We start from the raw sequence: 72089 nt of genomic DNA, 5'->3' as shown, positions 1-72089 counted from the left end.
CTTAATAGCGTTTGACGAGTTCCTAACATTGGTCGGAAGACATGATTATTATTATTATTTTTTGTCTTCTATCATATACCCTAGAGGGTTGCAAAAAGGCCCAATATATATTGTCTTGTACCTTGCATTGCCTTATGATCGAGGGTATATGTGTCGAAAGATGATTAAAAGTGGGCATAGGCTCAAAAGTAAAGAAAATGGCCTTATGCTCACTCAAATCAAATGTCAAGCTTCCAACGGTCTGATTGGAGTGACCTTCCATTCCCATGGTGTTATACAGTGTGCCCACTTGATTGGTCTGTCTACACATCCAGTGGGTCGGAAAATGTACGGATGAAGTCCTTTTTTTTAAAGTAATAAATAATAAAAATATTAAATAATATCATTTTTATTTTCTTTACTACTACTGTTAAAATAACTAAGAAGTTTTGTCTGGTACTATTAAACTTATCTTATTTTTTCCATTTAATATTTATTAATTAATTATTTAGTTTTTTTTGTTATTTATTTTTATTTTTGTATATAAATAATATTTTAATTTATTTATATTTAAATTTCATATTTTTAATGTATCTTCACTAACTAATTTTATGTTAGTAGAAATTTAATAATATTTTATAAGCCAAATATCGTTTTTGTAACGGTTATATGTTGTTGGAATTTTGTTAGTGGAAATTACCTTTATGGGAAATTGGCTGAATTTGATGACTGGATCAACAAATATTGTTATATTTATTTGTTAAATATCAATGATGAAGTATTGAATTCTTTTAAGAATTATAAGTTTGACAAAAAGATTAAAATTCTAAGGATATTGCTATATTTATTGGTTAAATACCAATGATGAAGTATTTAATTCTTTTAAGAATTATAAGTTGACAAAAAGATCAAAATTCTAAAGACTGATCTAGGAGGAGAATATGAGTCAAAAGACTTTGTTGAATTTTATTCTTTAAATGATATTATACATCAAACAATTGCTCCATATATTCCTCAACAAAATGGAATGGTTGAAATGAAGAATAGAACATTGAAAAACATGATTAATTCAATGTTAATTACCTTTGGAGCACCACATAATCTATGGGGAGAAGCATGTCTTGTAACAAATTCAATACTTAAAAAGATTCATCATAAAAAGAGTGATAAATCACTTTATCATCCGTGGAAAAGGAGATTACTCTCTTACAAAAGGAGAAAAGTATGGGGTTGCCTTGCTAAGGTACAAGTACCTCTTCACAGAAGGACTAAACTTAGACTAAAAACCATAGATTGCATCTATCTTGGCCCTACCATGAACATCGAACCTATAGGTTTCTTGTGTATAAATCACATGTTGATGATATCCATAATCATACCATCATGGAATCAGCAGAGGCTGAATTCTTTGAAAATATATTTCCTTTTAAGGATAAAGGGAAAGAGGTTTCGTGCTCTAGGAAAAGACCTTTAGATGATTGACTGAATGAAACCATTCTTGACAAAAGTTTACAATAAAATGAAAAGAGTTCATCAAAGGTTCAAGAAGAGAACTTAGAACCTAGAAGAAGCAAACAGGGGTAAAATAACTAAAGATTTTGGACTTGATTATATGCCCTTATGTAGTGAATACAGAACCCCAAACTTATAAGGATGCTATGGATTCTTCTGAAGCTCCTTACTGGAAAAAGGCAATCAAAAGTGAGATTGATTCCTTAATACATAATAACACATGGAAATTGGTAGATTTGCTACATGGGCAAAAACCAATTAGACACAAATAGATATTCAAGAAGAAGTTTAGACTTATGGTAACATTGAGAAGTGTAAAGCTAGTTTAGTAGCTAAAGGGTATCGTCAAAAGTATGGTCAAGACTTCCTTGACACCTATTTTACCAGTTACAAGAATAACACCAATTCGTACACTAATAGTAGTTGCGTCCATTCACAATTTAGAAATACACCAAATGGATGTGAAAACTGCTTTCTTGTATGGTGAACTAGATGAAGAGATATATATGAATCAACCTGAAGGGTTTGTGGTTAAAGGTTAAGAAAACAAAGTCTAAAAGTTGGTTAGATCACTTTATGGACTAAAACATGCACCAAAGCAATGATAAGAGAAGTTTGACAACACGTTACTTTTTAATGGATTTAGAATTAATGAATGTGATAAATGTGTTTATGTCAAACAATACAAGAATGCTTGTATCATCATATGCTTGTGTGTAGATGATATGCTTATAATAGGTACTAGTTTGGATGTGATCAATCAAACCAAGAAAATACTACACTTCTCCTTTTATATGAAAGACTTGGGAGTAGTAGATGTGATCCTTGTTGTATGTGACATCCCCAATTTCACGGCCAGAAAAGACCAATTTGTTTACGCTTTATTTGAAAATCAGAGTATATTTTTGAGGAAATATGTTGCTGAATTTGTTCCCAAAAATATGATAAGAAAATTATCAAAGCATTCCCGAAGGAATGGGTTTTCATTATATTAAAAACACTGGGATGTCATTGTCAATACATTACATAAGCATAAACAGAAATAGTACAGACCTTACAACATCTATTATTCTAATGGCCTATAATCCATAGATCTATCATCAGTTCAACACTCCTGTGCTCTTTTGCCACTACCTGTAATACAAGAAACTTAGTGGGTCAGGCTTGGAAGCCTGATGAGCACATAAGGTTTTCAACCCACAATAATTAAGTTTATTAATTTCATCAAGTCATTCAACCCGATTACCCATTCTCGCCATCCTCACTTTTTATACCTAAAGCATCTAATTCAAGGGACCTAGCCTAAGGATCATCATCGGGATGAAAATATTGCTTAGGGGATTCCTCAACAATTTATGTTAGTAAGGAAACCATGAGGGGGAATGGAGTACACCGATGAACACATCGTTCACACACACCTACAAGTTGCGAGCTTACTAGCGTTCCACTAGACAGTCTAGAATAGTTTGTGGTCATCATTTATACTCCGCAAGATGACAAATTCAGCTTAAACATCGAGGCCTCTCATCATTTATTTCATCATCTATATCATCTACCCATCTTTACCCACCATAGTTATATGTATAAAATACATAAACAGTTTAAATCGAATAAAACATGTATATTTTGTTCATCCATCATAGATATCAAAAACACAATTAATATGCACACATAGCACATAACTTATATTAAATACTTCATATTTATGTGTAACATGAAAGTAACTATGCACTCACTTGTTAAAGTGATGACTCCAAACTCGGGCAACGCTTCGCTACTAAAAAAATTATTTTCCTTCGACGAAACCTAGTATCATTATCACCAGATTTTAGTCTAATACTTATTGCGACTAATTATTAGTATAGATTTATCATTAACTCAACGTCTACGAGCAATATTGTTTTTCTTGTATTATATAAGTGTTAAACAATACTTTTCAACTACTATGTATAGATAGGGGCTAGACATGAAACACCGAAGGGCAAGACCATTTTGGCATTTAAGCTGTTCAGAAATCCAGCAACCCTATGCGACCCTTCAAACCAGATTCCCCGTACCTTGAGTAGTTAAAAGGTATTATAATAACACTTTGTATAATTTATAATACTTAGTACATATATTGTTTATAGGTTCATAATAACGATAATACATTTAAACATAAGTTATACTTAAAGTAGGGTAAGAATAACTCACTTACAAGTAGGTTTGGATAGGAACCGGGCTTTGTGGGGGCATAACTTCTAAGCCGAAAGCTTTGTTTCTCGGAGCCTTCTGGCGCTTCGAAACTCGCCTCTAGCACTTGGGAAGTACTAGGGAAGGGGAGGGATAGTTTTGGAGTATTGAGAGAGAAAGAAGGGTAAGGTGTGAAGAAATGCGGGTGCCCTCGCATCTATTTATAGGGGCTGGCTTCAGACTATGTTGGGCGTAATCCTCGGAGTACGCTGCACATACTCATTATGCTGCGCCTATGAGGGTTACGTGTCGTTCTTCAGATAGGGTGACATGGAGATTTATGGGACCGCATATGTGAGTGTGCGGGGCGTAATGCTAGCTACGGGGGGAGTACACATGTCCCTTTGCATCCTTACCAATAAACTTCGAAATTATTTATATCCACGCGTAGGTGGTGATGTAATCTACAACATCCGTTTAGACACCGTCCGGTAATTGTGACTTTGTTTTTAAAGTTATATTTTAACAGGCTTAGACATATAAAGTTTGTTAAAAATTCATAACTTGTCATCCGACGTCTGTTTTCGTCCGTCTTTATATCGTTGAACTCCTATTGCATCACAATATCCTTCAAGAACTGGAGGATATCTCGTATAATGCAATCCATAATTCATTGTATGCTTTAAATATCTAAGCACTCTCAATAATGCATACCAATGATCTTTCCCAGGATTGTGGGAGTAAAGGCTCAATCTACTTACACTATAAACCACGTCCAGTCTATGATAACTCATAATATTCATTAAACTACCAAGAACTTGAGTATGTTCTAACTGAGCTACACTATCACCTTTATTCTTCTTAAGATGATTAGAAGGTTCAAAAGGGTGGCAATCGACTTGTCATCATAGTGTCCAAGTTTCTTGAGCACATTTTTAATATAATGAGACTGAGCAAGAATATATCCATCTGGTCGTTTTTGAACTCTTACAATGTAACGCCTGTGTTTCTAGGCTAAGCATTATTATAACGATGTAATACTTAAGGTCAACAATTGTAATACATTTTGAAGTAATAAAGAGGAATTATTTGAATATTATGTGAATTATGTTTTTTATGTGCATTATACTTGCTATTAACAATGTAATAAAATAATAATAAAAATAAGAATCAAAAATTAAAATAATATATAGACCTAATATTTATGAAGAAAATTGAAGTAGTCATAACAAGGATTTCGGGGATATAAGGAATGTTGGAATCTGACTTATAACGAAGAAGTTATGAGTCGATGAAGTTTTACAACTAAATCGAGACGACTCTGTGTAACGTAAAAAGCGAGTTTGTGATAAAATACTTTCTAGCCTTAGCGATCTAAATGATGGTCATAGTATATATTAAACCGAAAGCGTGCATAAAAAGAACGTCCAAATCTGACTTTATATAAGGAAGTTATGATTTTTCTAAGATTTAGCATAACAGTGCACAACCCGGAATTCGAATATTAGATCAATCTATTTTTAGCCGACACAAACTAAACGAGAATCGAAGGTCTCGTTAACTGGATTTCCAATACTTTTGAGGTAAAATCCACAAGCAGGTATGTGTTCACTCTTGGCGGAGCTGCTATATCTTGGAAACCATCTAAGTGAACTGTGAATGGAATAATTTCTATTAGTTACAATGGCAAGTTGAGACACAGTAGGCACATACACATTACAATAAGAAACTTGCTGAAGAATGGAATAATTTCTATTAGTTACATAAAGTCTAAGGAAAATATAGTTGATCCTTTGATAGAAGGCCTTAGTAGAGAGCCAGTTCTCCTCACATTGAGGGGAATAGGATTAAAACCAGCACAATGAGTCACCACCTAGCGGAAACCTAACCTAGCAACATTACATATCCCATGGTCTAGGTTCAATAGGTCAAATAGTTGGGGAAGACTCAAAGTAGCACTACCACAAATGTATGCTCACTCCTATGATATTTCTTTTGTGTTTTCCATTGATGATATAGGGATCAATTTTTATTCTTAATAATGTTGATAGCTTTTATAGTGTAATAACATAGATTATTCCAGATTAGTATTAGCTATGTGAGATGGATGCGAGGTTGCATCTTTGGAAGCTGATATGGCTAAGGGCTATAAAAGTCTCATGAAGAAAGGATTGTTCAAGATTGAAATGAACACAATGGTAAGAAATGATCTATGCTTAGATATGATATGTGTGTTACTTCTTGTCTTTGATTCTACTAAAAAAGTGGTTGGTTCCAGACTCTAGTTCGCTAGCCACAAAGCAGATCCATTTATTACTTACTATGAAAGCTTCAAATTTTACAACACTTATTTAGATGCATGAAATATCTTACTTCCCTATTTGAATATCAATATTCTCTTATTTTCTATTCAAATGTGTGGTATTGTTGGAACTTTTTTAGTGGAAATTACCTTTATGGGACTTATCCTACATTGGTAGTAAGAAGAAACCTGAATTACCTTATAAAGCTTTATCCTAGTAATTTATTAACATGATTAAAGCTTGGGCTAAAGGGAATTGGGCTAGTCAAAATTAGTCAAATAGACTTGGATTAATATATATATATATATATATATATATATATATATATATATATATATATATATATATATATATATATATATATATATATATATAATGGTCAAAAGATTGTCCTTAGGTCTTAGGGATCTTGGGGTCTCCTTGACTAATTAAATTGTTATATATATATATATATATATATATATATATATATATATATATATATATATATATATATATATTCCAATTTTGACATTTTACTTAATATTAAATCTGATAAATTAAATTTAACTGTTATGAAAGTTAATTTCGGTTTAGTAGTTTTTGGAAGGAAAGGCAGTTACTAACTGCCGATTTTCAGCCTATATATATATATATATATATATATATATATATATATATATATATATATATATATATATATATATATATGATTCACTAGACACATATTTTGGGGTTAGAGAAAAAACACTTCTTTATAATTTCATACTCTACAATAATGAAGGGAACATATAATTTTTCGACAGATTCAAGATCTTTTCTTGAATTGATTGTTGTATCCTTTGGATAGATTCCTACCATGAAAATTTCTGTCTTAGGACACTACAAAAGAAGGCCTCAATTTTTACAAATTCGTGATTGTATTTTATGTGTTATCAATATTCAAGTATGTTTTCTATAAACCGATTGTTGTATATTGCATTTAATCAAATTTTGCTAGTATTGTTTCTATTATTTTGTTGATTGTATACTTCTATCATAACAATCTAAGGTAGAAATCAAAAAGTTGAAGAATGGATCAAAATTCCATCATGAAATCAGATGTAGAAAAGCTCGAGAAACTCAAAAGCTTAGATTTTCGGAGATGGAAACAGAAGATGTTGTTTTACTTTACAAATCTTCATGTTTCCAATGTTATCACTGATGATTCCCTTTCCCCTCCCACTGGTGTGACCACTGTTGAAGGGATAAATCCACCCATTACAACCCAATTGGCAGAACATCAAAGGGCTGTGGAAACTAGGAACACAAATGAATATAATTGCAAAAATTATATTTTGAATGCCTTGGATGATTCCTTCTATGTTATCTACCCTATCATGACTACTGCAAGAGAGATATGTGAATCATTGGAAAATAAATACAAAACAAAAGTGGCATGTTCCAAGAAATTCGTGATTGGAAAGTTCATGAATTTCAAGATGGTAGATACCGAACCTGTCCTCAAACAAGTGGCGGAACTTCAAGTAACCGCTCATGATCTTGAAGTTGAAGGCATGAGAATAAACTCTAACTTTATTGGTTGTTCATTCATTGAAAAACTTCCTCTTTCTTGGAAGAATTTCAAATTGTATCTTAAGCACTTAACTGATGATATGAGTTTTGAGCAACCTGTGTTGAGAATTCATGTTGAAGAAGATAACAAATTGAATGAGAAGGCATATGTAAACTCCTTGGAACCAAGTGTAGACTTTGTTGGAGAATCAAGCACTTCTAAGACAAAGCATAACAACAAGAAAGGGAAGAATGGCTCTAAAAACTCTTCCAAAGATGGAAAAAATCATGGCCCAAACAAGAAGAATTTCAAGAATTCGGGTCCATGTTATGTTTGTGGCAAAACTAGACACAAAGCCAAATATTGTAGATTTAAGAATGGTCAAGGAGGTAATGGAGGAGGAAACAATGGTGGAGGAACTTCTTGTCAAACCAACATTGTTGAATCACTAAATCAGTTTGTTGTTGTCTTTCAAACCAACCTGGTTTGCAATTGTATGGATTGGTGGATTGATAGTGGAGTCACAAGGCATATTTACAACTCTCGAACCATGTTTTCTACATACCAGAAAGTATCTGATTCCAGACCAATGTTTATGGGGAATGCTATTGCTGCAAAAATTGAAGGAAAGGGAAACATGAAGATACAATTAACTTCTGACGAATAACTTGTTCTAATTGATGTCTTGCATGTTCCTGAAATTACTAAGAATTTGATTTCTAGTCCTATTCTTAGTAACAAGGGATTCAAACTTGTATTTGAGTTTGATAAGTTTGTTCTCACCATGGGTGAGGTGTATGTTGGAAAATGTATACCTTAGTGAGGGTCTCTTCAAAGTCAGTTATTTACCTTTGTACTATGGTATTGAAACACCAAAAAATAATGATGTAACCCAATGTTAATGCTAATGAAATAATGGGAACTACTAGCCCCTCTTCTCGGTATATCAATGATCCTTTAATTTTGTGGCATTCTCGATTGGGACATGTCAATTTTTGTTCTATTCAAAGAATGGAAAAACTTGGCATGTTACCAAAATACTCATTAGATAAAATATGAAATGTGAGGTTTGTATAGAATCAAAATTCTCACAACATCCTCATAAATCAGTTGAAAAATCTAATGAAATACTTGGCTCAATCCACTATGATTTATGTGATTTTAGAGCAACACCTACAAGACAAGGAAAGAGTTATTATATATATTTTATTGATGATTGCAACAAGTATTTCTATATCTAATTGTTAAATACCAAGGATGAAGCCTTGAATTCTTTTAATAATTATAAGGCTGAAGTTGAAAATCAACCTGACAAAAAGATCAAAATTCTAAGGTCTGATCGAGGAGGAGAATACGAGTCCAAAGACTTTGCTGAATTTGATCTTTAAATGGTATTATACATTAAGAACCTTCTCCATATAGTCCTTAACAAAATGGGGTGACTGAAAGGAAGAATTGAACATTGAAAAACATGATTAATTCAATGTTAATTACTTTTGGAGCACCATATAATCTATGGGGAAAAGCTTGTCTTGCAGCAAATTAATTAATTAATAGGATTCTTCATAAAAAGAGTGATAAATCACCCTATCATCTGTGGATAGGGAGATTACCCTCTTAGAAAAGCATAGAAGTATGGGGTTGCCTTGCTAAGGTATAAGTACATCTTCCCAAGATGACTAGGATCAAAAAGCATAAATTGCATCTATCTTGACCCTGCCATAAACCATGCAACATATAGGTTTCTTGTGTATAAATCTCATGTTGATGAAATCCATAATCATACCATCATGGAATCAGCAAAGGCTGAATTATTTGAAAATATATTTCCTTATAAGGATAAACGGAAAGCGGTTTCCAGGTCTAGATAAATACCTCTAGATGATGGACTGAATGAAACCATTCTTCACAAAAGTTTACAGTAAAATGAAGAGAGTACTTTAAAGGTTCAAAAAGAGAACTTAGCACCTTGAAGAAGCAAACAAGGCAAAATAGCCAAAAAATTTGGACCTGATTATATGACCTATATAGTGAATAAAGAACCCCAAACTTATAAGGATGTTATGGATTCCTTTAAAGCCCCTTATTGGAAAGAGGTAATCAAAAGTGAGAGTGATTCCTTTATGCAGAATAACACATGGAAATTGGTAGATTTGCCACCTGGGAAAAAACCAATTAGGCACAAATGGATATTCAATAAGAAGTTTAGACTTGATGGTAGCATTGACAAGTACAAATCTCGTTTAGTAGCTAAAGGGTACTATCAAAAGGAAGGTCAAGAACTCTTTGACATATACTCACCCATTACAAGAATAACATCAATTCGTACTTTGGTAGCAATTGCAACCATTCAAAATTTGGAAATATGCCAAATGGATGTGAAAAATGCTTTCTTGTTTGGTAAACTAGATGAAGAGATATATATATGAATCGGCCTGAAGGGTTTGTGGTTAAAGGTCAAGAACACAAAGTCTGTAAGTTGGTTAGATCACTTTATGGACTAAAACAACTACCAAAGCAATGACATATGAAGTTTTACAACAAATGACTTTCTAATGGATCTAGAATTAATGAATTTAATATTTTATGTCAAACAATACAAGAATGCTTGTATCATTATATTCTTGTATGTAGATGATATGCTTATAATGGGTACTAGTTTGGACGCAATCAATTAAATTAAGAAAATGCTACACTCCTCATTTTCCATGAAGGAATTGGGAGTAGTAGATGTGATCCTTGGTGTATGAGATCACAAAAGACCCGATGGGTATACTCTTACTCAGTCCCATTATGTTGAAAGTGTACTAAAGAAATTTAGACACTATGATGACAAGCCGGTAGTCACCCCTTTTGATCCTTGTAGTCATATTAAGAAGAATAAAGGGGATATTGTAGCTCAGTTAGAATGTAATCAAGTTCTTGGTAGGTTAATGTATATTATGAACTATAATAGAACGGAATTGACTTATAGTGTAACTAGATTGAGTTGTTACTCCCAGAATCCTGGGAAAGATCATTGGTATGCATTAGTGAGATTGCTTAGATATTTAAAGCATACATTGAATTATGAATTTTATTAAATGAGATATCCTCTTGTTCGTGAAGGATATTATGATGCAAATTGGATTTCCAATACTTTTGAGCCAAAATCCACTAAGGATATGTGTTCACTCTTGATGGAGCTGGTATATCTAGGAAATCATTTAAGCAAATTGTGAATACTCGTTCTAAAATGGAAACATAGTTTGTTGCTTTAGACAAAGCTGACGAAGAAGGTGAAAGGCTTAATAGCTTCCTAGAAGGTATTCCTATATGGCCTAAACCTGCTACTACCATTGGCATACATTTTTATAGCATAAGTGCTCTCACTAGAGCACAAAGAGAGATATACAATAGCAAGTCAAGACACATTAGGTGCAAACATATTACAATAAGAGACTTGCTGAAGAATATAATAATTTCCATTAGTTACATAAAGTCTAAGGAAAATATAGTTGATATTTTGACAAAGGGCCTTAGTAGAGAGCAAGTTATCTTCACATCGAGGGGAATGAGCTTAAAGCCAACACAATAAGTCACCACTTGGTGGAAACCTAACCTTGCAACATTGGAGATCCCACAGTCTAGGTTCAGTAGGCCAAATAGTTGGGAAGACTCAAAGTAGCACTAACACAAAGGTATGTTCACTCCTATGGTATTTATTTTGTGTTTTTCGTAGATGATATAATGATGAATTTTTATTTTTAATAGTGATGATAGCTTTTATAGTGGAATAGCATAAATTATTTTAGATTAGCATTACCTACGTGAGATAGATGTGAGGTCGCATCTTTGGGAGCTGATATGAGTAAGCTCTCTAAAAGTCTCATGAAGAAAGGATTGTTCATGACCGAAATGAACACAATGGTAAAAAATGATCTATGCTTAAATATGATATGTGTGATACTTCTTATATTTGATTCTACTATAAAAATTGGTTAGTTCAACACTCTAGTTCACTACCCACATAGTACATCCAAGTAGCACTCACTATGAAATGTTCAAGTTTTACAACACCCATTCAGATGCATGTGATATCTTACTTCCCTTTTTTGAATATTAATGTTCCCTTATTTTCTATTCAAATATAGGGTATTCTTGGAGTTTGAATAGAAAATATGGGATATTTTTGGAACTTTGTTAGCGGAAATTACCTTTATGGGACTTATCCCACATTGGTAGTATGAAGAAACTTGAATTCCCTTATAAAGCTTTATCCTAGTAATGTATTAATATGATTAAAGCTTGGGTAAAGGGAATTGGGCTACATTTGGTGACTGGGCTAGTCAAAATTAGTTAAATAGACTTGGATTAATATATATATATATATATATATATATATATATATATATATATATATATATATATATATATATATATAATGGTAAAAAGATTGGCCTTGGGCCTTGAGGCTGTTAGGGTCTCCTAATTAATTAAATTGTTTATATATATATATATATATATATATATATATATATATATATATATATATATATATATATATATATATATTATGATTTTGAATTTTTACTTAATATTAAATCTGAAAAAAATTAAATTCAACTGTTATGAAAATTAATTTTGGTTTAGCAGGTTTTTGAGGGAAAGGGATTTACTAGCCGCCAATTGTCAACCTATATATGCATCACCAAACATAGATTTCATAGTTAGAGAAAAACACATACTTCTTCATATTTTCATACTCTGCAATAATGAAGGGAACATATAAATTTTCAATTGATTTAAGAGTTTTTCTTGAATTAATTATTGTATCCTTTGGATAGATCTATACCAAGGAAATTTCTGTCTTAGGACATGCAAAAGTAGGACTCAATTTCTACAAATCCATGATTGCATTTTCTGTGTTATTAACATTCAATTGTGTTTTCTATAACCCGATTCTTGTATATTGCATTGAATCAAATTTCACTTGTATTGCTTCTATTATTTTGTTGATTGTATACTTTTATAATAACAATCTAGGATAGAAATCAAAAAGTTAAATATGGATCAAAATTCCATCATCAAATCACACGTGGAAAAGCCTAAGAAATTCAAAGGCTCAGAATTTCGGAGGTGGCAACAAACGATGTTGTTTTACTTGACAACTCTACATGTTTCAAATGTTCTCACTGATGATTCTTCTTCCCTTCCCACTGGTGTTTTACTTGACAACTTCTAGTCAAACCAACATGGTTGAATCACCAAATCAATTTGTTGCTGTGATTCAAACCGACATGGTTAGCAATTATGTGGATTGGTGGATTGATACTGCAGCCAAAAGGCACATCTGCAACTCCTAAAGCGTATTTTCTACATACCAGAAAGTCTCTGATTCTGAATCAATATTTATGGGGAATGCTACTACTGCAAAAGTTGAAGTAAACGGGAAAATTGAAGCTACAATTGACTTCTGACAAAGATTTTTTTCTAAGTGATGTCTTGCATGTTCCTGAAATTAATAAGAATTTGATTTCTAGTACTGTTCTTTGAAAATATATTTCCTTTAAGGATAAAGGGAAAGAGATTTCCTACTTTTGGAAAGACCTATGGATAACCGTCTGAATGAAACCATACTTGACAAAAGTTTATAGTTAGATAAAGAGAGTTCTTCAAAGGTTCAAGAAGAGAATTTAGAACCTAGAAGAAGAAAACGGGGTAAAGTAGCCAAAGATTCTGAACCTGATTATATGACCTATGTAGTGAATAATGTCACACCCTCCATGGCTGCTAGCAGAAATGTTGAGTAGTGATGGTATATAGAATACCGAAATGATAGAGCACAAGCCATAACTATCTATGAAAAACATCTATCTTCGAGCTGATAATCCTTCCTTGCCTTGATCCTTATTCTATCCTAGGAACACATGTGGTTTTTGGAAACGTTAACTTGATGTTGGTGAGTTCACAAGTTTTGAGATGAATGTAATAAACTCTTTTGATTTTTTTTTAGAAATTCTCACAATTCTTAAATTTCTAGTTTCATTTGCTTTATTATATTACCTCTTGTTGTATTATCTTTTTAGGACATTTTGCTAATCCTATCTTATAGGATATCTGACTTACTATGTTTTTAGAATGCTTTACCAATCCTAATTTAATATTTTTGTAGGATAGCTACTGATCCTATCTTATTATCTTTTAAGATATTACCGATATTAATTTACTATCTTTGTAGGATATTTACCAATTTCATCTTAGTATCTTTTAGGTTATTACCGATCCTAGTTTACTATCTTTGTAGGATATTTAATGATCATATCTTATCATATTTTTAGGAAATTTTTATCAATCCTAACATATTTTATCTACCATTCTAAGGCGTCCCTCTTGGTAGTCGGATTTATAACGCGTTTGTAATGTATTACAATGAACCCATATAATCAACACTGTTTCAATAGTGTTTCCCCACCACGATGCTTCATCGGATGTTGAATAGTGATTAATAAGAAAGTTATCCTGTCGGGATTGTATCTAGCAATCGCATATGGAGATGTGAATCCCCATATAGATCTATACATATCCTTTTGGCTTTCGCATGATTAACAATTACAAGTTTAGGGTAGCCGAATTTAATCAAGGTTATTGGATGAATATTAACAACTCATTAATGCATTAACCTTAGGTATTATATCTTTTATCTTTCTTATTCATTGACTTCCTAAAACTATCACAATATAAACCCATTTAATTTTATATATTATAATTATATTTTTTTGTTCTCATAATTATTTTGTATATATATATATATATATATATATATATATATGTATATATTTTATTTTTGGATACATATATATATATACACACACACACACACACACATACACACACACACACACACCGTAACTATAGTTATTTTAAAACATGATATTCGGGTAGACTAACGATTAGGTACAATACATATCCTTATATTTGACTAACATTACTTCTAGGTACTATGTTATCCTAGGAAATTGGCCATTATAACACCTAGATAATATCTCTTCCTAGACTATCTGACATCATAACTCTTAGGCATAATATCATAACTTATGACTAGGTATAGTATCTATACGTACATTATCTTAAGGTTTCATGCTTTATAAAACGATTGATATTTATAGGTGTAAATATATTTTGATAAAAAAAGTCTGATAATCATGTATTCCCCCATGTCAAAACTTTTAAAATAGTAAAATGGTGGCGTGAACTGACTCTAGTAACATAATTGAGGCATCCATGCTATTGCATCCGAAGCTTTGCCCGATTGGGAGGACATCTGAAATAGCTTGAGAGATAGAGGGAAAGAGTTTTGGGTGTGAAGAGATCAAAAAGTGAGAACTTCTATTTATAGTGCTTATGTGTACAGTGCACTTGACTCGTGGCTCCATTTAGAGTTTGCCACATGTCACACTTCTAATGGTCCACGTCTCTCTATTCTTGACGAATATGGGTATCAGATGTGCTCATCGAGCATGGCATGCACTTGGCGTGCACCTCTAAATCTTTTATTAAAATTCATATATTCCTTATACGAATCCTTTTTCTAACCCTATTTATATATTTGTGTAGCTCTTTACTAGCACTACAACTTTCCATTAAGGTTGCGGTACCAACTTGTAACTTTTATTTTAACCCGTATTTTTTTGTTTTCTAAAAATTGTATCTCCTTCATGCGAACTCCTACTTTGACCTTCTCCTTTTAAAGTCCTTATCTATCAGAGTACTACAATTTTCCTTTTAATGACATTAACCAAAACTCAACCATTTTCCTTGTGCCATTTTGATGTTAATAACATTATTAACGCAGTTGATTTTTATCTTATATAGATTCATAACTCCTCCAACAGGAGTCATATTTTTACAACACTTTCATCCCTATGATCACTTTGTTGTGTACTTTCCAAATACACTAACCATTATTAAAAGTGGTGTAACATTTTGGTCACTCATTTTTGACCCTTTTATTATTACCTAACTAATTATATTTTTGTTGAAATATGAATAGTTCTATTATCATCGCTTGTCGGCGGTAATATTTAATTACGGTCAATGACAAGAATTTCCCAATTGTCACATTCTCCTCCTGTTTCAGGAATTTCTTCCTGAAATTCGGACCTTGTAGTAATCTTATTAGGGGAGACCTGTTTCTTAATCGGATATTGATCCCTTTTCCTTTTCACTTAGACAACTAAATTTCCTTTTTAGTTTCCTAGTTCTAATTCTTTAACTTTATCATTAGAATCTGACCTTTGTCTTTGAAATTCTATTTTCTTTCATCATTATTTTACACCAATAAGAAACCTAAATCTTTTATCTTAATATTTGTGTGGCTTTCTAGAACAATCTCTCTGATTATTTATCTATTACTACATGTACTCAAAAGTAGATAGTATTATTTATATAAATAATGAGTACAAATTCAAGGATTTCAATTTCCTTTGTTAAACATTACATTATCATTCATGTGAGACTTTTCCTAAACCTCTTATTCTAACATCTAGTATTCTCCTTTACTAGCCTAGTTGATTCCTGTCAACATTTGCGATGTGCTCTGGTCTTCCAAAACTGTTACATCTAAACTCCTCACATTTACCTAGCTGATGAAGTCCACAATTACTACACAAGGGGAGTCTTCCCAAATATTGTCTTGGTGGAGTGGGAGATCTCTTACAAGACTTCCTTTCCTCTCTTTCCTTCCACAAGGGTTGTCTAGGTTTGGCCTTGGTGATTCCTTCCCACATGTTGTTAAGCTCTTTGGACTTCTTCTTACTCTTTCTTGTGTTTTGGGTCAATGTTTCCTTGAGACCAAAGGCTAAATATTTAGCTTCCTCTTAGGTACTTGGCTGGTGTGATTGCACCTTGATCCTGATATGGGGAGCTAACCCTTGGAGACATGCTCTGATCTTATGGATCTCCGAGTTGACCAACTCAGGCCATATGGTGACTAGGTACTCAAAATGTACTTTATAAAAGGCCAAGCCTGATTCCTTTGTGCTAAGATGACCGAATTCCTACTCTGCTCATGCCACGTCTCTTCCAGAATGTAATTGCCTTATCTTCCTCTTCTTTAACTCTTCCTAAGGGGTTGCATAGGCTTTATCTATGCCTAAAGCCTTGACTTGGATACTCCACTAGAGGAGAGATCTTCCCATAAACATGCATGTTGCAAAGTTAACTCTACGTTCACCATCTCACTAGATCTATATGTTTTTTTATCCATTGGATCAAACTATCTACCCCTTTGTCTCCATAAAAAGATTTTGGCTTATTGTTAAGAAAATCCTGATAGGTTCTTGTCATCTGACTACCTTCCTTATTTCTTCCCTCATCCTTACTAGCTATGAGATTCCCTAATGCGTCAGAGACTTGACACTGAATCATGATCTGAATGGTGGTCGAGTCAATCAAGGTTAGAATTGCAAGGTTGTTATCCTGAAATGACAACAAGAAGGTTACTTGTTGTTCCTAATGTGGTTAACACTACTTTTTTTGGTAATGTACTATAGTTTCTTTCCTAGCAACCTGTCTCCTTATCGCTTGTTTAAATAAAGACTTTACTGGTATCTTTTATTTTATTGTTGTTTTCTCTCCTATTATGACATGCTATTGTTTGTAAGGGTCGAAGTTTTTTTGAAATATGTCGAAGTTTGTTATATTATTTTACAAGGCATTTTGTATTGAAGCTTAGTGTTTTAGTCCTTGTAATTTTTTGAACGCTTTCACGTCTCCTATAAATAGGGACTTTACTTAGAGTTAGATAAGTATCCTAGAACAACTTGTCTACTTTCTCTTTGTAAGAACTGAAAGCATAATATTAGCTGAAACTAGATTATATTTACTCTCTTTGTTCATTTACTCAATTATTTTGATATATTCTGGATTCATCACATCATCAATTGGTATCAGATTCAGAATCATAATATGCGATCTGATTTTCACTCTGATTCAAAAGATTTTTGAATCAAATTATGGTTCAAAAAGTTTCCGCACCTTTTGAAGTGAAAAGTGTTCTTGATCTTCAGTTGTGATTCGATTTTGCAACTGATTTGTTGAATAGAGTGTTATACTAGATTTTTCTGTTCAATTCGACAATTTGATTTCAAATTCTCTTTGATTTCTCAGAAAAAAATTCATAATTACATCAATGGCAAACTTCAACTTAAACTCAATGACTTCATACTCTCATCTGCTAGGATCTTAACCTAAGATTCCTATGCTTATTCCAGAATAATATGATCAATGGTCTGATCGTATGCAAGACTACTTGAATGGACTCGATGAAGAGCTTTGTTCATGTATCTCTTGGAATGTTACTCTTCCGACGAATATTCAACCGATTGGATCTTCGTCTGATACTTCGAGTGTTGGTGATCAAACTGATCGATTGAAGAAACTTGAGAAACGATGTATGAGGGAGTTACGCGGTGCATTGCATCCAATTATGTATAACTATGTCAGAAGTTGTACAACTGCAAAAGAAATCTAGAATAATCTCAAAGAAAATTTTCAAGGAAGTGAGAAGACGAAAACCAATTAAGTTAAGCACTATTTGATTGATTTGAAAGATTTTAAGCAAATGGATGGTGAGTCAATAGAATGTTACTGTGATAGGCTGAATGAGTTGATCTACAAATGTCATTATCATGGCATTACAAGGATAACAATGGAATTCAATTAGACGTTCATCATGGGTCTACGAAAAGAATGGAGGAATGTTACTTTGATGGTGAAGACTCAATAGAGTTTCGACACATTAACATTGAGTGATTTATATAATGTGCTAAAGACTCATGAAGGAGAGGTGAATGAGATGGCTGATGAATTGAAATTAAGCTTGGTTGGAACATTAGCTTTAGTTTCTAAAGTTTCAGAAAAGGAACAGGTTGAAGAAGAGGGTTTTGATGAAGAAGGGTTCATTGTTAATTCGGATGATGAGACTGTTTCTTTTTATTCAAATAATAAAGTAAAGAAGTTTTTCAAGAAACCATTCAATTCAAAGTCGAAAAATGTTGATGTGAAAGGAAGATTTCTGTCAAAAAATGTTGATGGAATTAAAGATTGCACAATGAACACGAAAAGTTGAAGAAATGTTTAATCTAACGTTTGATGATCATTATGTTAAACAAGTTGAAAATCATTTTGACAATCATCCTATTCTTAATGAGTCAAATGATGAATTTAACATTTCAAATTCGTTGGATGTTGATTATGATTTAATTTTTGGTGTTGCAGATCATGCTGCTGATGCTGAAGTTAATGCAAATGATAATCATCTTTCTAAATCTACAAAGTATATTGATGACTCGACATTCACTCAAAGTGTTTTGGATATGAATACAACATCAAATTCTCCAGATGTTTGCAAAAGTTTGCATAATTATCCAGTGGAGGGGGAGCACTTGGATTTGAATAGTCTGGTTGAGAGGGAGCATCCTTTCGAGGGGGAGAATGAGAGAATGAATGAAGATGTTGAGGGGGAGCATCCAAGTGGAGTGAATATCGAAAGGGAGAAAAATGATCCAATAGATTTGAATTCTGGTCATAATGAAAATTTTCATGATACTAATGATGAATGTTCTATTGCATGATCAGAATATGACGAATTATTTGAAGATGCACCCTTGAATTTTGATTCATCATATCCACCTTTAGAAAAATGGACAAGAGATCATCCGAAAGAACAAGTTATTAGGAATCCACAAGAGGGCGTTTTGACAAGAGCTCAAATTCATGAGAAAAAGGAGGTACTAAATTGTCACACCCCAAAACCGAGAATGACGGAAGACGTTCTGGGATGGAGGACATCATGTACAATATCATAACAATTGCATAATAGTAAAAACAAGCGACAACAACCATTGCCTTAATATAGTAATTGTAAATACAAGCGTGTTCTATATAGTTAATAGACACCAAAAGTATAAACAAAAATAAAAGATGGGTCTTGTATATGCTCCATCTTCTCAAAAGCTACACTAGTACCTGTCTATTTTTGACCTGAGAATACAAGTTATTTTGATAACGAGTATCAACATAAAGATGGTGAGTTCATAAGAATTTAGTGTCGTTGCTTGTATAAAAGTGTTTACAATCATGTAATATAAAAGCTGTGATTAATGTTTGAGAATAGTAAAATCCCTAGAAAATCCTATATTTTCCAGATTCGGGCATTTGTAAGTATAATCCTTCGAGTGTGTAAAAAGTATTTTCCATTGAAACTTTCAGTTATAAAAGTAAGGTAATAGATTTCATTCAATTAAAGTAGAAGAGAAAAGATATTGCCGACTGGCTGTAGTAGTGTTGCAAACTTCAATTAGTAATATATATTTATTTACTTCGGGAAGTTAGCTTAGACTTTAATTCTTAGTGTATTGATTTGGATATGGATGTGATCTCTCATGTAACCAAAGTGAGTGATAATAGAGAGTCCGATGACCTTCCCGATCATACGTAGTGTAGCAATGTTTTGTTACCCCTGGGCCTGTTCGGCTCGGACTGTAGTTAACAGTCGAGATGTAATAGCATCCATCCTGTATAGATCTATACATGTAGTGTTGCTTTCCTTACGGAAAGCTCTAGTTACATGGTGTTTGCGCAGTAGAGTGCCATATAGAGGGATAGTGTGTCATATTCTGGATTAGTGTATTCTCTTGTATTATAGTATAGTGAACTTTTATTATAGTATATAGAGTGCTCTTTTTAACATACGTTAACTTGTAATAGTAGTAATTATAGTGAGTATCATAGTAATAGAGGTAATGAGTAGTAGTCTTAACTATACCTATTAAAGTTAAATAGAGTGTGGAATTGCATGCCTCTGATTTACAAAGGTATTGAATAAGGTGAAGACTTTCATATCTAACATAAATATATATGATATATAACTAAGAATTCAACGACAGTCGGACGGATAACAGTATACCCTAAGACCACAATCAAACAAGAACAGGAAATAAGGCGAGCTATCGGTCCTAAGTCCTTCAAGTCTTACTCATATAAATATATTAGTGTAGATATAGTTTAAAAGAAAAGTAGTTTAAACACAGTTTGAAAATAGTTTAATAACAATTTAACCTAGAAAATGCGTTTGATAATTATTCAAAACAGTTTTGTTGACAAGTAACTAAAAGTATAGAAAATCCTTTTTGTTTGCAAGTTATAAATCACATATGATTTGATACTATAACTTGTTGTAGTTAACTTGTATTCCCCCTAAAACATTTAAAAACATTTGAAAGGTTAATTACGGGGTATGAACTCACCTGTAGCGAGTAGATCGGGTGGAAGTGCCGGATGAGCGCTTGGTGTCAAGTGAAGACTTGAACACACTTTATGACCCTAGTAACATATGAAGACATATGTTTACATGTAATTAGTGATTAAGACACTAATTAAACACATATAGACATCCTAATGTGAAGAAAAACTCTTTGGTCAAGTGTTAGAAGACTATTGGGTTGCAAGGAAGGAGTGTAAGGTCCCACTATGGAGTTTACTCCTTAATTACTCACCTTAGGTGAGTTTGCGGTTGAGGGAACCATTCCCCCATGAGTTTACGACTGCAAACTCATGGTAGGGATGTATTTGTGTGCTTTTAAGCTTCATGCCTCACCAAGGAAGGTTCTAGGGTTGATTTCAAGGGTTTAGGAAGTGGTTAGGGCATGAATTGCCCACTTTTTGGAGTTTACGGTCCTTGGACCCTTTTTAGGGAGTTTGATACCATAAACCCATGATTTTACGGCAGTAAACTCATGGTTCATCCATCCACTTCGAATTTTGGGGTTCCTAGACCATCCAAGCAAGTTCCTAGTCCATAAATCATGCTAGATAGGGAGTTGGGTCATCAAAACACCCTTTTTGGGGTGTTTACGATTCTTGAATGGTTCTTGGGATTTTACTACCGTAAAATCATGAGTTTACGGCAGTAAACTCATGGTTATTCCATCCATTTCATGATTTGGGGTCCTTAGGTCATTTATGCAAGTTTCTAGGTCAATATCCAAGCATTGGGAGGGTTTTGGGGCATCAAAAACCCCTTTGTTGGGTGTTTACGGTTCATGAATGTTCTTGGACCGTAAACTCATGTTTACCCCCTTAAAGGCATGATTTTGGGTTTCTAATTTCATGCATGCAAGATTCGAAGTCATAGACAAGCATTAGAAGGGTTTTGGTGGGATTTTGGGGCCTTAAAACCCCTTTATGGGAGTTTACGGTTTTGGGAGGTGTTCCCCAACCATAAAATCTAGTTTTTGGGGTATTTGGGTGATTAAATCCCTAATTTGCATGAATACAAAGCAAAATAACAAGCTAGGAATGATTACTTACGGATTTGGAGCTTGAATGAGGTGTTTCTTGGCCAAAACCCACTTGTAGAGAGAGAGTAGAGAGATAGAGAGAGTGACTAGAGTGTTAAAAAGTTTAATTTGTTGACCACTTAACCCTTATATAGGGTTTGAGTTTGTGGCCAGGTGGAAATCTATTCGATACCAACGTTAAACGGGGCTTATGGTCGTACCCGTCTTAGTCGTAAACGAAAATTTTTCCGTAATTAAATTCGAGGGGTGTTACACGTGTATTTTTTTTTTCGTTTCAACCCTTATGAAATAAAATAAAAACATTAATTTATTTGTCTAACCCAAATCTTAACAGAAATAATAATAAAATATTTTTATTAACGGAAATGGGTAACGACGACCGAATAAATTTCAGGTTGTCACATAAATGCTCATCAAGAATTTTGCATGTTTAATGTTTTTATTTCAAAAATAGAACCGAAGTCAGTTAAGGATGCAATGGAACACTCAGTTTGGATTGTTGCAATGCAATCTGAATTAGTTGAGTTTGATAGAAACAGAGTTTGGAGGTTAATTCCAAAGCTAAAAGATGTTTCAATTGTCAGATTAAAATTGATTTTCAAAAATAAAACTGACAAGGATGGAAATATTGTTCAAAACAAATCCAGGCTTGTCGTAAAAGGTTATTCACAACAAGAAGGAATAGAATATGAAGAAACTTTCGCCCACATCGCAAGACTCGAGGTAGTTCGAATATTTTTGGCTTATACAGCTCACAAAGATTTCTATGTCTATCAAATGGATGTGAAGTGTGCATTTTTGAATGGAGAGATGGAAGAGACTGTGTATGTGGAACAAACCCCAAGTTTTATAAATGAAGAACATCCTGATTATTGTTATATTTTAGATAAGGCAGTTTATGGGTTAAAACAAGCACCAAAAGCCTGGTAGGCAACTCTTTTTTTCTTGAAATAATTGAAATTTAAACATGGATCGATTGACCCCACATTATTTCGAATGAAAGTTGGGAATCATCTAATGCTTGTTCAAATTTATGTTGATGATATTATTTTTGGCTTTACTGACCTTGCTTTGTCTAAAGAATTCGAAAATCTGATGAAAATCAAATTTGAGATGAGTATGATGGGAAAAATCAATAATTTTATTGGTTTGAATATTCGTCAAAATAGAGAAGGAATTTTCATCAACCAAGAAAAATATACCAAGAGTTTTCTCAAAAAAATTGGATTGATAAATTGCACAAAGTTACGAGTACCAATGGCAACTGGCACTAAGATGACACTTTCGTTAGATAAATCTGCTGTTGACTTGACTCTTTACAGAATCATGATAGGTTCGTTACTTTATCTCACAACAATTAGACCAAATATTATGTTTTTTGTTTGTAATTGTGCTAGGTATTAGTCGAATCCACGAGAACCACATCTCACAACAGTCAAGAATATTTTTTGTTATCTCAAAGGGACGATTTCATTAGGATTGTGGTAGCCTTCGAAAACCGGATTCTTCATTCAAGCATTTTTGGATGCTGACTTGGGAGGTTGCAATTTGGATAGAAAAAACACTAATGGCGGATGTCAATTGCTTGATGGGAAGTTGGTAAGCTGGAAATCGAAAAAGCAAACATGTGATTCGATTTCCACAACAGAAGCACAATATGTTGCTGCTGCAGCTTGCACGTCATAAATTATTTTTATTCAAAGTCAATTACATGATTATGCAATTAATATGAAGAAAATACTATTGTATTGTGATTCCCAAAGTGGAATTTGTATTTGTCACAATCCTGTGCAACATTTGAAAACCAAACAAATAGCTCTTTGTTACCATTTCATAAAGGATCATGTGGAGGATGGTAATATAGAAGTTCATTTTGTGAAAACAACCAATCAATTGGCTGATATTTTTACAAAACCGTTAAATGAAAAATCATTGGTGAGAATCTTGGGAGGACTTGGAATGATCGATGGAAATTCTGTTCCAGGTACTAAGGGATAAAGTGCCAAAAGTGTCGATTCAGAGGTGCTAAATAGGTTTACATAGGAATTTCATTCAGTGTTCATAGGTTACTGTTCATATTCAGCGATTCGACACCCTTCGATTTCGACAACATGAGAAATTCGTTATTTGGAAAAAATTTCATTAAGTTGTCAAAATTTTGTCAAATATGATCAAAATCTTTTCGTCAGGGAGGTCAAACAAAATTTCGATAAAATGCAACAAATCTTTTTCGTGTGTTTTGTTTCTTATTTCACTTTTATCTAGTCTTTCAATTTTTGAAAAATAAAAAAATACTAAAAAGATTTTCGTTTGTTTAGTCTTTTAAATTTCAAAAACTCAAAAGCACCAAAAAGATTTTATTTTTGTTTAGTTTTTCTATTTTTGAAACATCAAAAACAACAAAAATATTTTGTTATTTGTTTAATAGTCTTTTTCTAGTGATTTGTTGCAGATATCCAAGATAGTTCTTATGGTTGATGCTTGTAGTTCTGGGGTCTGGTAATTTTTCTAAAAACTTTGTACTAGTTAGGTTGTCCCTAGAAGCATGCTGTAGCATGTCGATCTAAGTCTCCATTGACTCAATGTGTGTTTACAAAAGCCTTAATGAAATCTTTGACTATGAAAATTTCTTCCCAATCAGGCTTATATTCACATTAGTCTCCTGAGCTACCTGACTCTTCTCAAATGAGTTAAGAGTGTACTGTTTGGTCCATACATAACAGAGGTACCATACGATTCTCAAACCAATCCTTTTCATCCCAAAGTTCTTACACTTTTCACACACAATGACATATGTCCAAGAGGTCTTTGATCAAACCAATCCAGACTTAGACATATCAACACTCTGTGTTAATGATCTGACATCATGAGGTCGTGATGAAAGTGAAATCCAATTTTCTAACCTTTTTAAGGAATTGATAGGGAACTATGTTCTAGATTTTAACAAAACATTGTTTCTGTATCAAAATTTTGAAACTCCAAATCATATTTAATTCTTTTGAGTGGTCTTGAACAAACTATCAAAACCCCAACAAGATCCAACACAATTTTTTTTCTTGAATATGATTTCCGTGTGAGTTTCATTCACTTTCTAAATCACTTGAATTATTTTTTCAAAGCAAACTTTTCACTGACTACACTGGTCAAATAGGCAATTTCTGTTACAATTACTCATCTTATGTTTTGATTGATATGTAATGAAATTTTAAAGCCACCCAAACAGCCTTGAAAAAGAATCCCTTCGATACTTGTATACAAGTATTTGATTGTAATTCATTGGAAACCGCACAAGCAGTTGATCATCTCTCTTGATGATTAATGAAGCTAACTGCCTTTGTGTCGAAATTTTATTTTTCGACATCACGGACTCCAAATTTTCGTTAAGTTTTCTTCTCATCTTATTTATTTGGCACACTGCACTCACGAAATCCTTGAGGTTCTGGGTAATACCAACTCAGGCTGATGATTTCAAAAAGACTGGCAGGTGATTTCTCTTTTCATCCCAAAAGTGAATGAGCCTTGCCTCCATGCCGAAGGTTTATGATAGTTACTTTCTTTATGACATATGCTCGACGCATGGTTGACACGATGTTTTGTATTATTTCCGGGTTTCAAGGAGATGATGGTTACTTTTTTACGTGTGGCTAGTTTATCGACGATAGGGAGCGATTTTCAAGGTGCCACGTCGGATCTCATTTAATGCTGATCCTGCTTCACATTTAAATTTTAGGGTTACATATAAAAAGAGGATTCAAAGGTTCATTATACATTTACTCTTTCACAAGAAAAATCCCAAATTGTCTCAGAAATATTTACTTGTTCTTCAAAGGTTTAAAACCCTAATCTTGGCGAATCTTGCTGATGTTGTTACTCCATCCCTGACTACTGATGACGCTTCTTCTCAACCAATAATGAAGATTCAAAGCACTAACTATCAAGTCGAGGGGGATGTTTCTTTATACCATGAAGAACTCAATATGTTAATCGTGGCTTTGAAGAATTCTATCTTGTCTACTGTTTTGTTTAATTCGTTTGCTCTTCCACTATCCTAGCTTTCATTAGCAGGATCTACTGCAACTTATAGCAAAGTGATGGATGTTATCACCTTCAATTTGGTGAATGACAAGAAGATCCGTCTTACTAAGAAGCTTTTCTATCAAATTCTTGGTATTCCCAATACTCCACCCTACACTGATCTTTCTTATGCTTAAATTATTTACATGTTCAACGAGATGGGTCATCAACCCCCACTCACCAAGATTAGTGTTTTCAAGAAGTCTGGCCTTCTAAGTGTTTGGAATTTTTTGTTTGGTATTTTTCTTCGCTGCTTAACTGGTCGCAGTGTTGGCTTGGATAAAGGTCGAATGGAGGTGTATGCCGTGGTTGTTGGACTTTATTATGATATTCCGGTGGATTAATCTACTCAAATGTGGAAGGAGTTTTAGAAAAGTGCGGAGAACACAAATGTGGTTCAAGGAATCTCATGTCCAAGATACTAGAGTTTAATTCTTCGTTATGTTTATGACAGAGAAGGGATTGAGGTGCCAACTGATGAAGAAAAAGCTGTGTTCTTGAAGTATCACTTTCCAAAGGAGGTTAGAGATAATGATGAGGAGTTTCCGCACATTGCTAGGATCCCTGATGCAATATTAAAACGTGTTGATCCAGCCAAATCAGTACTAATGGAGTATTCAAAGTCCATTAATTCGAGTGTCGAAACTAGAAAGTTGTTATCAAAGGAGGATGATGGTCCTTCTAAGAAGTCAAGAAGATCAAAGAAGGATGCAAAGGCCACTTCTGAGAAACATGTGCAAGAACCTCAGTCAAAGAAGTCTTCAAAGAAATAGTCTAAGACAAAGGAGCAAGTTTTGATTGTTTTAACAAAGCCTGTTGAGCTTAATGTTGATGAGACAGAAAAAGATGTAATTCCATCGAAAACTGGAGTTTACAAACAAATCAAGCAAAAATCTCGTGGTTCACAAAAGTCCTCGGAACGGTCATCCAGTTTTTCTCCAAAAATGGTTTGCAAAACTCATGTGACAGGGCAAGGAGTGTTTATTCGTGAAGTTCCAGCTCCAGTCTCTCCGTTGTCAAAGAAACGCATTGCTGAGAATATGGCGAAGAGTATCTCAAAGAAAATTAAAAAGCGAAAGCTGGTTCTTCAAAAGGAATCTTCTGATGATGAAAAAGTTCCTTAAACTCCTAAAGTTACTCTTTTTAATCTAGTTTTGACTCTTGAGAAGACTCAATTCACACCACCGAAAGTTTTGTTAACCAAGTCAGTTCTTGTGGAGGTTCGAACTTCAGACATCACTGCACACGTATCTGATACGGATGTAAATGTCCATATGGGTGAAGGAGATTTGACTAAAGAGATTCCAGTATCCACTCAAGGTATTCCTGAACACTCGAATATTGATTCATTTGTTTCTTTACCACCCTTTATCATACCTATTTCAAACACAACTAACTTAGCTACTTTTGACCAAGTTATCAACCATCCATTTACTACTCTTTTCTCATCCCAATCTACTGATCCACCCAAAACTATTGATGAAATTGAAACTGATACTTGCAAAGGAGTTTTAGAGGAACTTAAATCTGATGATGAGGAAGAAAATTTTCTAGATCACATGTTAATGTCTATGAAGCAGTTCAAGATTCTTAACAAGAAGTTGAATTCGATTATTCAATATCAAGCTGATATGGGGGGAAGTAATTCTATGTCAAGTATGGAAATTGATGGTATGCTCAAAGCTATTAAAGCCAGGATGGTTACCAAACGCTTTTGGATTGATTCAAGCATCTGAGTCACACACATTGGAGAAGGTAGATCAGAATGATCAAAATAATGAATTACAAGTTAAGTCTCAATCGTCGAACTTTGAGGGAGAAGTGAAAGACTTGAAATGAGTGGCCAAAGAACGACATGCGTTCTTCGTTCAAGATGTAAAAAAGGTACAAGAAGATGTTAATCTCAAACTTCAAGAGATTCGAGAAGATATGGACAAAGAAATTGAAGTGGTGCAATGTGATTATGCTTCTCTAAATCAGCAAGTTGACATTATTGCTGATGTTGTCACCAAGTTCGTGAAATTATATGAAGCCTTGAGTCCTCAACTTACTCAGTTTTCCACTAAAGAATCTATCAGTTTCGCTGAGATCACTACTTAATTGAATGAGTTGAAAGCTTTACTCACGAAGTCAAGTTACTCTCCATTGATAACTCCAAAGTTTTTGTCCCAGAGGTTTATCCAGTTTGAAGCTGTTCTTCATAAACAATTGGCCCCATTATCAAGAATTTCAAGTATTTTACCTACAGATGCCCCGCCTGTTATCACAGGGGTGCAAGGGGGAGAAGGAAAGGTTGTTGATGGAGTTTCGCATGAAGAAGTCAAGATTGTTGGAAAAGTTTTCTCAACAAAAATTCCAACAACAAAGCCAATTATTTCAATAGCTTGGCCAGTAAGTTCAACTGTAGTGACTTCAAAGCCAATCTCAAAACCAAATACAAGAGGCATTGTGATTGGTTCTTCTACTGGAGAGGGAAGTAGTTCTAAACCAAAGGAAGTTGTTGATAATTCTACTAATAAAGACAAAGGTAAAACGATTATAGTGGAAAAATCGAAAGAAGAGAGGAAAGCTGAAATGGAAGCAGAAATGGAAAAACAAAAGGTGATTCAAAGCATTCTTAGAATTCAAAAGAATGATCCACCTTAAATGAATAAGGGAGATCCAAGCAAGCATTATAACTATGAAACTATTGAAGAAAAATTTGCTTATAATCATATGTATGCTTTCGAGAAAAAGCCCAAACAAAGCTATGTTGTCTCTAATACTCATATGAGCCAACTTGATTTCCCTGTGAACGAAATGATGTTCATGATGGCTCAATACAAGATTGCAGAGAAGTTTGATAATGATGATGATTACACTTACATGAAACTTAGGTTTCATGTTGTTCTTGGAAAAGTGCCAGAGGAGATATTGTCATTGGTGATAATCAAGAAGGTGCTCATCATAACGAAGGATGTACTGTTCGAAAATATGTCACAAAATTTTCGTTATCATGTAGTAAGGGCTAACAATCAAGTTTGTGATTTCTCTGTTGCTGATTTTCCACTAATGAACTTATATGATCTCATTCAAGTTGCTTTGCTTTTGAAAGATAGGAATGCATCACATCTTCAAGGAACTGATCAAGAAGTTTTTAGGCTTGGTCTTGCTCACATCAAAATATTCATAGAAAATTACTATGAGTGTTTGGCTTTGACAGATGTGGAGTTGGTAACAACTGTGGGGAAGGAAGTTAAGGTTTCTATGGAAATGCCGAAGACTCAAGCTGAATTAAAGAAGTATGCAGATGGGAAATATGCTTGAAGCTGTTTGGATTGGTCTTCACAGGAAAGGATAAGAATGGGAAGGCTAAAAGATTTTTGTTCTAGGTATGCGAAGTGTAGAGATACACTACCTCCTAGTATACGAACTTTATACAAATAATTGTTCAAAGAATAATCAAGGAGATAAAAAAGAGTTGAAGAGAATTTAGTCATGGTATACAGTGATTCGAAGGCTGATGCTTTTTGCTGCACATATTCTCACAAGTTGAGAAGTTCGACATTATTACAAAGGGGGAGATTATAGGGGTCGAAGTTTTGTTGTAATATGTCGAAGTCTATTATATTATTTTACAAGGCATTTTGTATCGAATCTTAGTGTTTTAGTCCTTGTAAATTTTTGTATGCTTTCACGTCTCCTATAAATAGGGACTTTACTTAGAGTTAGATAAGGATCCTAGAACAACTTGTCTACTTTCTCTTTGTAAGAACTGAAAGCATAATACAAGCTGAAACTGGATTATATTTACTCTCTTTGTTCATTTACTCAATTACACTGATATATTCTCGATTCATCACATCATCATTGTTGCTTTCCTGGAAACTTATATGGAAATTTGTTATTACTATTGCTTTCATAGCAATTCTTATTATGAACATGGTTTTTGTATTACTGTTGCTTTCCTAGCAACTCTTATTATCAATGGGGTTTCAATATTACTGTTGCTTTCCTAGCAACTCTTATTATCAAAGGGGTTTCCGTAATACTATTTCTTTCCTAGCAACTCTTATTATGACGGGGTTTCCGTATTATTGTTGCTTTCCTAGAAACTCTTATTATGAACAAAAATCTCTTATTATTTTATGGAAATCTCTCTTCCTTATCCTCATTCTTCTAATTAGATTAAATTCCTAAAGGCTTTTAGTGTCTTGGGTATCAAAATGTATTTGGGGATGAAAAGTGACAACTTTCAAGAATTTTGATCATGTGAGTCGGGCACACAATGTGCGCACCACACACTTGTAGTAGATTAACATTAAACTCGATTTTTGGCCTCATTCTATACTTTTCCGACATTCCTTTGGTACCCCTATTTTGTCTCGAGTGGGTCCCACACGCACGATGCACACATCGCACGCCTGCTTCCAAGCTTCAATTTCTTCATCTCTTTCGACCTCTCTACTTCTAGGTATCATCTATGCTTAATCCTAGCTTCGATTTTGGGCTAAATTTTAACTTTTATGGATTTTTAGGTTTTTATTAAATGATAGATTTTAGTTAAATTTCATGAAAAGGATGAGTAATTTGGCTATCTATACTACCGATTTACTTCCTAGATACTTAATTTTGAGTTTATTTCATCCATTGACCCTCATTTTGATATTTTAGAATTTGAAAGTTTTTCTAAACCGACTGTTCATGATGTTTAATCCTTAAATTCATGATGTTTTAGAAGACATGGACTACTTATTTGTGTTCTAAAAGCTTATTCGAACATCCCTATATGGTTATTATGTTGAAAATTAGACAAAACATCGATTTCCAAACTTGTTGTTCTTCGTATTTTTGGATCATGCCGCGTAGATGCATGTTGTCACACCCCGAAACTGATGGCGGAAACGTTCTGGGGCGGACGTCATGTAGTATCGCAACCAATGTACATAGTAAGCATAGTACACACAACCATTACATTACATAGAAATATTTACATTGTCTGAAAACAAGGTGTTACAAGTATTATACATATATATCATATGAACAAAAGTTAAGATGAGTCTTCTATACGCTTTGTATTCTCCAAAAGATCGTTGTGTACCTATCTAATGTGGACCTGAGAATACAAGCAGTTTGAAAATCAGCATAAAGCTGGTGAGTTCATAAGCGGTTTATTTTCGTAAAAGAACAAGTTTCCTTTGTTTTTTTCTGAAAAAGTCATTATCCAAGAAAATCCCATATTTTCTTATAAGCAAAGTTTAGTTATCTGTTTGTTGCACAGTCAAGTTAAGTTTGGTTATCCGCTTATTACAGAATCAAGTTAGGAACAGTTCGTAATCCAAGAAAATCCCATATTTTCTTATACGTAAGTTTGGTTATTCGTTTATTCTACAGTTTGGTTATGTACAGTTTGTTATCACAGGAAAAACCCTTATTTTCCTAAAAGTCGTGGTTAGTTCTTGGTTCGGAATACAATGTACTTGTATCTATCATACTTGTAGTATTAGATAAGTATTCTAAAAGCCTGGTTATCCTATACACGAATGTCGAATATCTACTATACTTATTCAAAATTTCGAATATTTGGAGACACTCAGAGACGTACACTAGCTGTATATTCGAAGTTATGGTGACATCCAAAGGCATGTTTTAGACGTATTTCTGAAGCTCTGTCGACATCCAGAGGCGTATGTTTTTGAAACTCTATTGATATCCAAAGGCGTACTTTCGAATTATTTCCGAAACTTTGGTGACACTCAAGGCGTACACTAGTTGTATTTTCGAATGTTTTGGTGACATCCAAAGGCGTACCCTAGCTGTACTTTCGAAGTTCTGGTACTATCCGGAGGCGTATTTTATTAGTAATAACCCTAATTTATGATTAGCATGAATCTTTCGTAAATTATAAAATGTAACATAGATTATAACATTTTATAAAGAAGTCTACAATTAGTCTGAAAGCTAACTCTGCAAGTCAAATTGTTGGTTAATACGGTTTTCTATATTAAAAGCATACAGAATATGAACATTTGAACTAAAATAATAAGGTTGAGTACAATATTTCCTTGTACTTTTGCTTGTATTCCCCCCTGAAAACATTTGAAAAACATGGAAAAAGGAGTAGGGGTATGAACTCACCGGTCGAGAAATGTGTCGGTTTGGATGCTAAACGTCAGCACGGGGGTTGAAAACGTGCGAGGTTCCTATGTAAGATGAAAAGATACATAATTTTATCTAATTGGACTTTGAACTACTAATTAATTGAGAATATGCACTCCGAGACGCGAAAACACTTCAATTCAAGTGTTAGAAGTGACCCGGGTAGCATCTAAGGGTGTGTATGGCTTGAATATGGAGTTTTCTCTTCAAGAGTGAACTCCTAACGGAGTTTTCGGCCCAATGACCAACTCCCGATGAGTTTATGGCCGTAAAGTCATGTTGGGGGTGTTCTTGGGTGCCTAATGGTCTTACAACTCTTGTGGGGTAATGCTAGGCTTGTTTTTAAGGCATTGGAAGGGATTAAACCACCAAAGGAACCATTTAATGGAGTTTACGGTTGTAAACTAAGAGTTTACAGCCGTAAGCTCCCACATACCCATTCCTTTTGTGTTTTGGTGGTTCTAGGTTAATCACATGTGATTCTAACTCAATATACAAGCCTCGGATGGAAGTTAGGGTACCATTTAACCAACTTATAGGAGTTTACAGCCCAGGAACCATTCTTGGGGGGTTTATGGTTGTGAACTCCTAAGGGGTGGTTTACTTTAAGTATAACTGCCAATGTAGCTTCAAGATCCAATTAGCAATTGTAGCTTCCAAAAGCCACTGTCGAATTGTGATCCAGTCAGTGACTGTTGTTAGATAAGTGATCATATATTCCTCTATTCTTCAAGATATCAGCAGAAAAATACATCAAACATAGTCATACTTATTATCCTGTAATTAGTTTCTCGATCTCTGATATGTTTGACATAGAACAAAATTGAACATATCAATTTAGTTCTGACCGGGCCCAACACACAAGTCAAAACAAATCATCGAGGGGCCCATATATCTTTTTTAATCCTCTTAGGATAAAAGGAACATATAAACTTCGATATTATATGCTTGTACTAACTACTCATCAAATCATGCACAACGATACGTTTTATAACAAAAAGTTACTGAAGCGTTTTGGTATCATCAATTCATAACCAATTTGTAGTCAACAACTCATATATCTTGATTTGAAGATTATATGATATTATTATCTCACAATCACTCGTGATAAATTCCATGAAGTGATTCAGGTGAGTGTCGGTTCTTCCAATACTCAAATCTTATTTCAGAAGTACTCATGAATGGTGTAGCAAACCTGTTGCTATGTCTAACTCCTTAGACAAATCTACAAGCAGCCAACTCATGACAGTCTTCTTTCATACCTTGTTACTCTTAAGTCATCACTCCCACCGAGGGTAAGGATCCAATCCTTAATCCTCCGTAGGTACTTAAGAATGTTCTTAAGTGCAGTCCAGTGCGCTCTACCTGGATTCCCTTGATATCTACTGACCATGCTTTAAGCAAAGGCCCCATGAGGGTGAGTCATAGCATACATGATTTAGCCAACCGCGAAAGCATATGGTACTCGACTCATTTATGCTATCTCAGCCTCTGTACTTGCACTCTGAGTCTTACTCAGTTTCGTATTGCTTTGGGTAGGTAAGTCACCTTTATTGGAGTTTTCCATGCTAAAACGCTTGAGCACCTTGTCCAGGTAAGTACTCTGACTAAGTATTGTTAGTCTCTTACTCCTGTCTCTCAATATCCTTATGCCTAGGATATAAGCAGTTTCTCCAAGATCCTTCATAGTAAAGCACTTCCAAAGCCAGGACTTAACCTCTGCAAGGTTGGGAAATTAGTTTTGAAATCCATCTGCCATATTTCATAGTTATGAAATGCAACTATGGCTAACATAACCCTTATAGATTTAATCTTCGCTACTGGTGAGAAGGTCTCATCATAGTCAACTGCATGAGTTTGAGTAAAGCCCTTCGCAACCAGTTGCGCCTTATATGTGTGTACTTTCCCATCCATGCCGGTCTTCTTCTTGAAGATCCATTTGCACCCGACTGTCTTTTGACCCGAAATTTTGTCAACCAAGTTCCAAACTTGATTTTCATTCATGGACTGAATCTCGATGTCCATAGACTCTTTGCATTTTGTAGACTTGGGGCCTGTCATGGCTTCCTTGTAGTTTTTAGGTTCATCTAGATTTATCAATGTACTATCACTGATAAATGTATCACCTTCAGCTGTAATACGAAAACCATATAACATAGGAGGTACAATAACTCTACTCGAACGTCTCAGAGGTACGGTCTCATCAATTGCTTCAACATGCGTTTCCTCCTCAGGTTGATTGCTAGTGTTTGAGGTTCCTTCATCGCTTGACTCTTGAAGCTCTTCAAGGTCAATTTTCTTCCCACTGTCACCTTGGTATATGAGTTTTCTCTCACAAAAGACTCCCCTTCTCGCAACGAAGACCACATTTTCACTCGGTCTATAGAAGAGATATCCAAAGGACTTCTGTGGGTAACCGATGTAAATACATCGCTCACTCCGAGGTTCGAGCTTGTCGTGAGTATGTCATCTTACAAAAGCCTCGCAAACTAAACTTTGATGTGATCCAACGAGGGAACCTTCCTTGTCGACATCTTGTGAGGTGTTTTGGCAACCTTCTTATTAAGGATATGGGCAGTAGTCTCTAAGACATACCCGCAAAATGAGATAGCTAGCGAAGCTTGACTTATCATTGAACGAACCATGTCCAACAAGGTTTGATTACGCCTTTCAGCCACACCATTCAGCTGTGGTATCCTCGGAGGCGTCAATTGTGAAACAATTCCACATTCCTTAATATAGTCGTGGAAATCGATACTAAGATACTCTCCTCCTTGATCGGATCACAACATCTTTATCTTCCTGCCCAGTTGATTCTCCACTTCCGACTTAAACTCTTTGAACTTTTCAAAGATTTCTAACTTATGCTTGATTAAGTGGATATAGCCATACCTACTATAATCATCGATAAAGTCACAAAGAAGCAGTTAGCATCCCTTGTGGCAGATCTGAAGGGTCCACACACATCAGTTTGTATAAGATCTAGAAAACCCTCACCCCTCTCACAAGTACCATTGAAGGGTGATTTGGTCATCTTTTTAAGTAAACAAGATTAGCAAGTGTCATCTGATTTCTGGTCGAGTGAATCCAAGACTCCAACCTTCTAAAGTTGGCCTATGCGCTTCTTATTAACATGTCCAAGACGACAATGCCATAAGCATGCCTATCCAAATTATTGGACGAATCAATATGTAACACATTATTTCATAAGTTATCTACAACCATCACAGTTTCATATATACCATTGCAAGGTAATGCTTCAAAATAAAAAACACTATTATAATAAGCATAAATACCACCATTCTCATCATTAAAAGAAAAGGTAAAACCTTGTTTATAGAAACTGTAAAAGGAAATAATACTTCTTGCCATATCGGAAGAGTAGCTACAATTATTCAAATCTATTTCTAACCCACTACTAAGAAATAAAGAGTAAACTCCATTCTTGGTCACAGACGACACTTTCCTATTTCCCATGATTAAGTTTATCTTCCCATGCTCCACATCCCTACTTCTTTTTAGTCCCTACAAATCAGAACAAATGCGAAATCCACAACCTGTATCAAGGACCCAAGATTTAGCATCTGATGAGTTATTAGATTGAATAGTGTAAATACCTGCAAATGAGGATTTGATCTTCCCATCCTTTATGTCGTGCAAGTACATGGGGCAGCTTCGCTTCCAATGCCCCTTTTCATGGCAATGGAAGCACTCCGCTTCCTTTGGATTGGTAGAGGGTACACTAGAACCAAATATGGTTCCACTAGAAGAAGATCCATCCTGGGACTTTCCCTTTGGAGGAGCCTTCCTTTTCTTACCCTTACCATGTCCAATTACCAGGACAGGGGCATTAGTAGTAGGAGTAGGGGTGGTAACAACAGATTTACCTTTCAAATTGCTTTTGGCAGTTTTGAGGAGTCCTTGAAGCTTGCTAAGAGTGACATCCTCCTTGTTCATATGATAAGTCATACGAAACTGATCATAACAAAAAGGCAGAGAATGAAGAATAATATCAATGACCAACTCTTCATCAAAGTTGACATTCAATTTTAGCAAGAGGTCCACATATCTCTGTAGTTTCTGCAAGTGGCCCGTGATGGACTCTCCATCCTTCATTTTAGTGGTAATCATGGAGCCGATGATCTCATACCTCTCCTGCCGATCACTTTGATGGTTTCTTTCCATCAAATCTTGGTGCATTTCATAGTGCCAGAAGTCCTCATAGGACTTTTGTAGCTCACCAGTCATGGTAGCTATCATAATACACAACACCTTTGTCGTGTCCATCACATGAATCCGGTACTCCTGAATTTCCTCGGGAGTAGCGGTTTGTTCATCAATTTCCTTTAGATCTTTATCTAGGACATATTCTTTGTCCTCATATCGAAGGGCCATACAAATGTTTTTGATCCAATCATTAAAGTTTGACCTACTGAAGATAGTTCTCCCTACCAAGTTCATTTTGGAGAAAGAGCCTGAAGGGTTACAACCCGAAGCATTGTTTTAGATAGACATCGGTAAAAGAAAAGGAAAAAAAGTTTAGATTAGATGAGAATCCTTAATATAAGACCCATAATGAAATATTAAGGCATGACCCAACACAATATCTACAACCGCGAAGAGGGATGCCGTAATCCAATTGTAAAATATTCGAAGGTAGGTAAATGATGATTTACCAATTTCCACAATGAAAAACGAAATTGCTTATTAGGTTTTAATTGGATTTGAAATTCCTAGATCCTTTGAGATTCATTGAACTTTTCAATGACATGTTTAAATCTCGATTGTGCCCGTCAAGTTTGTGACTGGGATGCCGATGATCACAAACAAGGTGTGAATAACCATGCAAATATACTTGGTACTCTTAATGTTACAAATCACCTAATGAATGTGCCGGTTTACCACACACGCTCCATTGATCTATGATTAACAATAAGCTACCCTTTTCCACTCTTATTATTCCCAAATTAGTGTGCCAGTTAACCACACACGCTCCACTAACGACTTAATAAAGTGCAAAGTGTAATTTCATGGATTAGCACTTTTTTCACATTTTTCCTAAAGTAACTAAGATTGGGAATTTAATAAAATGTTTAATTACTTTATATTTCATTATACTTTTAACTAGAATTAGTGTTCAATCCTACCCGTTCGGCTAACAACCCTGCACCAGTCAAGGAAGCGGTGGGTGAGAATGGACACCCATTAAACTGCCATTTTATAGGCAGTAACCTTATAACCCCCCTTATATACCGGCTTCGTGAATGAGGCCTACTAACGGTAAGATTGACTTTTCTTATACATATTGATGTGTGTAAAGTGCACTAGTTTAAATCCTACTTTTAAGTTATAAATTTAGCACACAAAGTGTCACACCCCCGAACCAGACGACGGAAACGTTCGGGGGCTGTCGTGACTCAATTGAATACCATCACAATGAATATACATGGAACATAACATCATACATCACCAAGCATTGGAATAGTACAACTGGTAGCGTTTACATTCATTACATTGTCTCAAAACATTACATTCTCAAAAGTAACTGTTCGATACTAAATTAAACCACAGCAAAACGTCATAGAGTACAATTCATCCTTCACTTTATCTGTTACCTGAGAATACAAGTATTTTGAAAAACGTCAACATATGAAATGTTGGTGAGTTCATAAGTAGTGTTTGAAATCCAATGCTTTGTATTGTTTGAAAACCACCAGAAAATCCGATATTTTCTAAAAATAGAATAGCGTAAAAATATGTGAAGATCCTTGAGTATGCTTGTTTGAATTCTATAGATGTAAGCGTAAGAGTTGTGAAATTCGACATGTAGTTCATAAGTGTACTTGTTGAAAACCCTAGGAAAACCGATGTTTTCCTATCACTTTATTTTACTTAGTTTGTGTACTGTTATTTCGTTACATTTTGGGGTATTTGTTGAGCTCCGGAGGCATGGAGTATACAGTGGGTGGTGAATTGTTGTAACGTCCGTCAATGAAAACGGACAGTCGACAACCGTGCCAGCGATCCCTTAGGCGTCACTCGCACTTATTCACACAACTCAATCCTCCCGGACTTGTGTAGTCCCACGACCGGAGGGAAGAAGAGAAGGTGCGAAACCCTCGGTATTTCCCTGCGTCGTTCAAGACCATTGCAATTGAGAAGGGCCCGAAGCCCAACCCGCAATCGTGAGTTGCCGACTTTACTAGCAGCACTGAAGGACCCTTGGGGACCAGCAGCATGTTTGCCATTGAAAGTCCTTTTACACGCGGTCGAGCCGTATTAGACCCAACTACATGTAAGCAAGTGTCCTTTGGGCCTAAAGATCATGTCATCGGGCTAGCTAGGCTCGACAAGCATGATTTGCAACTTTTGGGCCTAAGGAGTGTACATCGACATATTGAGTAATTCCACGAGAGTAAAGAGTTCCGAGAGTTCCATATGTGTATTGAGCGTTGTAGTGTTAGTAGTTTTGGATTTGTTATCGATTCGAGACCGAATCAATTCGTTTGATAACGATTGTTGGTGATATTGTGTATTGTAATTTATCGAGAGTCGTAGTGTCAATCTTTGTTCACAACGAGTGTATTGAATTATCATTGAAAATTTTCTGTTTACAACCCCTCTTTATTTTGTAAATTTACTTTTTCACCCCTTTAGGTAAAATAATTTCCGGTTTAGTCCTTAAACCATTTTTCTTGACATTTTAACACCAAAAATTATTGAAATTAATATTTTTCAGCATATTTTTCATTGAAAACAGTTTAAGTCCCTGAAATTGCAGTTTTCTCGGTTATAACCCCTCTTTTTCGCAATTTTTACATTTTTGGCCCAAATTGGAAAATTTTTGCAACTTTGGTCCTTTTTATATTTGAAAAGCATTTTAAACCTTTGAAAAGTACTTGTAACACTAGTAGTCCATTGTTTTACAGAAAAACACAGTTTTGGCCCTCCAAAACAGAAAATTTCGCATAATGGGCCCTATTGGGCCGAAATTGTCATTTTTAGCCCATTAATCTTGGTATTTATGTTTTTAACCCTCCAAATAGTATATTTTCAGAAAATACATTATGTAAACTGTTTTGACTCATCTCACCCATCAGATTTCGAAATATTTCATTTTAGGCCCTTCAACTTTGTATTTTTAACATTTTATGTCAAAAAAATGAGTTTTTAGCCCAAAATAAGTGTTGTCAAGCCATTTGGCTATTTTTCTTAGTATACTTTGCATGTAGTAGTATATTTTATGCTAGTATAAAATATATCTCGGTTTTTAGCATTTCATAACTAGATCTAGCATCAAAATCATACAAAACATACATATAAGTATAGAAATCAACCACAACATACACATAATGATGGATCTACACCTTTGCTTGTATTCTCCCCCACAAAAACTTATAAAACCGAAAATAAGGGGGTATGAAGCTCACCTTGTTTGAAGCTTTCGGTTTTTGAAGAAAAGATGGAAGAAAATGAAGTGATTTTTCGGCCTTAGCACCTTTCCTTGGTAGATCTCGAGTTTGGTGACTTCTAAGGTGCATGATCACAAGTTGGAATAGATTTAGAAGAGGTTTTTGATGGAGTGAAGTAGCTAGATCATGGATATAAGTAAAAACTTACCTAAGATGATGATTAACTTGCAAGATCCTCTTGAAAGCTTCTTAGATTCACGAAAATTTTGAAGAAGGAGGGAGGATTGTTATTCTAGACTTAGAGAGTTTGGAAGTGATTTTTGTGGTGTGTGTGTGTTTGCATGTGGCCGAGAGTGAGGGAGAGAGGAAGAAGAAATGATATTTGAGGTGAGGTTTGCATGGAGATATGAGTTTCTTGCATGGAAGTCCTTTAGTTAATAGTGAGGTGGCATGAGAAAGTCAAACCTTTCTCTTGGGCTTGTTTTGGGCCGAAAACATAATTTGGGCTTTTTGCTCCTAAGCCCAATATTAGAGTTAGTTTGGGTGAATTTTAACAATAAAGAATATAAAATGATTTTTTTTCCATTTTTGTTGGACTAGTTTAGGGTATTCATGGATCAAAGCTTTAATTCATTCCATTCTAGGCCCAACATGGCCCAAAATGTTGAAATAAATTAGTGTGGGTCCAATTAGAGCCCAATTAGGGTTCTAAGCCCATGATAGTCTAATTGGAAGCTTATTGGTCCATTTGGATCCAATAAGGGAGTCCTAGTCCAAAATGGAATTAAACAAGGACTTCTAGGGTCTCCAATTGTTTGATGACTATTTGTAGTACTTGTATGATGTATTTGATTGAAGTTTTTGATGTCATTAAATAAGCATCACACATGCTTTTAAGTTTTTGATTCAACCTTTACTTGAGTGTAGTGATTACAAGACACAAAATTTCTAGTTGTGACACAAAGGCAGTGAACCTGCCTTTTAGTGGTATAGATGGATAAGTAGAGTGTCGAACTCATGGAATGAAAATTAAACTAATAACTAATTTTAACTAAGCAAGTAATAAAAGTAAAGGTTTTTCTCTAGTTTTACAAGACTAGAAAGTTAAACAAAACACCTGACACAGGATTTAACTAAAAGCTAACAAGCAAAAATTCACCAAATTTTTATAAAGAGTTTCTGTTTAGGTCCAACCAATTCACTCCTATGGTTATTTTTATAGTAATTTTATATATTAGTTGTTATTGGTTACCATCTATAGTGGTTAGGTTCATATTCACTAATACTAACCCTTAGATAATTAAATAATTCACGCAGTGCCCAATTGTTTAAACTAATTAATTCCCTAGTTCAATTATTTGGATTAAATAAGATTTGTAATTGGTTAATCAAGTGGGTGATTCAATTAACCTCTTGTTTGTTGGTTTATCAAACAAGCTCACACATTAATTTACCTATTCTCTTATTAATTCTAGTTTCATGTTCATTATTCCTAGTCATATGATAAAGTAGTCACATAAACATATGAGGTTAACAACTAAGAGATGTTCATGCAGCTTAATTGTCTTCCAATTAATAGAAGATAGTTGTAATCAATGCATAAGGTTCTTTAACAAACTTAATTTAATGAAATCATCAATAAACAATCAACTAAAGTATTAATTAAACCATAGGAGTAATTTGGTTCTTCCTAAACAGAAACCATCCGAGTTTTAGCTCATGATTACAAGAAAAGCAGGCTCAAAAACGAATTTGATTAAACTAAACATAATGCAATCCTAGATTAAGTGGAAAATATAACCTAATTCGCTTCCAAACTTCAAAAGATTAAATATTAGGGTTCTTCAGGTCTTCAAGGGTTTCTCCAATCGTAGCTCTATCTCCAAGGAAGCCAAAAAATGTCTTTAATTCGGATTAAGACTCCATATTTATAGTTATCACAAAACAGGGGCTACTCGGCGAGTAGGTCGTGGACTTGCCGAGTATATGCATGGAATCCGTGTACGGCAAGGATTTTTGACTTTTCTTCGGGAACATTCTTACGAACTCGCCGAGTAGATGTGTGATTCTTCCTTTCTCTTCATCCTTTGGTTTCTAATTGCTCCTCCTCACTCCTTTTTGCTCCAAAGCTGTCTCTTGGACTGAAAACATAATTTAAGCATCATTAAGTACCTTTTGTCCATATTATGCATATAATTAGCTAAAAATGAATAAAAATATATGCAAAACATATGGCTAAATATGCAAATATCACATACACAGACACACACACACACACACACACACATATATATATATATATATATATATATATATAAGTATTAATATTTAATATTATAATAGTATAATGGTATAATTTTAATCTTTTAAAACTCCAGGGTTTTGGAATTAAATGTCTTATTAGTGTGACTTTACAAATTCCAAAACTTGAGGGCACGTTTTGAAACTTTTCAAGACTTTTCATATCCATAACTTATGGATATTTATGAGTTTTAAAGTTCATGAATGAGACATTTCATATAACTTGAGGACAAGTTACAAAAACTCATATCATAAACACTTTTAAGATCAATCTTGATTAACAACAATCATCATATAGTTTTTCTATTGATCTATTCTAACTAAGGCAAGACAATTCATATAACATACTACAAATAATTACTTTATTATCTAAACATTTGATAATTGCCTTTAAAATAGATGAAGACTATCCTTAACAATTAAGAAAATACAAATATTTTTATGATTACAAAACGGTTTGTGGTAATGATTCTATCCATGTTTGGCCAAAAACACTAATGAAAGACCCATGCTTTCATAATTGAAACATTATTATTCCAAGTTACTCCAAATTACTTCAAAACATGCTACATGCATATTTATAAACAATAATTTTACATTGATAGTTTAATTACAAAAGACTGCATACAAACCGACTAAATTTTAGTATATTACATAACTACCTATGAATCTATTATTCATATACATACATAAACCAAGTACAAAAGTAATAGTATAATGTATTCTAAATCTTCCAGCAGTTTAATACTATACTGGATGCTTATTTCCTGCAATTGTTAAACATTGAGAGGGGCAAGCGGTGACGCTTTGTGAGTTCAATAATAGATACAATATAATGTTATGCCATATATATACTTCAATATGACACAAGCAAAGAGGAACAAGGAACAACAAAGGCATATGCGAATCATGTGGCAAGATTTCCATATCAACAAATGATTTGATTCAAAGATATACAATCAATGAGACATAACAATTACAATACTTTATATACATCAATAAAGCTTCGGCCCAAATGGCACAGAAGACATACACTTTCTGATTAAACATTTTGGTAGATTTCAAGCTTTCAACCCTATCTAACCTTCTGTCAATGCCATAAGGGTAGAAGTCATTCTCTTACGAGACATGCTCTACACTACCATAGGCTACATACCAATACCATTGTAAATCTAAGTTGTTTCACTGATCACATGGCCAAAGGTATAACTTTGCTACCAATATAGCATGGAATAACAACACAAGATAATAATATTGAAAAGCACATAACACATATAATACATAACATACAAATGTTCCTATGTATTGAACTCACATTGAAATAACTGGGGGTTAAAATATTAATTTGGGTAGCACTTCGGCTCTAATTATGACTTTCTATGATGAAACCGAAGATTTTTTTATCGAAAACCAGACCTTGTGCGGGTAGAGTTCTGAATTTGAAAATATAATTTTCTCGGGAAATTAGGAGCATCGGCCTTTGCTTCGGGTGTCGGGAATGATACCGGGGCTTCGGGGGTCAAAAGTAGACTAAAAGGATGAAAGAGGGTGAAAGATATAAGAAAATGTAAAATAAATCCGGACACCCTCGATCTCTATTTATAAGGGACCGAAGCTGCTTACTACACTGAGCGTAAGTCCTCTGTACACTGGGCGTACTTGCGAGGAGTTATCTGATCGGAACTCGAGCTCGGATGTGGCGCTTCGTGCGAAGAGAGAATGACGTGGCTGATCCGAGGCCTTACATGCGAACATTGGGCGTAATTTTGTACGCGGGGTGTACCTCCTCGGACTAGCCTTTATATTTGTGCCAAAAACTTGTAAAATTCATATCTTTTGCATACGAACTCCGTTTTTGACGTTCTTTATATGCACGCGTAGGTGAAATTATGCTCTATAACTTTCGTTTAGACTCCGTCAACTAATTTTGAATTTATTTTTATTATTATACTTTTAAGGGAAATCTTCAGAAAAGTCCCCATATTTACAGAAAAGTTACACTTTAGTCCCAAGATTTTTTTTAAACGAAAAAGTCCTGAAAACCGGCAAAAAATTACAGTTTGACCCTTTTTGACCGGTTGAAACCAGTAACAAATTGATTTGGGACTATTTCTTAAACTAACCCAAAAAATTGGGACTTTTCTGTAATAAAAAAATATTAGGACTTTTCTGTAAACAAAATTATTAGGACTTTTTTACAAACAAAACCCTTATTATTATTATTATTATTATTATTATTATTATTATTATTATTATTATTATTATTATTATTATTATTAAGAATTCTATTTTTTGAACTTGTTATTATTAATATTGTTACTAATATATATAAATGCATTAAATGAAAAAATAATACTAATGACATTGTTTCAGGGTGGAGGTGGAAGAGATGGTAATGCTTTTAGCATTTAAACCGTGAATGTGTGCTCGTATATTTTTACTTTGTATATGGTCATTTCACATTTGTTATTATTGTTTTCAATTCAGAATAATAATACTTAACAATTTAAAAGAAGTTGCATATTTGTAAAATTGTTTATAAATAGTTTAAGGTAGAAGTATTTCTCACTTTGTATATAAAAATGTTTAAGGTAGAAGGATTATTTTCCAAATCCAAGAGATACACTACAAAGATTACAAACATCTACATAGGTAGCCCATATCAAAATTCAAAACTATTAATTACAATATCTTGTTTAATAAAAAGTAATAGGAAAAATTCAAAAGTATTAATGAAAATTCAAAAGTATCAATCCAAAAAACATGTCCCATTACTTTTTATTAAACAAGATATTGTAATTAATATTTTTGAATTTTGATATGGTTACCTATGTAGGTGTTTGTAGTGGAATTGTTGGATTTGGAAAAGTAATTCTTCTACATTAAACAATTTTATATACAAAGTGAGAAACCCTTCTACCTTAAAATATTTATTAACAATTTTACAAGTATGCAACTTCTTTTAAATTGTTAAGTATTAATATTCTGTATTGAAAACAATAATAACAAATGTGAAATGACCATATACAAAGTAAAAATAAACGAGTACACATTCACGATTTCAATGTTAAAATCATCATCACCTCCTTCACCTCCACCCATAAACAATGTCATTAATATTATTTTTTCATTTAAATGCATTTATATGTATTAGTAACAATATTAATAATAACAAGTTCAAAAAATAGTACTCTAATTTATATTTTTTAATAATAATAATAATAATAATAATAATAAATGTTTTGTTTGTAGAAAAGTCAAAATATTTTTATTTACAGAAAAAGTCAAAATATTTTTTGTTTACAAAAAAGTCATAATATTTTGGGTTAGTTTACGAAATAGTCCCAAATTAATTTGTTACCGGTTTCAACAGGTCAAAAAGGGTCAAACTGCAAAATTTTGCCGGTTTTCAGGACTTTTTCATTCAAAAAAAAAAATCTTGAGACTAAAGTGTAATTTTTTCATCAATATTGGTACTTTTTTGAAGATTTCCTTATTTTTAACAGGCTGGGACAAGATAAGTCTGTTAAAATTCATAAATTCTTCATCCGATGTCCGTTTTCGACTGTCTTTTTACCGTTGTACTACTATTGACGAGACCTTCAATTCTCGTTTAGGTTGCATCGGATAAAAATCACTCAATATTTGTTTTGAGTTTTTAGCTGTCTACTACTAATCCGAAATTTAGAAAAATCATAACTTCCTCATACGAAGTCAGATTTAGACGTTCTTTTTATGAAAATTCTTGGTTTAACGAATACTACGACTTTCATTTAGATTTTAAGGGCTAAAAAAGTAGTTTATCGAAAACTCACTTTTTATGTCATTCGACGTTGTGCCGGTTCAGTCGCGAAACTTCAAGGAGACATAAGTTCTTCGTTATAGCATGGATTTCGACGAGGTTTTCGCCTAAATGCTTCTAACGAGATTATTTAAAACTTTCATCAATAAAATTTGAAGTAAAATTTTATATTTTCATTAAATTTTGATATTTGACTTTTGATTGAAATCTCATTAGACTTCTAATATTTTCCGAGTGATTGTAAACATAGTTTTACTTCAATTCCAGTAAAAACCATCTGTGAGAACTCAATACTCAATATCACATAATATTTCATAATATTATTCATTACAAAACATGATTTCAAAACGTATATGTTACATTTAAATTCTGCACAAAGGAGCACCAACTCGTCGAGTGCATGAACTGGACTCGCCAAGTTGATGCTTTACTGAGTGGACTCGGCGAGTCTACTTATGGACTCATTGAGTTCACCTTTCAGAGTGCAGAAAAATTGCTTTTCCAGCTTTGAAAACAAGTGAGCATCACATATAATAGAAAACAAACCTAGGCTCTGATACCACTGTTGGGTTTAAGCACTATAACACTCCTATGGTGCACATGCAACCCTAGATGCTTTGGAACTATGTTTTCTCAAATTATACATGTATTTTTCAAATTTCCAAAGCATACAACTTAACTAGCATACCATTGAACATAACAACTATTTAGATGGCTTACCTCTTGTGTAGTTCTTGGCCTTGGAAGCTTTAGCACCGCAAATGTAATGCCTCTAATGTGTTACAAACACTAAAGGCAAAGGAGGCTTAAGAGAATAAGACTTGTAAGCTCAAAATCGTTTCTACACTCTTAGTGTATCTTGTGCTATCGATTTTTGTCACCAAGAGGTTCCTTTTATAGTGTTTCAAACTCTAGGTTTCGATCCATGTAACCCTAATGCACCATGACCTTCCATATCCCTTAGGCTCCATGGGTTAAAACTCCATGGACTATCCATAGACTATTTAGCCCATTCTAACGGAATATTGGCCCACACTATAAGAATGATTGATTTACAGAATTAACCTCGTATATTTAATTAGTCTCTTCTGACCACTAAATTAATTCCAAATTAATTCTTGAATAATACTAACTAATTAAATAATATGATTTCTCAATTAATATATTATACTTATAAGATATTAATAAATCATCAATAACCTTATTCTCAAAAGTCTATCCTATCAAATTGCACTAGTGAAGGCAAACCAAAAGGACCATGCTATAATTGGGTCAAGTACATACTAGATATAGTTATGGGCTTAGAGACCAAATCCAATATTAAAAATTAAGAATCTGTCGAATGATTAAAAGTCACAACCTCAGAAGGGCTCGATAAAGAATTGCTACTGTAGCGGCTATTAGGGTTTACAATGACACGGTTAATTAATACACGATACACGCATGAACCTTTAATAGTAAAAACATAATCATTAATCACGGGTGGACAGGCCCAACTGGATATACAAAAGACTATGTAAAAATCCTAAAAGACGCATCACTTTAAACTCTAACAATCTCCCCCTTTGCGTCAATTGAGGCGAGAGTGCTTCATTGCTAAGTTCGCTTCTGCACTTCAAATACTTTCGGACTGACGCTCAACATAACTTTTTGAACTTGGATATACCAATGAATCATATCTGAAAAGTACTTCTTGTCGCCTTTGATGCTCCTTTTGTACTTGCTGACGAAGTCCAAGATATATTAAAGGCATGAAGTGGAGAAAAAGTGCTTATTAGTAAGAAAGAAGCAAGCCTTGTAAAAATCTGCATCAGTTCTTTCTTTCATCTGAATGGCAACACACCAACCTTCTTTTTGTATCTTCCTAGGTTTCATTTTATCAAAACCTTATGGGGTTTCTTTTGGCAGTATACTTGGCTTCCTTCGCAGCACAACAACAATCTCAATATCCATCTTGCCGACTTCTTGAATATATGAAATTAACTTTTTCTTAAGGTGAGAAACAACAGGCTCATAATTTTGTTCACCCCTTAGCAAGAAGTTGTACAACACGATCGAGTCGTATGAGTTTAGGCATGACAGATTAGCGAGAGTGAATTTGTAGACCTAACTCGAAGAACCTCTAGCAACCTTAAACTTCACATTTGGGAAGCTATTGGGTTCGATTGGACCGGTGACCTACACAACTGTAATTTTGCTTGCACTCCACGTTTCATACTGCGGCTTCATGTGCTTTAGGTATAATGAGAAAAGCAAGTGATCTGCACCGTTGTCTGTTGCCAGAACATTCACAACTTTCACAAAACTACTAAACATGAAGGCTATAGGTGTGATCAGAAGATCCAACTGCAAATCTTGTGTATTTTGAAGATCAAAAGATGCAACCGGTTCCAACTAATAAAGGCTCGGCATATCCACAACCTCACTAAGAATTCGCTTCAAAGTCTATACTGGAAACAAAATCTTTCGGCTTTCCAACGTGACCTGAGCTTCACATTCGAAATTTTCTTTCTCTTCAGCCTCGTGAATGATTCTTTGGTGCTCATCCATCTGAGCTTCACAATCTTTTCTTCTTTTCAGCTCATGTTTGTCAGGCTCTTCATGTTCATTGTTATCAATTATTTGGTTCTTCATTGATTAGTTTCTCTTTGCCTTTTGGTTAATTTTCGCTTTTAGGCTTGACAGTGGTCTTGATCGAAGGTTTGGTGGTTTTCTTCTTGGATTTTTTCACTCCTTCTCCCCCTTGTTTTGGGATCAAGCGTAATTCTGTAACACCTTCCAGTCTGTGAAGCATTGCGAATACTAGCCTTAGCTTTTCGGACAAATGCTTTTTAACAATGATAGTGATCATTGATTTGTTTCTCAACATTCTTTAACTTGACCTTTAAGAATATCACCTTTTTAGTATTTACAACGAGAGCATCCATTATCTTATTCTCGGCTGCCAATTCATCTTGAAGTTTTGTGATCTTTGATAAAATAAAGGAGTTGAGCTCGACATTGTCTGTTTGGGGGCCACAACGAACCTGTTCAAGTTTCGCCTTCTCCGTTTTAAGGGTGGAGCCTAGGCTAGAAATAACTTCATTAGCCTTTATTGTATTGCACTCGAAGGAGCTCTGGAATTTTTCCATGAACAAGCGAGGATTTGTAATTAGTTTATCAACTTTTTCGGTCGTATCGTTGCACACTGAAGCAGAAGCATCTACCACTTTGTTCGTCTTTTCAAGTTTAGCAGAATGTTCTTTCGTAAGGGTCTCGAAGAAGTACTTGATCGTTGGTTGCAAATAGTCTTCACTGGATGATGCTTTAGATGATTGGAGCAACAAATCTAGTTTCTCATTGATTGCCTTGAGTTGCACTCTTGTGACAGGAGCTTCGTCATCACTTTCAGTTCGAATGTTGAATGGACTGTAGGTGAATTCTATGAACTCGTCGTCATCAGCACCATAGATCATGTCCGGATCATCCTGATGGAAAGGAGAAATGGGTGGAGTGGAATGACCGACTGAGAAAACCAAAGCTCCTGCCCCCGCATCAGATGTGTTGACAGTTATTAGAGTTTCAACATTTGAGGTAGTGGTGGTAGCTGTTGAATCTGTGAAAAGTGGGGTTTGGGCTTGCGAAAGGCTCAATAACACCGGTGGGCATGGAGCAATTATAATAGGAGTGGAGATAGTGACAGTGGGAGAAAGGACAGAAAAGTCTTGGAATAATTCTTCAGTGAATGGAATAGAAGTTGGGATTTCATATGTTACCTCAGGGTTCGTAGTTGCTGGCTCCAAAACCTTTGGTTGAGATGTAACATCCTCTTCATTGTGAACTTCCTTCTGAATCGGAATCTCTGGAACTGTTTGAGATAGCTAGCCCTCTTGATCGCTTGGTGTCGGAGATCATGGTTTACGAGCCATTTTATTGACTCTTTTCCTTTTAGGTGCTTGATCTGGTATGGAAGGTTATGCATTGTGTTTTCTTTTTCCTCCCTGTTTGGGTGATGGAGCTGGTTCAGACGGACCAACTTTCATACTCTTGTTCTTGCCTCCCTTTTTAGGTTTATCCACTTCGTCGAGGACCTTTCACATTTCATCAGACAAGGGGAAAAAGCCTGAGACAGGCTAACTGTAATAGGCTCACAGTGCATCACTTGTGATGGGTTTTGAGCATTCTAACACTCCTATGGTGTACATGTAACCCTAGAAACCTTGGACCTATGTTTTCTCTAAAATACATGAAAATAAGAATTTTCCTAGGTTCTCATCCTAACTAGCATGGCATGGGGTACTTGTAACATAAAAACTAGTAGAATGACATACCTTTTGCTTGTGGTTGATTGCTTAGAGTTAGAGAGCCAAGCATTAATAATGTGGATGCCTCAAATGTAATCACAAATCACCACATAACTTGGAAAAACTAGAGAGAGTAGTATGCACACTTAGAAATCGGCCCACTCTTCTTTTCACACACCCTAGTACCATTTCATGTGCCAAGGACCCCTTTAAATAATGTGGTAGATTAGGGTTACATCCATGTAAACCCTAATAAACATGACCTTTCAATTCCATAAGATCAAGGGATGAAAGTGTCACACCCCGAAAATCAAAGGCGGAAACATTTCCGGGGTGGACTCCACGTTGTGTATCAAATCCAATGTACATAGTAATCACAGTAAACAACCATTACATTACATATATATGAAAGTTTACATTTGTTTCAAAAGTAAATTGTACAAAAGTTATACATATATCATATGAACAAAACGAGACGAGTCTTCTGAGTACTTCGTCTTCACCAAAAGAGATCACCGGGTACCTGTCTAACTTGGACCTGAGAATACAAGCGGTTTGAAAATCAGCATAAAGCTGGTGAGTTCATAAGCGGTTTTGTTTTATGAAAATGTATCGGTTTCGTTTAGTTTTCCAAAAAGGTTTGTTATCCAAGAAAAAATCCCATATTTTCTTATGTTGAACAGTTTCGTTATCTTTCGTTACAGTTCAGTTACGCGTTATATGTTAACTCCAGGAAAATCCCATATTTTCCTAAATGCAAGATTGATTGAATAACACAGAGTATAGTTTAATACACAAAACTATATATTGAAAATCATGGGATTAATATCCCGAATTAGATATGAAATACCATAATATACACGAATTGTAGATAGAAAGTAGTTGATAACCTTGGGACTAACATCCCGAACTAGTTACTAGATAGTTTGAGATACTAGGAAATATAGATTGAAAACCATGGGACTACTATCCCGAACTAGATATAAGATTGTTTGATAAAACCATGGGAATATCATCCCGTACAAGATATAGTTTCAAAACCATGGGATTACTATCCCGTACAAGATATAGATTGAAATCATGGGACTATCATCCCGTACTTGACATAAGATATATATACATACTGAAAACCATGGGAATAACATCCCGTACCAGATACAAGTTCAATAGACTGAAAACCGTGGGACTACTATCCCAAATTAGATAAAAGTTAGTTTTGATAAAACCATGGGATCACTATCCCGAACTAGATACAGATTCTAAAACCAAGGATGTGAATAAAATTATATTAATACATATTGTGAGTCGGGTAACCATGTTGATATAACAACGAGACCTCCTTGACGTTTGTCAGACGTCGGACGATATCCAGAAATTTGTCACCCCAGGTGTGCCCGCCTAACTGTAGCTAGCAGTTAAGGTGTGGGATTGTCAGTCCCGAATAGATCTATTCATAAATTCCTCGCTCTCCCTCCAGGAGACTCTAGTTACACTTCCGGGGAGGATTTACTGATCATCCATAAAGGGTAGTGACTACTCACAAACTAGTACTAAACTATTCACAGGACTCTCATACGATATCAAACATACAAAGATTATGAAACATAATACAGTGAAAATAGATACATACAATGAAACTATCTGGCAATACATTCGAATGATACGGAGATAAACTGAATCAGAGATAGTTTATCTAATAACTTTACATAGATATCAGTATATGATATAAAGAGAACTATAGAACCCCAAATTATTCCCATAATAATTTGATTAGTTTGGTTATTTTCTTAACTAAAATTCATTTAGTTGAATTTGATAAATCATTCCTTATGCTCAGCATAATACATAAGGAGTAAAAGTGTTTATAAATTTTTGCCTGATATTATTTGAAACACATCAATGTTAAGTTTTGAAAACAATTATAGTTTGCTTGTATTCCCCCCCCCCCCCCTGAAAACATTGAAAAACACGGAAAAGGGCGTAGGGGTATGAACTCACCGGATGAGAAACGTGATGATTTGGATGCTAAGTGTTGGTTCGGGGCTTGCAAATGCACGAGGTTCCTAAGTATAATATAAAGATACACATTTGTATCTAATTAGGACTTAGATTAATTATTTGATAGGGACAATTAATTCTAGTCGCGAAAACACCCCGATACAAGTGTTTGGAGGGACCCGGGTGACATTTGGGGACACATATAGTTAGGATGTTGAATTAGGACTCCAAAAGAACACTCCATAGGGAGTTTACAACCCTAATGACCCTCTCCCCATGAGTTTACGGCCGTAAACTCATGGTGGGGTAGTTTATGGTGCAAAATGGCTTCAAACACTTAGGGAATAATTTCTAGGTTTGGTTTAAGGGCTTGGAATGGATTTTTAACATCAAAATGACTAAATTATTGGAGTTTACGGCCTAGCATGGACTCCTGGCCGTAAACTCCTAAATACCTATGGAAAATGTGTTAAATGATGCCAAAACCAATCACATGTGATTGCTAAATTTAATCCAAAGCCTTAGATGCATTTTCTTGAACTTTTGGAGGGGTTTTTGGAGTTTACGGCCCATGAGACCCACCTCATGGCCGTAAACTCTCCTAGAGAGGGATTCCTTGTGTTTTAAGGCCGAAAACTTGTTTATATGTACCTCTAAAATTTCCTTAAAGCCTTGAAATGAATTTGGGACACATTATGACACACTTTTTGGAGTTTACGGCCATGGGACACATGCTATGGCCGTAAACCCTCAAACGATAAGATTTGTTGTGTTTATGGTCCTTAAACTATTTTTGGTTGGTTCTATGATTTATTCCAAGGCTTTTGGTGGTGTTGGATGGCTTTCTAACACCTTAGAAGTGAGTTTACACCCATGTTTGGGGAGTTTATGGCCCAAGCACTTGCCTTGTCCGTAAACTAATATAAATCCCCCAAATTTTATGTTAAAAGTGTTCCAAGGCTAAAGCAATTATTCTAGAAGTCATATCCATGTCTTGTTGAGGTTTTGGAAGGGTTTAAGGTCATAAAAACCCCATATATATGAGTTTACGGCCCAAGCATGTGCCTTGGCCGTAAAATCCTTCAAATCCATCAAAATCCAAGAATAAAATGTTCTAAGTCCATTTCATGAAGTCATCTAGCCATATCTAAGGTCCAATTGTGTTTAGGAAGGGTTTTAGGGCTTAAAAACCCTCTAATTCTGTGTTTACGGCCCAAGCTCCTTCCAGGGCCGTAAACTCATCTACAAGGTCTTAATCCATGATTTAATCTCGAATTTGGAAGCCAAATATGCTATATATTAAGGTTAGGAAGGTACCTTAGGGATTTGAGGCTTTAAAATTAAGTTTTGGACCCTTAAACTTGGATTTAGGAGAGAGGTTAGAAAGAGAGTAGAGAGAGGAAGAAAAAGCTTCAAATGAATGTTTAAACACGCTTAAATGGTTCCCAAAACTTGGACATGGTGGAATTCTACCCGATACCGACATTAAACGGGGCTTTAGGTCGCACCCGATTAAGTTTCCGTCATCCGGCGGGGACGTTTCTAAGCTTTTTGAAATAAATGATTTGGGCTAATTTCTTGAGTTCCTAAGGGGTTTGGACATTCATTAGCATTAATTAAACATATAACTTAATTAACTTAACCCAAAAACGACATCGGAACGTTTCGATATACGGTAGGTTATACGGGTAGAACGGGTTTTTCGACGATGGAAAACTCCGGGTTGTTACATTATCCCCCCGTTAGAGGGAATTTCGTCCCGAAATTCAAAGATTAAGATATAGATCATGAATTTGAAATGAAACACGAATGGATTTGTTGCCTCGGATCTTTACTTTCTCAAGTGGAATCAGGTCTCTACTGGGCGTTCTAGCGAATTCTCACTATCAAGACGTGTCTTTGTTTCGTACTTTGACTCTCTCTCAGTTTACGATATCAATTTGTTCTCTCATGGAAGTTCCAACCCTGGACGACTTCGGTTTCCTCAGAGGAATCACTAGGGTTTCGATTGGGTAGATGCTTCTAAGGATTCGAGACATGATGTACTGGATAGATGTTACCAAGCTCTAAGGGCATCCGAAATCTGAAGATTGCAGAATCGATTTCTACGAAGATCTCAAAGGGTCTGATATAGGACTAAACTAGACATTCAAAAGAAATTCCCGGGAATCCTTCGGGAAAGACATTTAGAGGAAAAAGCTGCTAACTTCCCGTTTCCCAATGATCATAGAAACAAGGGATGCGTGGTAATTCATATTAGGAAAAACTTTTAAGTTTTAAGGCGTGGGATGATACAAAGGTTTGATGCCGAAGATCACAAGAACCAGGTCGGGAAAAGACCTAGACGAGCGACCCTTTCGAAACTAAAGATAACAACATGAATGAGACTCGGTCATTTCATGTCAATCATAGCATCAAAGTATTTTCGTAAAAAGTTTTCCCCCTTTTAAATCGAATGGAACAGAATAGTCCTCTGGACTGAGGATTCAATCTATAGGTACGAAGTTAGTGTTCTCTATCTCACTGGTTAGTCGTCTCGATGGTACACATTTCGATTACATACGAAGGATTGAGCTTAGGAAATGTTCGAATAGATAGATAACGGGTTTCCCTCATTGTACTAGAATCGAAAAGAGTTGCAGGTATAAAAATTATAAAAGAGAAGTATACCTACGGCGACAGAGGGATCAGTGGTTGTAGCTGCCTTGGGGCAATTCCTTTTGAAGTGCCCTGCTTCACCATAATTGTAGCAGGCTGGACTAATTCCCGCTCCGGATGATTGGTTCGTTGATTTGGCTGGTTTTCTGCAGGTCCGAGCAAGGTGTCCCTTATTGCCACAGTTGTCGCAGATCCTTTCGCGACATGGACCAGGAATGCGGTGATGGTAGTTGCACTTACCATACCAAGGAAGGGTACCGGTGTATCCACTGGTAGGAGTTTGGGTCGTGGATCCGACAGCTGAGACAACAACAGGGGCAGTAGCAGCATGGACTGCTACTGTTTGCTGTTTCTTAGAAGACCCTTGCGTACTCGGGGCCTTCTGCTTGTTCCAAGATTTCTTTTTGCTTCCGTCTCCACTAGTGACTGGCTCGGGGGTAGTAGCTTCCTCATCAGAGTTGTCTTCGTGATCGATTAAGATTTTCAAAAGACATTTAGCGTTGTCGTAGGTGTCTGGCTTCACAGCCAAGACATTCCCTTTTGTTGGTTGGGTCAATCCTCAGATGAATCTCTCAATCTTTTTACTCTCCGGGGTAACCATTCCCGGACAGAGTAATGCCAGGTCATCGAATCTTGAAGTATAAGTGGCTATGTCGGAACCCTTCATCTTTAGGTTCCAGAGTTCGTGTTCTAGCTTCTGTATTTCACCCCGAGGGAAATACTCTGCAAGCAGAAGCTCCTTCATAGCTTCCCAACCCATGGCATTTGCTACAGGTAAACTTAAGGATTTGACTCGGACGTTCCACCAAGTCAGGGCTTTGTCAAGGAAAGTGCAGGCGGCGAATTTTACTTTGTCAGACTCCGAACAGGCGCATATTTCAAAGATTGATTCGATTTTCTCGAACCATCGAGTGAGGGAAATGACACCTCCAGTGCCATCAAAGGATGTGGGCTTTGCGTTCATGAAGTCTTTATAGGAACCCCCTTTTTGGTGTCCCTGTCTATCTTCTGGGTTTTGGGGTTGAGGACCACCTCCTGAGTTACCAGGGTTCATTTGCGACATGGCTGCTACCATTGCAGCAGTCAGAACTGTCTGAAGCGATGCAAGATCAAATTGAGGAGGAGGTGGTGGCGGAGGAGGATTGCTGTTGTTCTTTGAGCTGGGTCTCTTTCTTGGAGGCATCTTGATCTAAAAAGATCAGGAAAGAGAGGATTATAAGTCCTCTGAATTGAATCAAGAGATATGGAACAGGGGATATCTCATCAAGACAGATAAAGCATTATACTAAGCGATAAAGCAGGAAGGAGTTATCAAAACAGAACATTTTATCGTTAGAGGAATTGTCACACCTCAAAACCGAGAATGGTGGAAACGTTCTGGGGCGGAGGACGTCATGTAATGTGTCACAACAATGCAAAGTAGTAAACAAGCAACAACATCATCCATTGCATTAATAGTATAATTTTAATTACATTTGAGTTCTTTCATAGTATAATTCTACAAAATGAATATTCAAAAATAAAAGACGAGTCTTGATTGCTCCGTCTTCACAGAACCTGGTAGTCGTACCTGTCTATCCGTATCATGGGAATACAAGTTATTTTGAAAGCGAGTATCAGCAAATATGCTGGTGAATTCATAAGTATTTATGTGACTTTGATTTCTAAAGCTGTAATTCAAAGACTTGTAAATGTTTTTGAAGGAAAGTTTGTACCAATGAACATGTTTGTAAATATCTGTAAACATTTGAAAACTCTAGAAAATCCTATATTTTCTACTAGTATAAAATGTAGCCTTCTACCAAGACCCAACTGTTTTGAATGTTTGCTTCAGAATTCCAATATTTGCTTGTAAGTGAGTGATAGTTTAAAAGTCCCAAAATGAACTACCATGATGTTTTTCATGTCATAAAATAGTAGATTTGTGTACAGTTATAATCGCTAAGATATATGAAAACTCCGTAAATCAGTGTGTTTTTAATACTTCATGTGAGTTTTATAACCATGCTATTGACATTGATGGCCTGTAACAACGTTCTTCAGGCGTTGGAATGTTATGACATTTGTCACCCCAAACCTGCCGGTCTAATTGTAGCTAACAGTTTAGGTGCGGGATTGTCAATCCCGTATAGATCTATACACAAGTATCACGCTCTCCCTCCAAGAGATTATGGTATATAATACAGGACTTAAAATGCATACTCGAACGTACGTGAAGCTGAAATGTCTCACAATTTTTAGTATTAAATAGATTTACGTATGAAAGTCCATTTTGTTTTTGTATATGAATATACCTTCTTGATATGGTACTTGTAATAAATAAAATGTTATTAATATCTAGTATAATATCTCATGTAATTGTATTCCTTGAAATGGTATGTCTTGAAGTTGTATGCTTCTGTAATTGTATGTCTTAAGATTGTATGCCTTTTTAATCGTATATAATTGTATCTCTTCGCGTAGTATGTAATGTATTTGTATTGACTCATGAATAGACTGAATCTTGTATAACTCCTGGTACTTGGAATGGTAAATAGTATGTCTTAACTATACCTATTATAGTTATTGATAATGTGTGTGTATAACTCGAAATATGCCTTTGCTACTCAAAGGTACTGAGCAAACTGACGGAAACTTTTATGTCTATATATGTACATATGATATATATAACTAATATTTAGACGACATTCGGACGAATAACCGATGCCCTAAGGCCACATCCCAACGAGGAAAAGGAAATAAAGCGAGCTAGCCGTCCTAAGTCCTTCAAACATTACTTATATAAGTATACATATATAGGCAAGCACAAAAATATAAAAGAAGTTTTGTAAAACCTTTTGAAAAGTTTAATAAATAAGAAATGATGACTTGATGTCAGTTTATAAAATGATTTGAAAGCAATTTGTTTGATAAGAACAATTTTAAATATAGGAAGACCTTGTTAGAAACATGATTCTAACAACGTTTGAAAGGAATCATAAAGTATGTAAGTCAGTTTGATAAAGAGTTTTTAACATGTAAAAATGTCTTTCGTAAACTAATATAGTTTTTCCAAAAGTTTGTTTCGTTTGTATAGTAAACCTTAGTGTGATGCTCACTTGTATTGTAATGTGTAATTTTTGTGATGCCATAAATGAACACATGTACTCAAGGTATAAATAGACCGTTTGATTCGTATACGTATAACCACCTATTTAATTTCAACGGATAATATGATATCGTGTTATGTTTTCCGTACGAAGGATTTCATATAATGGTTATGAATTACATATGTTTTACTTGATAAAAATGAGTATTTAGTGAATCTTTGAGTTACACACGATAATAATCGTGTGTTTACTTGTATCCCCCCCCTTAAAAGTGTATATTAAAACAATATTGATAACACATTTAAAAATGTAGATTATAGGGGTATGAACTCACCGAAGAAAGTGCGTGATTTGAAGAAAACGAGATTTTCCCGGGCGGCACCTTGACCGGAAAGTGACGAGATTCTCGGGAATCTCGGGGCTTCGGACTTTCGTCGGGGCTTGAATATGAAACCGGGGAGTCGGGATGTTGTCGGCACGAAAAACGAGGCGAAAATGAGAGAAAAATGAGGTATTTTTGTGAAAACAGCCGGCACCCTCGCAGCCTATTTATAGGAGCTGGAGGTCCTCGGTACGCAGGGCGTACTTCAGACTTACGCGGGGCGTACTCTGAAGGTACGCGGGGCGTTCATTTGCGTTTAAACTGCTTACGATTCGGGCCTAGCTATGCGTAGAGGGGGGCAGCCGATGGGACTCGACTCTGGGTCTAGTACGCGGGGCGTACTTCCATATTACGCGGGGCGTAATTCTGGCTTCCATCTTCTAAATTCCGTAACTTTCGCGTACGAGCTCCGTTTTTGACGTTCTTTATATCCACGCGAAGGTGAGAAAATACTCTACAACTTTCATTTAGACTCCGTCGGCTAATTTTGAATTTATTTTTAATTATATTTTAATTAATAGGTCGGGACACGATAACTTCGTTAAAAATCCATAACTTCTTTATCCGAAGTCCGTTTTCGTCAGAATTTTTATTGTTATACTCCTATTGTCGGGCTCTCCAACTTTCGTTTAGGTTGTGTCGGCTAAAGATTGCTCGATCTCTGTTTCGAGTTTTTAGCTGTCTACTGCTAGGTTAGAAACTTCAGAAAATCATAACTTCCTCATACGAAGTCAGAATTGGGCATTCTTTTTATGCATGATCACGGTTTAATGTAATCTATGACTTTCGTTTAGATACCTACGGCTAAAAACTATTGTATCGAAACTTTGCGTTTTACGTCTACCAGCATTGCCGGTTCTCACCGTGAATATTTGATTGGTCATAACTTCTTCGTTATAACTTGGATTTTAGTGTTCTTCATATGTATGAAAACCTTGATACGAGTCCTACCACTTTATTTAACCCAAATATGATTTTAGGAAAGTTAAGTTTTGGCTTAAATTTGACTGGCATTACATTTTATCATCTCAAAATATCGGGTTGTCACAGGAATGATCAAGGAACAACGTGTATACATGGATTTCTACAAAGGATCGGCTCAAGAAATACTCCCATTGTATTTCATGGTTCGTTGCAGCGGCAACTCGTTGTTTGAGATATTGGGTAAGTTTTAGGCATGCTGCGTACCACAGTCACTCCCAAGCACATTTTGGTTGTGTCTCGAATGAATATAGTTGGCCAGGCTATATTGATCCTAGACACAACTACATAACTGCCCAGGTTTAACCGCAGTGTACAACACCCATTTACTTATGTTTTGTTCTACTTGTAGTTGCGGATTTCGATGGTTCGGTATACTTGTATACTTTTGAAAATACTTATAGTTTGAAGATACTTTTAGTTCAGAGCACTTAGGCCCTTTAATGCTTATAGTTTTATACCATGTAAGGTTTGGTATACTCCGTTCACTATAAACAAGGGCTCTGATACCAATCTATCACACCCCGAAAATCAAAGGCGGAAACATTTCCGGGGTGGACTCCACGTTGTGTATCAAATCCAATGTAAATAGTAATCACAGTAAACAACCATTACATTACATATATATGAAAGTTTACATTTGTTTCAAAAGTAAATTGTAAAAAAGTTATACATATATCATATGAACAAAACGAGACGAGTCTTCTGAGTACTCCGTCTTCACCAAAAGAGATCACCGGGTACCTGTCTAACTTGGACCTGAGAATACAAGCGGTTTGAAAATCAGCATAAAGCTGGTGAGTTCATAAGCGGTTTTGTTTTATGAAAATGTATCGGTTTCCTTTAGTTTTCCGAAAAGGTTTGTTATCCAAGAAAATCCCATATTTTCTTATGTTGAAAAGTTTCGTTATCTTTCGTTACAGTTCAGTTACGCATTATATGTTAACTCCAGGAAAATCCCATATTTTCCTAAATGCAAGATTGATTGAATAACATAGAGTATAGTTTAATACACAAAACTATATATTGAAAATCATGGGATTACTATCCCGAATTAGATATGAAATACCATAATATACACGAATTGTAGATAGAAAGTAGTTGATAACCTTGGGACTAACATCCCGAACTAGTTACTAGATAGTTTGAGATACTAGGAAATATAGATTGAAAACCATGGGACTACTATCCCGAACTAGATATAAGACTGTTTGATAAAACCATGGGAATATCATCCTGTACTAGATATAGTTTCAAAACCATGGGATTACTATCCCGTACAAGATATAGATTGAAATCATGGGACTATCATCCCGTACTTGACATAAGATATATATACATACTGAAAACCATGGGAATAACATCCCGTACCAGATACAAGTTCAATAGACTGAAAACCATGGGACTACTATCCCGAATTAGATAAAAGTTAGTTTTGATAAAACCATGGGATCACTATCCCAAACTAGATACAGATTCTAAAACCAAGGCTGTGAATAAAATTATATTAATACATATTGTGAGTCGGGTAACCATGTTGATACAACAACGAGACCTCCTTGATGTTTGTCAGACGTCGGACGATATCCAGAAATTTGTCACCCCAGGTGTGCCCGCCTAACTGTAGCTAGCAGTTAAGGTGTGGGATTGTCAGTCCCGAATAGATCTATTCATAAATTCCTCGCTCTCCCTTCAGGAGACTCTAGTTACACTTCCGGGGAGGATTTACTGATCATCCATAAAGGGTAGTGACTACTCACAAACTAGTACTAAACTATTCACAGGACTCTCATACGATATCAAACATACAAAGATTATGAAACATAATACAGTGAAAATAGATACATACAATGAAACTATCTGGCAATACATTCGAATGATACGGAGATAAACTGAATCAGAGATAGTTTATCTAATAACTTTACATAGATATCAGTATATGATATAAAGAGAACTATAGAACCCCAAATTATTCCCATAATAATTTGATTAGTTTGGTTATTTTCTTAACTAAAATTCATTTAGTTGAATTTGATAAATCATTCCTTATGCTCAGCATAATACATAAGGAGTAAAAGTGTTTATAAATTTTTGCCTGATATTATTTGAAACACATCAATGTTAAGTTTTGAAAACAGTTATAGTTTGCTTGTATTCCCCCACCACCCCCCTGAAAACATTGAAAAACACGGAAAAGGGCGTAGGGGTATGAACTCACCGAATGAGAAACGTGATGATTTGGATGCTAAGTGTTGGTTCGGGGCTTGCAAATGCACGAGGTTCCTAAGTATAATATAAAGATACACATTTGTATCTAATTAGGACTTAGATTAATTATTTGATAGGGACAATTAATTCTAGTCGCGAAAACACCCCGATACAAGTGTTTGGAGGGACCCGTGTGACATTTGGGGACACATATAGTTAGGATATTGAATTAGGACTCCAAAAGAACACTCCATAGGGAGTTTACGGCCCTAATGACCATCTCCCCATGAGTTTACGGCCGTAAACTCATGGTGGGGTAGTTTGTGGTGCAAAATGGCTTCAAACACTTAGGGAATAATTTCTAGGTTTGGTTTAAGGGCTTGGAATGGATTTTTAACATCAAAATGAATAAATTATGGGAGTTTACAACCTAGCATGGACTCCTGGCCGTAAACTCCTAAATACCTATAGAAAATGTGTTAAATGATGCCAAAACCAATCACATGTGATTGCTAAATTTATTCCAAAGCCTTAGATGCATTTTCTTGAACTTTTGGAGGGTTTTTTGGAGTTTACGGCCCATGAAACCCCCCTCATGGTCGTAAACTCTCCTAGAGAGGGATTCCTTGTGTTTTAAGGCCAAAAACTTGTTTATATGTACTTCTAAAATTTCCTTAAAGCCTTGAAATGAATTTGGGACACATTATGACACACTTTTTGGAGTTTACGACCATGGGACACATGTTATGGCTGTAAACTCTCAAATGATGAGATTTGTTGTGTTTATAGTCCTTAAACTATTTTTGGTTGGTTCTATGATTTATTCCAAGGCTTTTGGTGGTGTTGGATGGCTTTCTAACACCTTAGAAGTGAGTTTACACCCATGTTTGGGGAGTTTACGGCCCAAGCACATGCCTTGGCCGTAAAATCATATAAATCCCCCAAAAGTTATGTTAAAAGTGTTCCAAGGCTAAAGCAATTATTCTAGAAGTCATATCCATGTCTTGTTGAGGTTTTGGAAGGGTTTAAGGTCATAAAAACCCCATATATATATGAGTTTACGGCCCAAGCATGTTCCTTGGCTGTAAACTCTTTCAAATCCATCAAAATCCAAGATTAAAATGTTCTAAGTCCATTTCATGAAGTCATCTAGCCATATCTAAGGTCCAATTGTGTTTAGGAAGGGTTTTAGGGCTTAAAAACCCTCTAATTATGTGTTTACGGCCCAAGCTCCTTCCAGGGCCATAAACTCATCTACAAGGTCTTAATCCATGATTTAATCTCGAATTTGGAAGCCAAATATGCTATACATTAAGGTTAGGAAGGTACCTTAGGGATTTGAGGCTTTAAAATTGAATTTTGGACCCTTAAACTTGGATTTAGGAGAGAGGTTAGAGAGAGAGTAGAGAGATTAAGAAAAAGATTCAAATGAATGTTTAAACATGCTTAAATAGTTCCCAAAACTTGGACATGGTGGAATTCTACCCGATACCGATATTAAACGGGGCTTTAGGTCGCACCCGATTAAGTTTTCGTCACCCGGCGGGGACGTTTCTAAGCTTTTTGAAATAAATGATTTAGGCTAATTTATTGAGTTCCTAAGGGGTTTGGACATTCATTAGCATTAATTAAACATATAACTTAATTAACTTAACCCAAAAACGACATCGGAACGTTTCGATATACGGCAGGTTATACGGGTAGAACGGGTTTTTCGACGATGGAAAACTCCGGGTTGTTACAGAAAGCTCCATGAAGTATCCATGGACTTTCCATGCAAGCCTAGCGCATTCTAAATAAGCATTGGCCCCCTCTATATAAACATAAGAGTCCATATTTAATTAGTTACCTTTTGATCACTAAATTATTTCCAAATTAATTCTAGATCAATACTAATTAAATAATATGATTTCATCTTAATATATTATAACTTATAATATATTAACAAATCATAACTATACTATTCTCAAAAGACTCTCGAAATTGTTATGGTGAAGTGCAACCCAAATGGACCATGACGGGTTGGGTCAAGTAAATCTCAAATATAGTTATGGACTTAGAGACCTTATACAATAATCTCCCACTTGGATAAGTCTAACAACTATAGTTTAAAGCATGACTTCAGGAACCAACCAACAATTGTAGCTCTTAAAACTCTGTTGAACTATGAAGCGCCATTTTAGATAAGTGATCATATAATCCTCTACTCTAGATATCAGCCAGACAAATACATGGAACAATGTTGTACTTATTGTCCAACAATTTTTTTTTCTTGATTTCCGATTCGTTTGACATAGAATTAAATTGAACAAATCAATTTGGTTCTGACTGGGCCCGACACATGGGTCAAAACAAAATCATTTTAGGGCCCATATATCAATTTTAATCCACCAAGGACTCAAAGGTACAGCTAAACTTCGACTCATATACTTGTTCTACTACTTGTTGAATCACAGACAAAAGCACGTTTTAAGACATCAAGTTACTGATGTGTTTTCGTACAATCAATGCATAACCAACCCATAGGCAACGACTCATATCTCAAGGTTTGAAGACTTATATGATATTACCGTCTCACGATCTCTCGAGCTACATTCTATGAAGTGATACAAGTGAGCGTGGGCTTACTCCAATACTCAGAACTTATGAGCACTCATGAATGTTGTAGCAACTCTTGCTATGTCCAACACCTGAGACATCTGCAAGCCAATTTCATGATAGTCTTGATTCATACCTATTTCCTACATATGACTGAATGTGGAGAATTTGAATGAAGTAATTATTATGGAAGTAAAAACATGCAAAATTGAAACAATAGCAAACAATTGACACAAGATAGAAATACCTTACTTATAAATAAACAACAAGTTTTATTTAATCATCAAATGTCAATTACATTTTACAATTTTCAAAGATATCTAATCCGTATAACTAATATTGTCCTTCAGCCCGATGCACCTCGCATACTACAGATGCCTAACCCTAGTCATTCCCTTCGTGAGGGGATCTGCTGGGTTCTCTTCTGATGATATCCTCTTTGCCACGAGGAGTCCTTCTTTTATCTTATGTATTATGAAGTGATATTTTCTGTCAATATGTCTGGATCTACCATGATCTCCCAGTTCCTTGGCTAAGGCAACCACACTATTGCTGTCACAAAAAATCTCCATAGGCTCCTTTATAGCTAGTACAACTCCAAGGTCTCCAATGAAGTTCCTCAGCCATATCGCCTCCTTCGCCGCTTCACTCATTGCTATATACTCTGATTCACATGTCAAATCAGTTACTGTCTTTTGCTTGGAGCTTTACCAAGTAATCGCTCCTCCATTCATGGTAAAGACCCAGCCCAACTGAGAGCGGAAATTATACCTATCATTCTGAAAGCTAGCATCACTATACCCCACTACCTTCAAGTCATCACTCCTACCAAGGGTAAGAATCCAATCCTTAGTCCTTCATAGGTACTTAAGAATGCTCTTTACCGCAGTCCAGTGAGCCTTGCCAGAATTCCCCTGATATCTGCTGACCATGCTCAAACCAAAAGCCACATCAGGGCAGGTACAAGTCATTGCATACATGATCAAGGCAACATCAGAAATCGACTCATCTCAACTATCTCATCGTCCATACTCGAGATCCGAGCCTCGCTCAGTTTGGCATTATGCTGGATCGGTAAGTCACCTTTCTAGGAATTCTGCACGTTGAACGTTTTCAACACTTTGTCCACATAGGTTCTTTGACAAAGTCCAATTTGTCTTTTTCTCCTTTCTCTTAATATCCTTATCCCTAGGATATAGGTAGCTTCTCCAAGGTCCTTCATAGTGAAACACTTCCCAAGCCAAGACTTAACCTCCTGAAAAGTTGGGATGTCATTTCCCATGAGTAGTATGTCATCCACATACAACACCAAAAAGCTAACTATACTCCCACTAGCACTGACATACATACAAGACTCATCTTCGCTTCTCAAGAAACCAAAATCTTTGACTTTCTCATCAAAACAAAGATTCCAATTACGAGATGCTTGTTTCAATCCATAAATGGATTTCTCAAGCTTGCACACTCTATCAGGGTACTTTGCATTGAAAAAACCCTTTGGCTGACTCATGTAAACATCCCAAGCCGACTTTCCATTAAGTTAAGCGGTTTTGACATCCATTTTCCATATTTCATAATCATGATATGCAGCAATGGCTAGCATAACCCTAATAGACTTAATCTTTGCTACTGGTGAGAAGGTTTCATCATAATCAACTCCATGAGTTTGAGTGAAACCCTTCGCAACCAGTCGTACCTTATAAGTGTGCACTTTTCCATCCATGCTGATCTTCTTCTTGAAGATCCATTTGCACCCGACTGTCTTAGAACCCGGTACATTGTTAACCAAGTTCCAAAATTAATTGTCATACATGGGCTGAATCTCGCTGTCCATAGCCTCCTTCCATTTAGCAGACTCAAGGCCTGCCATGGTTTCCCTATAGCTGTTAGGTTCATCCAAATTTTCCAATGTACTATCACTGATAGATGTATCACCTTCTGAATTAATATGGAAACCATAGTAATTCTCAGGTGGATTCCTAACTCTAGTGGAACGCCTTAGAGGTACAGAGTCTTTAGTTGGTTCAACAGGAGTTTCCTCCTCAAGTTGATTGCTAGGAATGGAGGTTCCTTCACCACTTGACTCTTGAAGCTCTTTAAGGTCAATTTGCCTCCTAATGTTTCCTTGGTTTATAAATTCTCTCTCTCAAAATACCGCTCTCTTTGCCATAAAAATCGCGTTCTCACTGGGTCTGTAGAAGAGGTAACCAGAAGACTTCTATGGGTAGCCAATGAAAATACACCGCTTAACACGAGGTTCGAGCTTGTCCTGAATCTCACGTCTCACAAAATCCTTGCAACCCTAAATTTTGATGTGGTCTAAATTGTGAACTTTCCCAGTCCACATCTCGTGAAGTGTTTTGGCAACCTTCTTGGTAGGGACTAGATTAAGGATATGGGCGGCAGTGTCTAAGGCATACCCTCAAAATAAGATTGGTAACGAAGCTCGAATCATCATGGAACGAACCATGTCTAACAAGGTTCGATTGCACCTCTCAGCCACACCATTAAGCTATGGTGTTTTGGGAGGTGTCAACTATGAAAAAATTCCACATTCTTTAAGATAGTCAAGGAACTCTGTACTAAGATACTCTCCTCCTCGATCAGGTCGGAACATCTTAATGTTCCTGCCCAACTGATTCTCCACTTTCTGTTTAAACTCTTTGAACTTTTCAAATGTTTTTGACTTATGCTTGATTAAGTAGACATAACCATATCTACTATAATCATCGGTAAAAGTCAAACAAACCTTCACCCCTAGCACAAGTACATGTGAAGGGTGACATCATTTTTCCAAGTAGACTAGACTTGCAACTATCATCCGACCTTATGTCAAATGACTCCAAGACTCCAGCCTTCTGGATTTCGCCTATGTGCTTCTTGTTAACATGTCCAAGATGACAATGCCACAAGGATTCTTTATCCAAACTAGAGGAAGAATCATTATGCAATAAATTATTTCCTAAGTTATCTACATCTGACAAAGTTTCATATACACCATCACAAGGTAATGCTTTAAAATAAAGAACATTAATATAAAAAGCATTAATACCACCACATTCATTATCAAATGAAAAAGTAAATCCTTGTTTGTACAAACCGTGAAAAGAAATAATATTTATTGGCATTTCAGATGAGTAACAACACTTATTCAAATCTAAAACTAACCCACTACTTAGCAACAGATAATAAACTCCAATCTTGGTGACAAGTGAAGCTTTCATATTCTCCATGATCAAGTTTATCTTTCCGTGCTCCACATCCTCACTTCTTCTTAAGCCCTGCAAATCAGAACATATATGAATATCATAACCTGTATAAAGAACCCAAGAAGTGGTATGTGGTGAGTTATTAGACAATATAGTGTAAATACCTGCATGGGTAGGTTTGACCTTCCCATCCTTAACATTTTGTAGGTACTTGGGGCAGTTTCTTTTCCAGTACCCCTTTTCCTGACAATAGAAGCATTGAGCTTCTTTTGGGTTGGAAGAAGGAGTGACAGAACCACCTTTGGTTCCACTTGAAAAGGAGCCATCAAAGGACATTACCTCGGTACGTTTCGAAGGGTTTTTACTCTTTTTCCCTCTACTTTGCCCGATTGCCAAGACAGGGGCGGAGTTAGGAGTAGGAGTAGTAACAACTGATTTACCTTTGAGACCACTTTCGACGGTCTTCAAAAGTCCTTGAAGTTTTCTGAGTGTGACCTCCTCCTTGTTCATGTGATTTGTCATTCGGAATTGATCATAACAAGTAGGTAAGGAGTGTAGTATTATATCAATAGCCAACTCCTCAGGGAAGTTCACATTTAATTTTAGCAAACGGTCCATATACCTTCGCATTTTCTGCAAGTGGCCCGTGATGGATTCACCATCCTTCATTGGGGTTGTTATCATGGAAGAGATGATATCATACCTTTCTCGACGTCCACTCTGATGGTAGCGGTCCATCAGATACAAATTCATCTCAAAAGGGTAGAAGTCCTCATAACACTTCTAGAGTTCAATTGTCATTGTGGCTAACATGATACATGCCACTTTGGTAGCATCTCTCTCATGTGCCCTAAAGTTAGCGATCTCCTCTGGACTAGCAGTAGACTCATGAATTTCCTTCAGCTCCTTGTCGAGGACATATTTCTTGTCCTCATAACGCATGACCATCCTGATGTTCCTGATCCAATCCATAAAGTTGGAATCATCAAAGATGACTCTCTCACAAAGGTTCATGAGAGAGAAGGAGCCGGTAGGGTTTGAGCCAGAAGCAACATTATTGGAAGACATGAATAGTAGAAAGACAAGTTTAGATTAGACATGGAATCCTTAATAAGACAACCAAAGGTAATATTAAGGCTAGGACCCAACACAATATTTTATATCTTGGAAGAGGGATGACGTAATCCAAACTATAAAATATTTGAAGGTAGGCAAATGAAGATTCACCAATTTCCACCATGAAAAACGAATTAAATTATTAGGTTTTAATTGGATTGAAACTCCTAGATCTTTTGAGATTTATTGAACTTTTCAATGGCATGTTTAAATCTTGATTGTGCCCTCTTAAGTTTGTGACTGGGATGCCGAGGATGACAAACAAGGCGCGAATAACCATGCAAATTAACTTGGTACCCTTAATCTTTATCACCTAATTGATGTGTCGGTTACCCACACGCGGTCCACCGATCTATGATAAACATTAAGTCACCCTTTTCCACTCTTACTAGTCCATGTTAGTGCATTAGTTACCCATACACGCTCCACCAACGACTTGGTAAGGAACAAAGTGTAATTTCATGGGTTAGCACCAATTTCACATTTTCCTAAAGTAACTAAGACTAGGAATTTATATAAGGTTTAGTTACTTTATGTTTATCATTATACTTTTAATGTGAATTATAGTCATTGTCTTACCTGTTTGGCTAACGATGCTCCACCAGTCAAGGAAGCGGTGGGTGAGAGTGGGCATCCATTAAGCTGCCATTTTATACGCAACGACCTTATACCCCCTTATAGACCGGCTTCATGAATGTGGCCTACTAACGGTAAAACTGACTTGGTATATATATATATATATATATATATATATATATATATATATATATATATATATATATATATATATATATCTATATATATATTAACCACTAATAATATAAAGTATAAGGGTTGAATTTTAACTTCTAAAACTCTAGGCTTTGGAATTAAAGTTTTCTAAAGTGTGTGAAACTTTAAAAATTCCAAAACTTGAGGGCAAGTTTTGAAACTATTCAAAACCTTTCAACTTCATAACTTATGAGTTTAATGGTCTATTAAAATGAAGACTCTTCATTTTATGTAACCTATGGTTCTTTAATGGATCTTTAAAAGAAATGACTTTTGGTAATCCATAAATTAAGGAAAAATTATGGACTCCATTAAAAACACTTAGATCAAGAATTAAACTAACAAAAATTTGCAAATACTTCCTATGATCTACCAAAACTCATAAGTGTATGAACATTCATATCAACAATTTCAAGAATCATATAAACTCACATAAAACTTGAAATTTTGATAATAACCTTTGAAATTGGAGTAGCATAATCATTACCACATCAAAAATAGTTTTTATACGTCCAAAACAGTTTAGTGTAATGATTATGGTCCAATTCCCGCTTAAAAAAATCAAAAGGCCTCCTACTTGTCGAGTGGACAAACCTACTTGATGAGTAGGATGAATATATAATTGGACTCGTCGAGTCCACCCATGGACTCGGCGAGTCCACTGATCAGATTGCATATTTTTCAAATTTCTTCAACAACTTACATAAAGTATCAAGAACACAAGCCTAGGATCTGATACCACTGATGAGTTTTGAGAATTCTAACACTCCTATGGTTTACGTGCAACCCTAGAAACCTTGGATCTGTGTTTTCTCTAAAATACATGCAAATAAGAATTTTCCAAGGTTCTAATCCTAACTGGCATGGCATGGGTACTTGTATCATAAAAATTAGTAGAATGACATACCTTTTACTTGTGGTTGATTGCTTGGAGTTTGAGAGCCTAGCACCAATAATGTGGATGCCTCAAATGGAATCACAAATCACCACACAACTTGGAAAAACTAGAGAGAGTAGTATGCACACTTAGAAATCAGCCCACTCTTCTTTTCACACACGCTAGTACCATTTCATGTGCCAAGGACTGTGACAACCTAAAATTTTCTTATTGTACAAGAACCAACCAAATCCAAGTTGGACTCATTTCGTTGGCTTTCAACATCATTTGGGATCTATTGGAGTGTTCTAAATGTAATGCGAATGAGGTAGAAGCTGAGAATCGGGATAACACAAAGCGTATAAAAAAAATCAGGCCAAACACTCCAAAACATGGTGTGTGCAGTCGCACACCCGTTTCCAGCCACACACTCAACTCTATATATAGGGGAGGACCCCCTTCATTCATTCATTCCTCCTTTGGCTGCAATCTACTTCTCTCTCTAAAAATCTCATCCAAAGAACACTCTAAGGGTCTCAAGAACGTGAATCACCCCATCAATCAGCTTGTTACTGGTAAAACATCTGAATCTAAGCTTAAAACTCATATGTTCTTAATGTTCTTCATGTGTTCTTCATCATTTGAAGGAGTGCGGCCGCACACCTTCATATGGTGGCCACACACTTTCATACGACCTAAGAACACCTCAAAAATCAACATTTTGGGCACAAATTAGGAGTGTACAGCCGCAAACTCCTGTGCACGGCCGCACACACACACACACACACACACACTGTACGACTGCACACTGATATGTGCAACCGCACACATGCATTTGTTGTACATTTTGACCCTACACACCCTTGTGTAGTGATATACCACTCATATACAACCTTATATGGCTGTAACACTTCATAATAAGTGTTTACCAGTCCCTAAAGAGGTCCCACTACAATAAATAGTTATTCCAAACACTAATTACACCCATATATATATATATATATATATATATATATATATATATATATATATATATATATATATATATGTCATTATATGGTTAATAGGATCCGTTGGTGCTCAAGTCCGCAATTAACACCCAACCTCCTAAATTGATTCGACCATCGCAACAATCACTATAGGTGAGTTCATACCCATTAATCAACGTTTTAAATGTTTTTATATGTTTTATATGGGGGGGGGGGGGGGTACAAGTTGAAATAGACAAGCTATAGTACTAATCATATGTGATTTACAACTTGTTATTAAAAGGATTATTTATATTTTCAAATTACCATGCGAGTAAAGTTGTTTTAAACATTTATCAAACTTATTTTCTTGTTTAGTTGTTCCAAAAACTATTTTCCAACACATTCAATAAAACTTATTTTTGTTTTCAAATCATATCTACCCTAATATATTTATATAAGTAAGGATTGAAGGACTTAGAACTGATAGCTCACCTTATTTCATGTTCTTGTTTGATTGTGGACTTAGGGTATTCTGTTATGTGTCTGACTGTCGTTGAATTCTTAGTTATATATCATGTATATTTGTGTTAGATATAAAAGACTTCGCTTCATTTCAACACCATTGAGTATCAAAGGCACTCAACTAACATCTCTAATTAACTATAATAGGTATAGTTAAAGGGTTCCACTCATTACTATTGCTACTATGATACTCACTATGGGCAGTACAGTTACGAGTCTATATGTACTATATACTATAAGAAGAGAACACTATACATTATACGAAGGGAACACTATATACTACACAAAGAGAACACTGTATACTACATGAAGAGAATACTATATAATATACGAGAGAATGTACTAAAATAGAATGTGAAGCACTACTTCTCGATACGACACTTCATTATGCGATCGTCATGTAAACAGGGCTTTCTGGAGGGAGAGCGAACACTACGTGTATAGATCTATACGGGACGGACACTCCCACATCCTGTCTGCTAGCTACACTCCGAGCCGACTAGGCTTAGGGATGACAAAACATCACTACGCTACATGTGACCTGGAGGGTCAACTATTATACTACTGTCACTCAGCATGGTTACATACGAATTCACATCCAAACCTTAATTAACATATTAAGAATTAAAGGAAAAACCGACTTCCTGGGGTGTGTACACATTTAATACTATCTGGAGTTTACATTTCTACTGCATCTAACCAGCAGTAACACTGTTGGGGTAAAACTCTATTCTTCCCATTTCTTCATATGAACGAAATTTAAAACTATACTTTCACATTGACATTTTCACTGGGAAAACCCTTACATTTTTAAAGAATCAACCTTACGAATATCTGAGTCTTGGCAAAAGATTACT

Source organism: Lactuca saligna, chromosome 4, assembly GCF_052625555.1.
Source record: "Lactuca saligna cultivar CGN05327 chromosome 4, ASM5262555v1, whole genome shotgun sequence".
NCBI classification, from domain to species: Eukaryota; Viridiplantae; Streptophyta; class Magnoliopsida; order Asterales; family Asteraceae; genus Lactuca; species Lactuca saligna.
Note: the sequence above shows the minus strand (reverse complement) of the source record.